General features: G+C 43.8%; 6 protein-coding genes across 19 annotated transcripts in view; 1 reads left to right on the top strand and 5 right to left on the bottom strand.

Annotated features, from left to right (window-relative positions):
- Nucleotides 1–7642, bottom strand: part of vwc2 (von Willebrand factor C domain containing 2) — a 13680-nt gene extending 6038 nt beyond the window's left edge. Inside the window, exons 1-3 of one of the 2 annotated variants that reach the window (XM_031578913.2) lie at nt 6669–7642; nt 4140–4883; nt 1776–1905 (exon numbers count right to left, since the gene is read on the bottom strand). In XM_031578913.2, the coding sequence (XP_031434773.1) occupies nt 1776–1905; nt 4140–4796 (787 nt within the window). In that variant the 5' untranslated portion in view covers nt 4797–4883; nt 6669–7642. The other variant, XM_012838472.3, reaches the window with a different exon arrangement.
- A 1062-nt stretch (nt 7643–8704) lies between these two features.
- On the bottom strand, nt 8705–18901 carry zgc:110045 (uncharacterized protein LOC664755 homolog). 9 transcript variants are annotated; one of them, XM_031578903.2, is made up of 15 exons: nt 18656–18901; nt 17583–18051; nt 16665–16804; nt 15901–15924; nt 15752–15784; nt 15460–15576; nt 14989–15120; nt 14186–14314; nt 13780–13869; nt 12931–12966; nt 12647–12688; nt 12046–12121; nt 11159–11211; nt 10880–11049; nt 9916–10312 (listed from the first exon to the last, which is right to left on the bottom strand). In XM_031578903.2, the coding sequence occupies exons 3-15, from the start codon at nt 16746–16748 to the stop codon at nt 9940–9942; spliced, it is 1359 nt and encodes a 452-aa protein (XP_031434763.1). In that variant the 5' UTR covers nt 16749–16804; nt 17583–18051; nt 18656–18901; the 3' UTR covers nt 9916–9939. The 9 variants fall into 9 exon arrangements, with proteins under 9 accessions (XP_031434766.1, XP_031434763.1, XP_031434761.1 ...); XM_031578901.2 differs by having other exon boundaries at nt 17583–17625; XM_031578902.2 differs by having other exon boundaries at nt 16665–16797; nt 18656–18900.
- A 916-nt stretch (nt 18902–19817) lies between these two features.
- On the top strand, nt 19818–26895 carry mocos (molybdenum cofactor sulfurase). Of its 2 annotated transcripts, none has more exons than XM_042709551.1 (15): nt 19818–20591; nt 21089–21178; nt 21433–21499; nt 21901–22548; nt 22779–22855; nt 23180–23379; nt 23852–23968; nt 24083–24487; nt 24771–24933; nt 25177–25264; nt 25371–25495; nt 25700–25796; nt 25918–26059; nt 26168–26272; nt 26656–26895. In XM_042709551.1, exons 1-15 carry the CDS (start codon nt 20480–20482, stop codon nt 26767–26769), a joined length of 2550 nt encoding a protein of 849 aa, XP_042565485.1. In that variant the 5' UTR covers nt 19818–20479; the 3' UTR covers nt 26770–26895. The 2 variants fall into 2 exon arrangements, with proteins under 2 accessions (XP_042565485.1, XP_012694347.1); XM_012838893.3 differs by having other exon boundaries at nt 20239–20591; nt 25697–25796.
- A 1688-nt stretch (nt 26896–28583) lies between these two features.
- On the bottom strand, nt 28584–45267 carry LOC105909630 (mucosal pentraxin-like). 4 transcript variants are annotated; one of them, XM_042709556.1, is made up of 4 exons: nt 45194–45267; nt 45021–45092; nt 44763–44865; nt 28584–29232 (listed from the first exon to the last, which is right to left on the bottom strand). In XM_042709556.1, the coding sequence occupies exons 2-4, from the start codon at nt 45076–45078 to the stop codon at nt 28707–28709; spliced, it is 687 nt and encodes a 228-aa protein (XP_042565490.1). In that variant the 5' UTR covers nt 45079–45092; nt 45194–45267; the 3' UTR covers nt 28584–28706. The 4 variants fall into 4 exon arrangements, with proteins under 4 accessions (XP_042565490.1, XP_031434777.1, XP_012693732.1 ...); XM_031578917.1 differs by lacking the exons at nt 44763–44865; nt 45021–45092; nt 45194–45267 and adding exons at nt 29506–29608; nt 29765–29836; nt 29925–29992 and having other exon boundaries at nt 28585–29232; XM_012838371.3 differs by lacking the exon at nt 28584–29232 and adding an exon at nt 43848–44485.
- Nucleotides 45268–48252: 2985 nt separating this feature from the next.
- On the bottom strand, nt 48253–49694 carry LOC105909641 (mucosal pentraxin-like). Its single transcript, XM_031579347.2, is given in 5 exon segments — nt 48253–48760; nt 48762–48776; nt 49085–49187; nt 49346–49417; nt 49641–49694. Coding segments are annotated over 4 exon segments (684 nt in total). The 5' UTR covers nt 49404–49417; nt 49641–49694.
- Nucleotides 49695–57212: 7518 nt separating this feature from the next.
- Nucleotides 57213–58390, bottom strand: LOC116223271 (mucosal pentraxin-like). Its single transcript, XM_031579346.2, has 3 exons — nt 58319–58390; nt 58058–58160; nt 57213–57758 (listed from the first exon to the last, which is right to left on the bottom strand). The coding sequence occupies exons 1-3, from the start codon at nt 58374–58376 to the stop codon at nt 57233–57235; spliced, it is 687 nt and encodes a 228-aa protein (XP_031435206.1). The 5' UTR covers nt 58377–58390; the 3' UTR covers nt 57213–57232.
- Between the last annotated feature and the right edge of the window lie 12208 nt (nt 58391–70598).

Here is a 70598-nt window from a genome sequence, read left to right as displayed (position 1 = left end):
CCAGCATGTAGTAAAGCATGTACGTAAAAGTGCTTACCAGAATGCCGGGGCCGAAAAAACCGCCGCGCAGCTCTCAGGGAAAACTAAAAAAGAAAATTACGGAGGCTTCGGCTCCAAATTACAGTGCGGAAAAACAACTGTGAGGGAAAAAGGGGTCGCTTCTTGGAACTGGTGCATCTGATTCATTTCAGGCCTCAGAAATGGAACAGTCACACATAGAGAAGAGGCCACCTGGTGGGCGCAGAGCCCTGATTTCCCTGGTGCTCAGCTGTGTGCTACAAACTAGTCAAACTATGCTATGGAGATGTGGCTGAGGGAGCACGTCCTGAACGCCTCCAATCCATCTTAAAACCATAAATCCATCCTGCATGGCTGACCTCGTACTTCTGTTGCTGAATATTCTGAAACTGTGCTCCACTGACTCACAAAATCGCGCTGACTTATCTCATGGACTAAAAAAAAGAAAGAAAGAAAGAAAGAAAAAGAGTATGTATCCCTGGGTGATTTTTAGCAAGGTGCTAGGTAAAGTATTTTATTAATTCTATCTTCCATAGTGGCTGTGGTCATTTTGTTTGTTTGTCAATAGTGAGGGGGCACAGTCTAAACTGCCTCAGCTGAGATAGATGTCCCCAGTCAACATCTCTTTTCGCTGAAGGAGGCAACGTCGCTGGCAGTGCCAAGTTGCATTAGAGTCATGCTAAGCAAACAAGGGGCCACAATGTAGGACGTGCTGTCGGAAGTCATTGGAGAGAGCTCCAGATAATCAAGCCTGATCCAGAGAATTCCTCCTAAGACAGCAGAATGTGTTCCAATGCAAGAGCCCTCACACACTCACCCAAGATCCTCCGGTCCACACAACACGCCGAAGGCACATGGCACACACACGGCACACACACGGCACACACGGCACACACACGGCACACACAGCACACACACGGCACACACACGACACACACACGACACACACACGGCACACAACTGGAGTGCTCACACGTGCCTTTGTTTTTTCCCAACACCAAGCAGTACATCAGAAAGTAAAATAAAGATTTCATACTTTCATCTTTGTATTTTTCAAAGGCTGCGGTGTGATTAAGAATCATTTTTGTGATTTAGAATCCAGGGTGTTGAGAGAAACCTCTTTCTCTCTTTCTGCTTGTCACCACCGAGAATTGAAGAGAGAAACGTTCTAATTGCTAACACTGTTTCTTGAAAGAAAGCATGTGCAAGACAGAAGCACATTATTGGCTTAATGGCTTAGACATAAACTCTAAACTTCTGAACAATAGACCCTCCTACATTCATAATGGGAACAGGAGGAGGGGAAATTACATTATCATGGTGCCAAGCTACAGTATTCCCAAGCTCTCAAGCGTGAGGTCTCAACATCTGAACAATGGTCATAAAACACATCCAATAACTTAGACTCCTATTAAAGAAGACTAGGACAGACCATTCAATCACACATCTTTCAGAGAAAGGCTCTCCCGTGGAGGCTACTGCAATGTCAGCCCTTTCCCCGGACTGCAACAGGAACTCTGCAAGGTGCTTATGTTTCACCTGACTGGTTGTTTGTGTGCAGGGAACAGCGGACCTTATTCTAAAGTGAGAGTGAGACAGAGAGAGAGAGCGAGAGAGAGAGAGAGAGAGAGAGATAGAGTGAGAGAGTGAGTGAGTGAGTGAGAGTGAGAGAGTGAGAGAGAGAGAGACAGAGAGAGAGACAGACAGAGAGAGAGACAGAGAGAGAGAGTGAGAGAGAGAGGGGGGACATTCCTCACCTCTCTTGCAGACGGGGCAGCACTGCTCCGGCTCATACTCAGGGTCCACACAGTCTGTCTGGGGACAGGCGGCTACAGAGCACAGCACCTCACCACTGGGCTCACAGCGACACTTCTCACAGGGGGACACCTGGACACACACACACACACACACACACACACACACAACACACACACACACACACACACACACACACACACACAGGCACCCGAAGACATGGAAATAATTGCCACACAGACAGACACACACACAGGCACATGTACTGAAACACATGGACTTGCATGATTGCACATGGGCACACACACACACATAGGTGAACACTCACACGAAATCATAGACCATAGACGCAAACACACATACCACAGAACCATAGAGGGATTCACACAACCCATCAGTAAACAAAAACCCACCGATGAGCAGATGAACTCACAGACAGGCACACAGACAGGCAAACATGAACACAATCCCAAGTAAACACGGGGAAGAGAACATGTACAGCCTGTCTATAAGCTGCAATAAAATAATTGCTCACGCATTTTTGCCCTGCTGTCTGCAAGAAGACAATTGGGATGTTATGATACAGTGTCAGAGGAACAGAAGGTCCTGTTGACATAATGACATAATTGGCTAAATAGGGGTTTCAGATTCAGAGGGCATTTCAGGAGTAATTTTAAGGTTCAGTGCATCAGTAAATGAAAGGGACTATGTGTAAGAGACTTTGTTCAGCTTCTGCTGTTGTAAAGAATCTGCTTTCTCTCTCTCTCTCTAATATTTCTCTCTCTCTCTCTCATAATTCTCTCTCACTCTTTGTCGTTCTCTTTCTCTCTCTGCCTCTCCTCTCTAGCATGCAGGACCAATGCATTCATGTGGCAGAGTGCCGCGACTTAACGCCCCAAAAAGCATACTGTACCGCACATAAGGTTACGCTCACTGCCTTGTTTGTAGTCTCCAGGCGAGAAGGCATGCAGCTCACGAGCCATTTCCACTGAAGGAAATCGGGCTTTCTGCACAACAGCCACACACAGTTCCCTTTGCCTCCCTTGAGAGCTGAGCAGTCATCGAGAAGGCAGGCGAAAAACGTCATCCGATGTTTTACAGCCATAAAACCCAAATCCTATCCATAATGACTGCTGAGGAACCTTGTATTGTACTATTGCTCGACAACAGGTTTGGGCATTCGCAGAAAAAGCCTGCTCATAAATATATGATTGTGAGGCTCTGCATGGTGTAAATTTTCACTTTAATTAATCATGTCTTTCCCTACAGTTCTCCCCTAAGAGGCAAGCTCCAAGGATCAGAACAGATATTATGCAAAAGTTACCTCATTTTGCTGAGGCTTTAACTGTTTAAAGATTATATTATGCATGTGCAATCGGTCCAGTTAGGAAGCAGTACCACGGAGCCTCTGGTCTTCACCAGTCTTCTGGAACCAACTAATGCTGACTGCTGCAGTAATACATGTGCTTGCAGGCAACAGAGCTCATGTGTAATGGAATAACAATGCATTGAACAATAAAATTAAGGTAAAATGTAATTGCTTAAATAAACAAACAAGGAAGGGCAAAAACAACAACAACAACAATAACGACAACAACAACAACAAAAATCCACAGATCCCAAAAGATAGCATTTCGGAGTGAGACGCGTGGTTTTGAAAGCATAATCGGCACACTTGTTGGGTCTTGACAAGTAAAAGACTGCTGGTAATCAATAAACCACTGCCCGGAATAAATATTCTTGGTCTTTTCAGATAATTGGTATTGCTTTACTTGTACGCACTGATCCCTGGGAGATCATTTGTAAATTGGTGGATTCTCCAAACAACCGTAACAAAGAGTCAAAATGGGAAGCTCAGTGGAATCCTTGAAGTGTATTTAGACATGAATAGATCAAATAATACCAGTTCTTGCCTGCAAGCCTAGATAAATGCCACATCAAACCGAAGAAAGTGAAAGCCTAACATAAAATATTCATATCCTATTTTCAATATAGACCTAATTCCCATTTGAGGGGTAATGATTGAAACACTGAAACATACTATTATTAGAGGCACGATGGAAAAAGGGCTCAAAATCTCTGAGCTCATTTTCGGCCCAACACAATCAATACTGAATCAAGGTATGTATGGCCTGGATATTAAAGCATTTCTACTAGACAGAACTCTCCACTGAACCAAAAAATTCCATCTGAGCTGAGAGATGAGCTCAGACAGGTGAGGTGTCAGGGAATGATATCCTCACCTCCAGTGACTCGCTGCAAATCAGCCTGGCCTTTATCACATTAAAAAATGAATTCATGCAGCGATTGGGGCAGTGATTAATTGAAGTCTAGAAGAAGCTAATGTGGGTAAAGACTTATCTAACCTTGAACTCTTCCAGTGATGAGTACATTTTCCCCCGGAATTCACAGTAGTTCTTCTTCTCTTTGCACTGTGGGCAGCACTGACTGGTGTCCACGCGCAGGCAGCGGGGATGGAGTTTAGGGCACTCAGGCTTGGCACACATGGGCCCCTCGTCCGTACAGACGCACGGGCAAGTGGAGGGGCCAGGGGCGAACGTGTCCCCGATGGCGAACACGAAGCCCGTCTCGTCCATGCAGCCCTTGCCCCGATAGTCTGGGAAGGCGTACTCATCGATGGGGTCCATGGAGACGTCGTTGGGCTCGCTGGTGGGGCCGTCGTCGGTCTGCTTCAGGGAGTCGCGCTCTCCCCAAGGCTGCTCCTGGCTGCCGCTCTGAGGCTTAGGCCCGCGTCTCTGCGGGCTCCAGCTGGGCCTGGCCCTCCCGCCGGCGGTCTTGTTGGAGCCCCGGCTGGCCTCCAGCCCACCCGTGTGGCTGATCTCCTCCAGCCTCTGCTGGGCACTGGGGCTCAGGGCACCCTCCTTGGCCTGGGTTAGCGCACGCTCCAGGCGCTCACGCTCTCCACCCTCGTGCAGGGGCACCACTGGGTTACCGTGGGTGCCCGTCTTCAGCAACCATGTAACCAGGACCAGTCCCATCACCATGGCAACGGAGCACAGCATCTCTCCTACCCTCCCGACCACCTGTGAGGTGGGCTGAAACCTCACGTCACATAACACGCGTCACATCCGAGGTACAGCCCAGTCCATCTGAAAAACAGGACAAAGGCAATCAAGCAGACCTGATAAAAGCCTCAAGAGCTGGGGAGAGTGCTGAGGAGAATCAGGCCACCACCAGGGACCACACATTCAAAATATGTTTGGTATGACAAGGGGTTGAACTTGAAAAACAAAAACAATGCTTTTCATTTCCCCTGCTCCAACCGATGCTTTGCGAATGAATTTGGTTGAAAAGAATTGATTGTTTTTTTTTCCAGGTGGTTGCGTAAGGATGTTTCAGCTTCAAGAAGCACAACAAGGGAACATATTTTTGCCTTGCTGTCTCTCTCCATCTGGGGACAGACAGGTTTCACAAGTTTTAAAGGTGTAAGAAGGTGCAATCACAAGTCTTGGAGAGCCGGAGCCACACCAATCTCCAACCAACACCTCCATACATCAATTTCCAATGGAGTGATGGGCATGAAAGTAGATTGCTTCACAGATTCAAGGACTTGAACCATCTGTTCCTCAGCGACCCCTCTCACTAAATCTATCCCTCACATCCCCCTCCTCTCAGGTGGTCTTTGAGGGCCAAATCAATTCATTCAATCAAATCGGCTGAACAGAGTTGCAAGACGGTTAATCAGGAGATGGAGCCAAGCCTTTTCAAATAGAGATGGAAAGGGAGAATAAATAACATGAGGCTTAAGCAATTCCTGAATATTTAAAGGCATTGTAATTACATAAATATATCTTTTACAGTAGGTATTATATCAGCTGAAATGTTGGATCTTGAGGTGGCTTGTGACTTTCATTCAGCTGCTATCACTGAGGTAGCCTTTTTCGATGATCATGCACACTGGCCTCAATGGTGTCTGATATAGCTGAATCAGATCCAACCTGATCCCAGCTTGGCACGCTGTGTGGCGCAACTGCATTTTCTATTGTACAGAGCAGTTCTTGGCGGGTAACTGTTGCTTCTCGAATCAAAGGTGTTAAATAGGCTGCGCAAAACAATCATAAAACGCAACAACCATGATTAAGATGAGAACTGCACCTGAAAATATTATGTCAACAATGGAAGCTAAAGTAGTTATAAAGGCGCCCTAATAGGTGATTGGCTACTTTTTTTCTGCATAGCAATGTAGATCTAATTAGCAAAAGCGTCGCTATGACAAACGTCTGAAGTGGATACATTTGTTATGCTCGGTCTCCAGGATATATTTTCAAGTAAAGCAACTGATTATGCCAGGGCATACATTTCAGATGGTATAATTATGATTTCCCCAATCCCAAAGATGTGCCTTGCTGCATATCTTACAGGAATCGCTCTGATAGCAGATGTGTAAAGTGGGCGTGAGGGCGAACAGTCGGCAGATATGAGTACAGAATTTGTTTACCGCTTTGGCTTCATATAAAGCTTGCTAGATGTAACGACATCGGAGTTTGAAATGCTATTTCTTTACCCATTATTTATTTTTCTAAATTAATAATTGTTATTGTTATAGATGTTGTTGCATGCACAACTTTAAGAAAAGCCATGAAATGCTGCAGGAAGTTGTCTTTCAATCGATAAAACTAATCGTGCGTTATTGAACCTTACCGGTGAGCTTGCTTTTGTGTCCAAATAGTCCTCGGTGCAGTTCGCCAAATGCTGGCAGGTGATGAGAAAAGTCGATATGGTCTGTTAAGCCCCTGGAATTAGTAGTTAGACAACTGCGCTACAAAAATAATTTTGCTGAAAAGAATTGAGTTTATAGTTTGGCTCATTTTTCGCGCCCCCTTTGCTGATAAATCCGAAGGGTTCACTAGCGCCTATAACACCCGTGCTGATACCTTTGATGCCGGCGACAGAACACCGTTGTCAGAAGCCAGTAACGGCGAGGAGTGGCTGGTCGCACTCCCTTTCCTGGAGTGTTCACTTTGGTTATGGTGGCACGAAAACATCAGCCTTACGTCACATTGTAGTTTCATGTGACTAAAACGATATTGATTTCGGCCACAAGGTGGCACTTTTAAACACTTGGTGTTCTGAAGAAACTTTGTAATCAGCCTTTTCATTTCACAACTCAAGCATTGGCAAATTATTTTACTTCTGTGCTTATTTGGCATTAAGCATTACACAACATGCTCTATCCATCAGTATCACTCAGTCATATAATTGGTTTACCCTTCCCTTATTCTCCACTTTATGTTGTAAATAAAATTGTGATATGCCTCTGTTTAAAATGTATATGTTACAGTCAGTGAATTGATTTTCTGAGTGGGCTACCACAAACATTAGTAAATGTCTAGCCAACCAAAGAGCAAAAAAGTCAATGTGTGTGTGTATGGCTATGCGTGCGCGCACACACTCACAAAGCAAAGAGCGCATAGCCTGGGGCGAGGTGATTACATGCTTTATTTCCAGTGCCCAGCTGCATTAATACAATTGATTATTCAAAACTGGTTGCAGCCATTTCCATCATCTCTCTTTGATGGGGTGAGAGGAGAAATCATTAATTCAACATTAACAAAAAAGAAAAGTCACGGGGACGATGGCAATGTTACAGCACCAATGAGACCACAATATTCCCTCCAGTGTCTGTGATGTGGCTCCCCCCTCCTGTTTTTAACACCGCTACGCCTATTAATTGTTGATTAATCCCAACTATATTCTGGCTGTGCACTGGGCAAACAGAGCTAATCTCTAGTAGCAATGTACCCACAGTAGGTCCAGGGTCATGTTCTTGTTGTTTATGATTGTGCGCTTGCTAAGATGCGTACAAATGCATAATGCACGGATACACATTCTCTGCGTTTTGAGCCAAGCTGGACGTGGGGCAGAGCTTTGGGGAGACGGCTATGCTAATGGATTTTCCTGGAAGCATGCTCCGGTGAACATCTAGATAAAACTGTTCATGCAGCACCTGTCGGGGGGACATTTTGGAGAGGAAGGTGAAGGAAAGTTCATTGCCGTTTCCAGAGGATTTCGGAAGGGGCCTAGCAGCCCTGCATCACCTGTGTCTGTAAATAGTTGCTGGGGTCGAGGAACAGATAAATGTTTTAGAGGCAATTCCATGACCTGTACTAGGAAACGCATTCTGAGGACACTCGGCATGGGTGTGCACTGTGAGGAAATGTTCTCCAATCCAAAGTTGTGCAAAGTCTTCCAATCAAAGTTAAGACATTATTATTATTATAATTAAGTTGATATCAACAGGTGGATCATAATAGAAAAGAATACCTTATCAATTTTCAGTTCTTTTATTTCAGAGCTCTGTGTTTAAAATGCAGATTTCATGAAGGTGAGTGCATAGTAATGTTGTAATCTTATAATCACATAATCTTCAGTTACCCAGTGGTTGCAAGGATCTGTCATGTCAAAGATCTATGGATTACTTTTGTTTCATTGATTTGGATCACTTTATAAAGACATCAAGACATAAAGACATATCATTATAGATATATCATCTAAGACCATACTTTGAACCACAGTATCCCTTATGCACTGGAATTAAGAAGGTGACAGGCAGTCAATCCAAGCGTAATGGAATCATCATCCACTCCCTCCCCAGCACACACTAGTCAAGAAATAAGACCATAGTTCCTAGATAATAGTGCCTGCTTTGCCTAAAATAACCCAGACTTTTGCACCTGATGAATTATTCATCAGGAATGCAGCAATGCAGAAGTGCATGTGCACCCTCAGCACAAATCCTATTGAGACAAATACCTAGTACCCCCCCCCCCTCCCGACACACACACACACACACACACACACACACACACACACACACACACACACACACAAACACTCTTAAATAACATCAGTTAGCACAGCTCCAGACCAAGTAGAACACTCAGATGTTATGAACTAATACACTGCTGACCATCACTATTAGTTAAAGATCTGATACCTCTGCCCCAAACAAGATGACAAGACTGTTTTTTTTGTTCTCATAAAAAGCTGCCACAGTTTAATTCAGTAACCTGTGTCCAATACTATAACAACAAGCAAAAGCACACTGATACAGTACAATATAAACATGACAATATTAACAAGAATGGCTTGAAATCAAATTTAATAAAACCAAGCCTGCCTCCATGTTGTACCTTCTACGGATCACAAACACTGAGTAGTGAAGAAAAAAAAAAAAAAAACAGGACATTTAACAGAAGTCTTTTTTTTTCCTTTTCTTTTTTTTTTCTCTCAAATCAGTTCAGGAATGCACATGTTTGTTTGCTAGACATTCGTGAGAAGTCTCAAAGTCCATAAGAATCCCAATTGGCTGTGGGCTAATCCAGTCAGGAGATTAATGTGTAATTGTGTGTGCTGTGCTACTAAAGCACACCCAGGCCCGCTACCACAGAGGACAGCCTACGGGGAGAGGAGGAGATCAGAGAGGGACAGAAGAGCAGAATGCTGTTCAATCCAGATGGTCTGCTGAAGTGGACCATGAATGACCATGAGCAGAACATCACAGCGCCAGAGGTCAGAGGTCTGAGTTTCAGTAGTTTGAGACACTTTTTTTCGGATGACGACATACTCCCATATATACACTCACACCGATTCCACACACACACACACACACACACACACACACACACACACACACACACACACACACACACACACACACACTAACCATGTAACTCAATTACAAAAAACACATTGCCATGACATGCATATTAAATGTGCCTGAAAATTAGAGCAACTGATATTAGAAACTGGCAGCGATCCTGCTGCTGACACACTGTCATACTGAAAATATTAAAGATTTGGAACATTCAAGGTAACAGAGCTCAGGTGCATGCAAACACACACACACACACACACCAGCATGCACACTTCCATACATACACACTTGTGTGCACTGGAACACAGTGTAGTAGAACAACATATTGAGACCCGACACTTTAAAATATGACACAAGGAGAGCGCGGAGGATGACTAAAAAAACATGCTGTTCCCCTGATTCATCTTCATCCTCTCTCATTGCATTATACTGCATAGATGGTGAGAACTTCAAGTTAGGATTGGTGCAGAATCAACCACAGTACCACAGGGAGCTAGCAACTGAGGATGTGTGTGATTTTTTTAATTCATTATTTATTTTTTTGCTTATTAATAGGGTGCAAACTTCTGTCGGTCAGATTTTTTGAGGCCGGCGGTGGGGATCTTTGCGGCGTAAGGGGAGAGGCCTGGAGGCAGGCCAGAGGAGGCTGCGGCGTGCATGGCCAGCAGGGGCATGGATTTCATGCCAAGCAGGCTGGAGACAGGGACGGCGTAGTGGCCACTGGGGATGGTGGAGAGGGTGGAGGGGGAGTGCACGTTAAGGGCAGCGTGGGAAGCCGCCCCGGCTGAGGCAGCCAGGACAGCCATGGTGGTGGGGGTGGACATGGGGGAGACGGACTGGGAGAAGCCCATGTTCAGGTCAACGGGAGTGGAGGTGGTGGAGGAGGAAGCGGCCTGGATGCTGAGTTTAGCCATCTCTAAGCTGCAAACAGACACAGATGGGGAGGGGGGGGGGGGGGGCAGGAGAGAGGGAGGGAGGGGTAGGGAGAGGGGACAAGGGAGAGAAGAGGAGGGTTAACGGAACAGGTTATGGAGAAAGAGAAGAGCAATTCCAAAGGGAGACAGGAGGAAACAGAGGGAACACATTGGGATAAAGGGGTGAGAGAAATGAAAAAAGAAGAATCAACACGGGAATGTTATGTGTTACAAGGAGAACTCATAAAAAAGGGTTTCACATGCCATGATGAGTATTAATGCGCTGAGGAGCACAGAAATGGGGGAGAATCTTTGCCTGAGCAGACCTCTAGTCTACATCTACGATGCAGGACCCAGGGTCTCGCCCCAAAATCATTTACACAAAACGCCATTACAGTTACCAGTCTTATGTGGACTAACCAAGGCCCTAATGGATTGCAATCAGTATGGGTCTAACAATCAGTTTTCAGCCACCTTCCACAAACTGCTTGCTCTAAGTAGCTGAAGCAAGTCTTGCATAGCACGACTGTCTTCACCACTCTACATGCCCATCTACTCTGGGAGAGGCCCCTACCTGGCGTTGATGAGGTACTGTGCCACACTGATGTTGGCGGGCGAGCCCGTGATGGTGACATGGCGCACGGCTGAGCCATCTGTGGCCCCCGCGATCTTGATCTGAGCGCCCGACATCTGGCGAATTTCGTTGATTTTGCTTCCTTGCCTGCCGATTATGCAGCCAATGAACTGACAGAAAAGACGACGAAGAGCAGAGAACACTTGTCATGGAGCGGCTGCCAAAGGCATGAAACATCATTGATGAGGACAACATGAACATATGCAGATAGTAGCTTACATCATTTGGAATGGTCAGCTCATGAGAACTCGTATGCATTTGTGCTTCCAGACCTATGTGAGGAGAGATAGGCAAACAGCAATACATGGCAGAGCACATGGTCACTAGACACATCAGAATCATGAATGGGATTCTTACTTGATAATACCTGTAACTACATGTAGTGGATGTAACACATGTAAACACATATCTGTATGCTAACTGAAGCACAGTGTGTTTGAGTTACATTGTGCCTCACTGGCGCTGACATAGGTCACATACAGCAGAGGTTACACAGAATTACAGGTTCCCTTTTTACATATTATATTTTTAAATAATATTTAATATTTAAATATTAAACTATTTCCAAAAAAAAAAAAATCAGGACATTTTGCATTTCTGTGAGAGGTAGAGGATATGGGGAGGGATAAGTTAGGGTTGCTGTGGAGGACATGACATAAAAAGGAAGTTTAAAAACAGTTTTTTTTCATGCTGATGCCTTTGTTGCCTGCTGTGCTTAATTCTTGAATATGTTAATATAGGACATGCATAGTAATGACTAAGTGGTCAAATGGTTGCAGTAATGTTTTCTCTTTAGACTTATTTTATTAATAATGCAACAGAATATGGTTTTCACTATGAAATGCAAATATCAACCACTCCAAATATCAACTCAATGGACCGTATGAATTCTGTGTCTATGATGTTGTATCATTTTTGACAATCCTGATTGCCATTCTACATGCTGTTTTCTGGCTAAACAAGTTGCTCTGGAGTACACTGGAGTTCAAACTAAGTTATTGATTTGTCTGATGTGGAAAGACAGAGTGAAGACAGGGAGACAGAGGAGACAGAGGGAGAGACAGAGAAGGAGATATGGACTTCCCCAGGGAGCTTTGGGTACGTACCAGGGAAGGTAGGGTTGTGCTGCCCAAGGGAGGTAAGGGGAATATGCTGCATAGCCAACTGGTGAAGCTTGGTCAACTGCAGGGGCAGGAAGGGATGTTAGAAACTAACCAATCAAACTGAATTATCCCAGTGGACACTGAAAGCTACAGAACAGAATCTTTTAGGTTGTACAGTGTTAGTCCCATTTCTGCCTCCTCCTCCTCCCCAACAGAGTCTCTCATAGAAACAGTATCCACACCTGATTCTGTTAGAACAAGGAAGGGCTCTAGAATGAAACTGGAGAGTGAAGAGGGTGGGTGTTAGTACAGTGTGTTGAGGGCTGGGACGTTATGGTGTTAGTTTCGGGGGGCATGTTTGACTGAAGGGAGATCTTCTCTTGGCCAGATCTGGCTGAACAGAAGAAGCTATAGAGTTACATGTGGTCAGTAAGGTCAAGGCTGGGGGGCATTGGCAGTAGCATTGTGGGTGATAATCCATGCAAGGATGCCATGGGGAAGTGGTGGTAGTGGTGGTGGCTGTTTGGGAGAGGAATTGGCTGGGGCTTGGGGTTGGTGACACTTTGGAGTGGGATGTGAAAGAGCACATGAGGACTGCACTCACATCTTGGTGTGGAATGGCATACTGCCCTGGCATTGCGAAGGCCTGTGGAGAAACAAAAAGAAATCATATAACTGGAATCCATTTAATTATCGGTGACTAGAATGTTGGGACGCAGAAAGCTTAACGTCTCCAGATGTAAGACACAGACGTAAAAATGACCATAAGGTGGGTTGTACTGACCACTTTGAACATTACCACCAGGTGTCACTCACAACAAAGGCGCTATTCACCAATCCTTACATATGCCTAGAGAGGGCCTTAAATCCTTCGACAGTTATACTTACTTGGTGTATGGCAGTATACGGAGATAAATCATTTACCTGTGATAAATGATACACAGGTAGATGATTACACATCCCCATTAAGTCAAAGACAAAAACACTAGGAGCCCTTTTCCTACCTACTCCCCCTCTGTACAACATTAACCTCTGAGTCCCAGCAGTTAGTCTAAAGGTTAGAATGGCCTTCTCTTCCCCAGAAAGTACACAAAAAAAGTCCCTTGGACATAAACATGGACGTGAGTTATGCTCCTAACAGAGAAATAGCTTTATTATGTCATGGCAAAGAAGAGAGGTTGCATAAGCTTCCATTTGCCTTGTTCTGCCGGGACAAAGAGAACTCTAATAAGCTGTACTCCACATCTATGCTTCATCAGACCACTAACCTTTCGAAAACCAAACCAGATATATATCATTCCTATCATAGGAAAACAAAAAAACAAATATTCCTGGATTTAATTAGCCTATTTGACATGGATTTTTCCAAAACTTGGCTCAACAATTTGTCTACCGAGTTCATACATGCCAGTGAAAATACCACAACCAAACTGACCTCATGACTAACATGATCACAGGACAACACTGACTAATGAAAACTGGCGGCCCTAAGACTGATGGTTTGAGGATGACCTGATCAATCCAAATCTCTAATCCTAACTACCTTATCCTAAACTTAAATCTAATCCTATTTGCAGAAGAGGAGAGGAGAGAATCATCTGTTTTGTGGACCAAAATGTCTATTGAAATAAAATGGGACCTGATCTACTAGTTTAAAAAACATCATTAAAATGAGGTGCACAATGCTAAATAAATATTGAAATACTGTATATCTGAATAAAGTATGAGGATACTCACGGCAGATGGATGTTGCTGTTGCATCACAGAGTGAGCCCCTGCAGGGGATGGCTTGGGACGGTATGGAATCGTTGCTCCTTTGGGTGGGGACTGGACAACAACAAGAACCACGGCAACAACAAACATAAACAATTCATGCATTCCCTCAGGCAGATATTTTGAATGAACTGCACACATATTCATTAACTAGCAGTCCCAGTGGAGCTTATCCTCCACCCTGTGCTAGGCCCTGGGTGATGCTAACCTGTGCTCTTATTGGGCTATTCAGCCGTTCCACTCTATTCAGTGTGCAGAATGGCTAATGCAGGCCTGTCTGTGCCATTTATCCTCTATAGACACATCAAAGGCAGCCAAAAGCCCCAAAGTGTGTTGGATTTTCATTTGAGAAGTGCAAGGCCTCCCTTACCTCCAGCATGACAGTGCAGATGTGTCTCACACACTGAGTGATGGCATGGGGAGTCCCAGACACGGTCACCGCCCTCTCCGTGGAGTCTGGCAACAAGTCACCGGCCACCTGGACCTGGGCACCAGTGGTCTGCAAAACAAACACAGACAGGAACGTGAAACCAGGACTCAGAGGAGCCACTTGAGGCCCACTGTCGAGTGATCCTAGCCACCGCTCAGAATTTTTATATAGCACTATCTATTTATAGCCCACAAACAATGCCCATATGGCGGGCCTTCCACAACTGTTCATTTAAGCATGCTGTGGCTTTAAACCACAATAAGACATGCAACTATTCAGGACATTCTACTTGGCAGTTCATACCGTGGTCCATTCAGCTATTTATATATTCATCTATTTCTGCCCTCCTGGGTCACAGTGTCCTAGGCAGGCATTTCAGTCTGGCATTAAGTCAACTATTTCGCTCATATCCTGAAATAAATAGGACCAATTTTAACCAAACAAAAAATCAAGTGGCTGAAAGGTCTTTACATTGGTCTTCACTGCACACAAGTACAATGATATTAAGTCAGTCAAAGTGGGGTGTCTGTATCCAGTTCTACCCACTAAACATCCATTAAGACTGTGAACAGATTATTTATTAGGAATAGCCCAGCTCAAGGACAAGGCAGTCCTTAAATAGGAGAACAAGTGGCCTAGGGTGTTTTTATCCTCTGCGGGACAGCAGAGTAAAAAAAAAAGCGATCTATTTTGGCTTCAATTAATGAATCAATGTAAAACAAACTGATCCATACTGTGCTTACCTCTCTGATCTCTTTAATCTTGGAGCCCCCTTTGCCAATGAGCGATCCACACTGGCTGGCTGGGAAGACCAGGCGCAGCGTCACTGGGGGTTTGCTAGTCACTGTGCTGTTTATCATGCAGGCGTTTATGTCCTAAAATAACAGTAATGAGACAATGAAACATGAGCGTGCCAAAAACACTCCCCAGAACAAGTGGGGAGCTCGTCTCATCTGAACCACTTAGTTCAAAGAAGTATATACTAAATATTACTAATATACCTGGACATTAGCCATTTAGTTCAAAGAAGTATATACTAAATATTACTAATATACCTGGACAAGGAGAGAACGTAAATACTAAATATTACTAATATACCTGGACTAGGAGAAGAAGTATATACTAAATATTACTAATATACCTGGACATTATGTTAATGATATGCTGCGAAAGGGTGAAAAGAGTATAAAGAGATGATAAAGAATATGACCTACCTCCTCAAACTTCTCTGCGATCATGGCGAAAGCTTTGAAGATGACCTCCGAAGCTCCAGTGATGGTGACAATCCTCTCAGGGCTGGAGCCGTCAGATATATTAATCCGAGCTCCACTCTGGCAACACAGGAACACATTTATACAACTGTGGAGCATTCACAGACACCCAGCCTAATTGCTGAGGCTCTACCTTTCTTCTTTATTATTTCATGAGCTTAGCCTAAAGCTATCGCACCTACAAAGACCTTCCTTTTTCTGTTACAACACATAACTAAAAGAATTTCAAATGTACCTCTTCTCTCATCTTTTTCACTGTTTCTCCTTTCTGAAATAGTAAACATGGAGAAAATAATGTGAGATGCAAGAGTCCAAAAAAGTGAAGCTACTTAAAAATGTGTGAATAAAACGAAATGACTGGGTAAAACAGGGTCTTGTGCATACCTTTCCAATGATGCTACCAACCTCCTGAAAATGAAGAGAAGAGAATGGTGAATATTTAAAGCGCACAAAACTTAGACTCTAGATCTTGTGATGAGACCTCTGGCCCACTCTTACATTCGTTTATTTTCTCTAAAAGGTTGGAACTACTCTCAGAACAGTGGGTCTCCAAGGCACATAGCAGGCTTCCCTCCATCGTGATTTATGTTAATATTTTAAGGATGATTAAATGAAATGAATTCAGCTCCAGTGACACATAACCAACATCCTTAAGAGCTGCTAATAGGGTGCCGTGATCACACTGAGGAGAGGTGTCTCACAAGCTGGACCTCTCTGAATATGAACTAGTCCTGTAAATGACAGACAGTGTCACAAGCCTAAGACTAACAATGACCACCACACACTTGTTCTACTGGTATGTGGTATGCTGCATGGTATGTAAGCTGATAGCGTTGCACCACTTTAACAATATACCCGGCACTATGCAGGTCAAAAGCTGATATCTTGTAAACGTGGCAGAGCGGGCTCCATTAGCACTTGATACCGTTGATCCAGATGGCAAGTCATGGCATGAATTTGACGTGTCATAACAGGTCTGAATCGAAGTCATCATGATCAGAAAGGACTGTTCTATGACTCATTTCACATGGTCGTCACAGCTCTTTGCCTTTGGTGGGCACTCGTCGCCTCAAAGAGGAACCAGAGCCGCTCCACTTATGATCTTGGGATGGAGTTTAAGAGATTGAAAGCAAGTTTTGGGCTCTCACCTTCCCGTGCATCAGCAGACGGATCGTTAGGGTCACGTTAAGCCCCCCATCCAAGGCTCCACCCTCAGGATCGTTAATATTCATGTTTAGCGATAGCAAAGGAGCTCCTCTCACAGCCTCACAAAGATACACACTACTCACTCACATACACAAACATAACGCACACACACACACACAGACGGAGAGACAGACAAAGAGAGGGAGAGAGAGAGAGAGAGAGAGAAGAATAAAATACATGTAGCAACAACTCAGAAACATAGCATCATTCACAAACACAAAGCCGGTACATTGTTACCACATCATTCTGTCTCACGTGATGTCATTTTCTAAGCCTGTCTAACACAGAGGGGAAGAATAATCCACATACATGCAGTTGCCATCAAGTTGCTGGTCATGATACTGACTTCTTGGTTGAAAAAGGGAGTGAGCAAGGGTCTGCCCCTGATTCAATCCACAAATGAGATCCTTCCATTGGTTCCAGATAAATAGAACTAGTGTGACAACATGTGCTTACACATGACACAAAGGGGGCTGTTTGTCTCCTGCTGGGCCTTGGGATCAAGTGATGCCAGTGTGACCATATCTAATAAGATGCTGCTAATATGGCACCAAAAGAGCACAATGTCGCACTGTTCTTGTTTCACAAGCGTTCTCTTTGCTGTCTGCACTGGTGATAATTCACATGTCTGAACTGCACCAACGCTAAGCCGAAGTTGAACACTAAAGTGTGCTGTGTCTGTGTTCTGTAGGCACCATGGGTAGCCTACTGTTGTGGGTGAAAATGTGCATTCATTGATTTTTTTGTTAACCTTTTTAAACCATTTTTGACAACCATGTGCTCATTTTAAAACATTTCTCTAAAAAAAAAACAGAAAGCATTTTCTATCCTTTGATTTTACGTTGCTCATATCTACTCACATAGATCACAAGATGTGCTGTGTGCTCTATCTCCATGGCATATCTAGAATGAAAAGATTCATCTCCATTATAATCCATACTCAGCATATGATGAATTAAAAATGTCAAAAAGATATACCAGAAAGCCTACAACAGGCTAAAGGCTTATAGCCAGAGAAGAGCACTAACATAATCCCTTAGTAATACATCATACCTACATTTCCTTGCATTGCTACCCTAAATGTATACCAAATGCATTAATTATTGGTCAAGATAAATACAAGCCAGGCCTATTAGGAGGAAGCTGTGTCATTGTGTGGCCCTCACCCCCCTGTGTAGTTCGATCAGGTAAATGCATCCAACCCGACGCAACCCGAGGGCCTAATCCTATAGGCCAGGATTTGTTTGGCTAATGCTAAAACCCTTTTGACCCACTTCTGTCTCCTCCAGCATGTCAGCACCCACTCGCCACTTTGAATACACAGCACCCCTATAATATAACACTAATTAATACAGATAGAATGCTGATAACAAAATACAAATATATATTTTTTTCCTTTTCATCTTTGCATATTTGCCTCAGGATTAAAACAGTGATAGACATGTAACAAGGTATAAAATCGTTCAAAGGAATCAGCGAAATTCCAAAGACCGCACAAATCCTAAATCCATGACTTGAAGCTATTCTCGTTCTGCCTTGTTTCTTTACTGAAAGCCGAGTTGTTGAGCACTAACTATGATTTCTACATAAAATAAAATGACCGCTAATATGAAACCAAAAAAATGACACTTCACAAGTGTCTTTGTTTATAAAACATCATGTGTCATACCCCATTCCAACACACATGGCAAAGATCAGATACAGTAGTGACTCAAGTCATGCTTTAACAATACAGTAACAGATAGCACACCTTTCCTTGCCTTCTATTTATAGACATATGAATGATATCTGCCTTTATAAGCATTTTTGTCAGGCCAAGAACTCTCTAGCATAATACAGTGTGGGCCGAAAGCCTCATTAAGGCTGTTGGAGGCCTGTAAAGTATATCTGTCAAAAGGATTTAGTTTATCAGGGAGAGTTCAGCGTAACTGACCTGCTGGGCCGTTTCAGAAGACTTCGGTAGGTTGCTTTTTCCCTCTTGTCCTTCTCCAGAGAGAGAGTATGTCCAGTGTCTGTCTGAGAGCTCCAGAGAGAGAGAGAGAGAAAGAGAAAGAGAGAGAGAGAGAGAGAGAGAGAGAGGAGTTGTCCCCCCCCCCCTTTTGTTGTCAGTTGTATTCAGAGAATGGACAGATGGCCTAATGCCCGCAGTCGTGCTAGAGGGAGACTGGCTTTGCTGTTTTTTTCATCCCCTGGCTTAGCCTCTGATAAGCCCTGCACTAGGGGAAGTGAACTTACAGTCCTTCGTTGTGTTTAACACTTACAGTTGACTCCACTGTACAGAAAGTTGGCTAGCTTCTGTCTTAGGTCTTGGAGCATGGAGACAGGGTCTCAAACTGGGCAAAGTCTGTGACACATTTAGTCACAATTTGTGTAATTTACTGTAATCATCTGACTTACACATGGAGGATTGCCATGGAGAGGTGTTTACCTGTAACACTCCAGCTATTCAAATTGTGTTTGGTGGCATAATATAAGACGTGTGTTGTTCAAATCATCAACGCCTTTTCATTGACTGATATGAAAAACTGGAGTGAAATGTAATTCCACAAAAGTTCCATAGCTTCTGAATCTTGGTCGTGAAGATGAAGAGACACAACATTTCTGTGGACAGCTTCCCCCTCCCCCATGCCGACCAAAAGCCCCTCCTAATGAGGCCACAGCCCTGCGAATACAATGTGGTCCTTTTTAACAGAGCAAGATGTATTCAGCGCAGCAGTGGAATTATGAACTAAATGAGTCAGTCAGGCAGAAGTGGCATATTTAATTACTGCCTGCTGCTTGCGATGGGAACACACAAAGGGCTCTCTGGACCTCATATCACTAAATCCCAACCATGAGTGCCTGGTCATCTCTATGAAACCATGTGTTTCATATGTGTGTGTTGGTGTGTGAGTCTGTATCTGAGTGTTTGCGTGGGCACTTAACAGCAAAGTATCTGGGACACAAATTTAGTAGCTTCTTTTCTCTGCTCTCTGTTCTGTAGAGGAACTATAGCTTTTACCACAGCAGAGACGTGCTTCACTGCCCAGCTTCAATAATATAACAAGCGTCTTGCGGGATTAAGTACAAAACCTTGTTAGTGCATTGTTGATTTTTTTTTATCGCAGGCCTATATACATCCCATTGCTTTTCCCACCAGATGACAGACGTTTCAAGCCAAAGAAGGCATAGCACAAATTTTATATTTTTTTCTTTATACTTTTTGGAAATGTGTTTGTTGCAGTCTAAATGGAACCCTCTGTTGACATTACCGTGAGTTGTGACCCATCATCAGCCGGGTCAATCTTTGGCCATCTGCTAAACCAGTAGTAAAGATCTGCCAATATACTTCCGTTTAAAGTTGAATGAAGTTGACGGGTTGGCTATTAGGAGTACAATAAAAACAACCACTGACTGCCTGCACATATTTATTCCCAAAACAACTAAATATTCACTCACACTGCGTGTCCACCACAAAAGATATACCTTTTGTAATATCGAATCTAGCTGAGTGCATAAAACGATAACTTTACTTATTGGGCAAACATTGCGACATATTTAGCGATAACACTGTTTACGAGTAGGATCTAACGCGAGTCACATAGTAACTGTGCAGATTGATTTTAAACACATTTTTGTCATGGGTCTCAGCACTGTCACGTCTTTGTGTCACGGACTTTGGACTTTCTAACTTTGTGACTAGGCTACACACGTGACAGTAGTAAGGCTAAAGTTATATGAAGGCCAATGTAATCACTCTTAAAGATTTGGAAGTAGTATGGAGCTTCAGGACATTTTCACATTTCAGAGTTTCCACGAAATTTGGGGTCCCTATGGATATGGATATGACCTGCCAGAGATGATTGAAAAGGAGTTCGGCAGAATGAAAGGTCCGTGGTTGATCATTAGTTTTACTGCATGAGTTGTACTCCAATCATATTGTCAAAACTCAAAAATAAGTGGATAATCTCATCTAGCGATTTTAATACCTGACTTTTTCAGGATTGTTCTCCTTGTTCTGACCCATTTTTTACATTGACAATTTGTGCGTTGAAACAACAATGAAAATGTCTTCTCACGCACTGTGGATCCAAAAACTTCAGTAAACTTAAATTCTGTTATGACGTGCAGCTTTCATTCGCTCAGTTGCACCCCTTGGAGCCATGTGTGGGCGCCCTCTTTTGTCTTTTAATTACATTACAATAAAGAAGATTTGTCACTGATGCGGAATATTTAGGGAAGCACTGCCACTTCAGATATTCAATAAATAGCCTGCCTTCTTACGGTATTTGATATAAGTTATGGTTTTGTCGTGCCGGGACTACATGTATTCAACATGACACATAGTGTCAGCTGAGTTTAGTTCTATGCCATTTCTCTCAAACAGGTATCACTTACCTCGATCATGGTGGAACAACGCTTTTCCCTGAATCACAGATAAAAGCCTTCTACCAAGATCTTACCAGAAATATCTATGGTAAATAGGTTATCCTTATAAACTAATAACTCGCCTGTAAGAACTGAATTAATAATTTAATAATTATTTAAAAATATCAACCACAGTGTGCTTCTGTGATATGTATCTCCCTACATAGTTTTTTTGTTTGGTGTTGTATAATTATTGATGTTGCAATATTAACTGTATAATTTCAAGATTCGTTGTTTCTGAAAATTGATCTACAACTTCATGAACTGTAGAAACACATGCGGCGGCTTATTGTTCTATTTTAGGCAATCCCCATAGCCACAATCTGAGCAGTCGACTGACACATGATACTGTGGAACATGTCAGATACAGGTAAAAGGCTTCACTAATCCCCTGCCCCAGCCTGCCTTCTCTAAAGTAAATCAGAGCACAATCAAAGAGGAACTAATTCAATTTCCATCCCATTTGTCATACTCTATTTTCATACATTTGAAAAACAGCCATCTGCACAGTCTGAAACATTTAGGATCCTTTCTTTGTTTGTTGTAGTTGTGTCCTAATGTACTGAACGCATGCATTTTCATTGGTCTGCTGAAAAGCACACAACAGGAATTATACAATAATTAAGACAATGCTGATAGCAAATCCTTGTAAATAAGCCCCTTGCTGTGTCTAAAGGTGTTGTTTATTCAGCTTGCAGGATACTGGAGCACTTTAACACTAGTCCGGAGAAGCACACAGTCATCTTCACTTGTTGTTCATTCTGTCTGCAGGGTACTGGAGCACTTTAACACTAGTCCGGAGGAGCACACCGTCATCTTCACCTCCGGCTGCACTGCAGCACTCAAGCTAGTGGCTGAAAGCTTTCCCTGGAGCTCCGCCTGCACTGGAGAGCCAGGGAGTCACTTCTGCTACTTGACCGACAACCACACTTCAGTGGTGGGCATCCGAGGGGTGAGCGGCCAGCTTGGCGTGACCTCCCTTCCCGTCTCGCCCCACGAGGTGGAGGCCCGAGCCAGACACTCGCCACGGGCAACGAGTGCAATTGACTCCCAGACCGCCCACCTCTTCTGTTACCCGGCCCAGAGCAACTTCTCAGGCAGAAAGTACCCTCTGAGCTATGCGAGGGGCATCCAGACAGGGCGCCTTTACCCAGCGTGCGAGAGGCCAGGTCGATGGCTGGTCCTCCTGGACGCCGCCGCCCTGGTGGGCAGCTCAGGCCTGGATCTGCAGGAAAACACTGCCGATTTTATCCCCATCTCCTTTTACAAGATGTTCGGCTTCCCCACAGGATTAGGCGCGCTGCTGGTGCGGAACGAGGCAGCGGCGATCTTGCGGAAGGGCTACTTCGGTGGGGGCACAGCAGCAGCTTACCTTGCCGGAGAGGATTATTTTGTGCCCAAGTCAAGTGTGTCCAGCAGGTATAGGCCAAACAGCTGTCTAATTAAAATGTTCTTCCGCCTTCTTCGCACTCAGTTGGCACTTTAAGATTCTTCCCACACAGTCAGTGCTGAAAATATCCAACTCATTTTGATGTCATCTCTGTTTGTTGTATCTCTCATATGTTCCGTATGTGTAGGTGACCTTAATGATGCCTGATGCAAATGTCATACTTTTTTTTTTTGCTGAAGTGCTGTGTCATGATTATTAGGTTTGAAGATGGCACCATCTCTTTTCTGGATGTCATTTCTGTCCATCATGGGTTTGAGGCTCTTCAGAGGCTAACAGGTATCAAATAGACTAAACCGATCTCTCCCAGAACCCTCTGTGCAAGGGCTTACTTTTACCTCTTCACACCACACCAAATGCTATTAATATTCCCCCCATTATTTGATGAGTAATGCGGCGCTCTGCCACCTGTGGAGGTGGTAGTGAATGTGTCATAACAGCACACGCTCTCCTCCAGCCTAGCTCATTAAAAACATTGGAGCTTCTAAAAGCCTTGGAGTGCTGTGTGATAATGCAAGTGTGAGTTCAGCGTGTGTGTGTGTGTGCGCTTGTGCTGTCAGATTGCGAGCTTCCCTGGGAATGACAGCTTTATTTGGTCTGCAGGAGGTATGGTCAGGATCCAGCAGCATACATTCGGTCTGGCGCGCTACAGCTACGTAATGCTCTCCAGCCTGCTGCATAGCAACGGACAGCCGGTGGCCCACGTGTACTGTGACAATGAGTTCCAGGACCCGTCTTCACAGGGAGCCGTCCTAAACTTCAACGTGCTGGATGGCCACGGCGGAGTGGTGGGCTACTCCCAGGTGGGCTCTCTACAGCATGATATCAGAGAGATTGCACGAGGGTCTTTAAAGCAATATTCTGTAGGTTTATTACCCTTTTAAGGGTATGGTCTTTGTAGGCAACTTTTTTTTTGTAATATCTTCAGATTCATTTTGATTGTATATAGTCGTGTGAAGGGAGAGATACACATACATGTTAAATCCCTCTAGCCACCCAGAAGATTCACTGTGTAGCTTTTTATTGGCTCCAGGTTGGAAATCCTGTGAAAATGGAAGAGCAGCCTTTACAGCACATTGTTGCCATGGTTATCGCCAAAATAGATAGTTAACAAGCTAGCTGGTGTTGGCGAAATAGGTCTGTTAGCTGTAAACAAGTTAGCTGGCTAGTTTTAGACACAAACTCCATAATGCCTCATTAACAATCAGCAGAGCAAATCCCCCTGAAACCCAGAGCTGTTGTCATGATGGAGCTGTCTTTCTTTTCTGTGCCTAGGTGGACAAATTGGCCAGTCTCTTTAATATTCACATACGCACTGGCTGTTTCTGTAACACAGGGGCCTGTCAGGTCTTTCTGGGCATCAGTAATCAGGAGGTGAAGGATAACTTGGAGGTATGTCAGTGTGAAAGTTTGCTGTCATTTGCACTGTTCAAGGTTAGCAATAATGATGAGATTGGCTCAAGAAATGACACCACTTTTTTATGTATTTCTTTTGAATGTGCCAAGGCTGGCCACGTCTGTGGAGACAGTATTGACCTTGTGGACGGCCGACCGACTGGATCAGTGCGTGTCTCATTTGGATACATGTCCACATTTGAAGACTGCCAGAAATTCCTGAGTTTCATAGTGAACTGCTTTACAGATAAGCCATTCAGAATGGACGAGGAAAGGCTGGCTCGGCTAAAATTAGCCGTCCCTTTTGTGGACTCTGTAGGGCACTTCAGTCCCTCAGCGTCTAATGGACAGCTTGAGCACAAGACAGACCACAGGGACACGGCTCCCTCTTTAATCTCAAGCACAAATGGAAGAGAGATTAGGATCCACACACCCAAGAGACCGGAAGAGAGAAATAACACCCAGATATTGACCAATATATTTATCTACCCCATCAAGTCCTGCGCAGCATTTGAGGTATACTGTTTTGTGCCACCCATGTTAAATTGCAGTTTTTAAAATGTCTTGTTTCACTTGAACAATGTGTAATGGAATACAGTTTGGATAGAAATTGTGTGCTCCCAATTCGGTTGTTTATTTATTATCTTGCTTATTGTAGTTTTGATAATCAGACACTAGGCCTACTTTTCTTGTGTTATGCCATGCAATGCCACGTAAACAAAATGCGATACAGGGGATAAGACATGAATACAGAAGAGGTCTGACTTGTCCGTGGTGTTGCTGTTGTTGTGGAGTCTAGGTGAGGGAGTGGAGCGTGGGGCCTCTGGGGCTGCTCCATGACCGGACGTGGATGGTGGTGAACGAGAACGGCGTGTGCCTGAGCCAGAAGAGGGAGCCCACGCTGGGTCAGGTCCAGCCACGCATCTCTCTGGCCTCTAATGCACTTCACATCACAGCCCCAGGTGCAGCATCAAGCCCCACACTGTGTGATCTGGGAGGAGTGAAATAGCCATTCATTTTCACTGTTGAGGCACAATACAAGTCAATTCTATCTTAATAGATTTGTTTAGGCACTTTGAGCTGCATTGTGTTTGCATGAAGGTGCTTTACAAATAAAGTTTATTATTATTATTATTATTATTATCATTAATAATAAAAGATTTGTTTACACAGTCGCTGTAAATGAGATGAAATTTCTCTCATAGGGATGAACGTCATCACTGTCCCACTTGGGGACTTGAAGGAGCAGAACCTTAGTCAGAGGACGTGTCAGAGTAAAGTGTGTGGTGACCGGTATGATGACTCAACATGCATTCATGTTTCGTTTTTTCTCAGTGAGACTGAATCAGTTTGTACAGTAAAAGGCAAACCTGGCAGACTTTTCACACTTCCTTTCCAGGGTGCAGACAGTAGATTGTGGAGATGAAGTTGCATCCTGGTTCTCCGAGTTCCTTGGAAAGCCTTGTCGTCTGATGAAGCAAAAGCCTGACTTTATCCGCAATATGAAAAAGGCTCCAGAAAACGGTAGATGTATTTCACTTTTTCTTTAGCATTATCAGACACTTGTATTGAGAGAGTTTGGCCTTAGTTGAAACTAGATATACAGTATGTTACATTTGGAAAATAATCTCAGGATCCTCTCATCATATGATAATTAGGTACAATGACCTATTTCCATCCTCCTCTAGTAGTGTGGTACAGTGACTCATGCCCATTCTCCTGTAGCAGGGGACGGTCCTACTGCGGTCTCCCTGGTGAATGAGGCCCAGTACCTGCTCATCAGCAGAGCCAGTGTGGAAATGCTGCAGGAGCGAATCAGCGGCAGGTAGTAGTTATTCCAACGTGTCATTCATGCACACACACACAATTGTGCATGTGGAGCATTATGATTCCAAGTGATTATCTCTGTCTCGCCCCCTGGTTGTTGGTCAATCATCGGTGAACAGACTGGATGATCCCAGCATCCCCCAGGCAATCAGCATGCAGCAGCTCATTGCCCGATTCCGTGCCAATTTGGTTGTGACGGGAACCAATCCGTTGGAGGAGGACGACTGGTCCGGTTTAACGATTGGAAACACTGGATTTCGGGTAAACATGTTTAACTCTAAATCACAACCTACTTCTGTTGGTGCTGCAGGAAGTGACATAATATGAAGAAAGTGTGTTTCCTTACTCTAACGAGAGGCGTTCTCCTAGGTGGCAGGCAGATGTGGTCGGTGCCAGATGATTGGCATCGATCAGGAATCGGGCGCCAGAACCCAGGAACCTCTTAAGTCCCTCTCCGACTGTCGCCAAGGGAAGGTAGGTGCACTGACGTGTTAAGTCAGTAATGGCGTGTCAAATATTTACTTTATTTCTAAATTTCAGCTGTAACAGATTGTTTTTTCACCCCTTAGAGCTAACACTACTGCGAGTTCCACTACTCATCTGAGTGTCTGTTTCTTCCATTTGCCTTGATATGTTTTGTTCCATTATCCCTTCAGTTTGAGGGAAATTGATGTAATAACAATATCTTTATGGAATGCTTTTCTAGTCCTATTGCCTGAAAGCAACATGCCTTGAGAACTAATGGCTCAATTACCTGTAGACATAACAAATATTACACTCTGTTTAGCACTGTTTTCAGCACAGCAGAGTTTTCTTTGGGCCCATATTAATATTCTTACTGATACATTTGTTCCCAGGTCACCTTTGGTATTTATTTACTCCAGCAGCCAATGGCAAACTCCAGTGCAATCACCACACTCTCAGTTGGATCCCCTATAGCTCCAGAGCTATCCAAATCAGATGACTATTGACACACTGTTTTATTTCCATATTTTAATAGATACAAAACATTTTTTTTTTTAACTTTTAAATCAAATCTTGTATGTACCTGTATGTGTATGATTGTATTTTATGTGAGAATAATAACTTAAATTCTGCTTTGCTTGTGTATCTGAATTTATTGGTCATATACTGCTGAAAACCCCTGACTGAAGTTAGACACTGTATGAGATATTAGATAACCATTACTGAAGTCCATAGCTGAACTTTTACATGTCTTTCTGTCCACGTGCTCTTTGAGCTTGAGTCTGAAGGATTGTGTATAAGTGTATATGTATACTGTAAATGCAGGGTTTATGATGGGGTTATGAGGAAGCTGAGACATCTGTACTTAAAGACATATAGGATCCATAGGTGAGACATCTGTACTTAAAGACATATAGGATCCATAGGTGAGACATCTGTACTTAAAGACATATAGGATCCATAGGTGAGACATCTGTACTTAAAGACATATAGGATCCATAGGTGAGACATCTGTACTTAAAGACATATAGGATCCATAGGTGAGACATCTTTACTTAAAGACATATAGGATCCATAGGTGATACATCTTTACTTAAAGACATATAGGATCCATGGGTGAAATTCTGGCTTTTAAGCCTAGGGTGTCACAAGACCGATCATAGTCCCTTGATAGATCGCACAAGGTATCCTGATTTTGGCTGTCATTTGTCATAGACACTGATCAACGAACTTGTGTGGAGAAATTGCTATTGGTTTATTATCAAGCCAGACCTGGTGCAATGTCTTAGGCCAAGGCCCAACTCATGCTGTTTAATCTCTTAACATGGCATGATCTCTGGTCACGTCTCTACCATGGAAAGATCATCTCTCTGTGTGTGAGAGCACTGAAAGATCATTTCTGTGTGTGAGAGTACTGAAAGATCATCTCTGTGTGTGAGAGTACTGAAAGATCATCTCTGTGTGTGAGAGTACATATTTGAAAGGAATATTTGTTTATTGTCAGGTTTCACTGAAATCACTGAAGCATATGATGGCAACAGCTGTAAAATATTGGCAACTGCTGTAAAATGATAGCAACTGCTGTAAAATGCACAGCAAAACTGCAGTGGTCTGTACATTCCTGAACTTCTCATCTTTTTTTAGAAAATGTTTCAAAAATGTCAAACTGAGGATGAAGATCAGCTGAAGTCAGTCAGTCAGCTTATTTCCTCAAACCTTATGTCCTTTCTCATCCATGTTTATTTCGGCTTCAAAACATTTGTGTTGAATAGAAAGTTTACTAAGATCCCATAACTAACACTGGATTACTTAGAGCACTGATAAAATTACTCTTCCAATCTAGCAAAATAGAGCACTCTATTTTTCCAATATGTGTTATGTTTAAGCAAATGCTGCCCTCTGGTGGATGTTTAATAATCTAGCAGTAGTTATGCAGTTCATATTTGGCAAGCTATGGCCTCTGATAGAGCAAGCAATGGGACCTTACTGGAGTGAAAGTAAAGTTGTTCATGCACATGCCTGAACAAAGTCCCACATGTGAAGGTCACTCATCAGACCTACAAAAGACTGACTGGCTCCAGAATTGGTATTGTTTGAATGTAGTAAGCACATTTTCGTCAAATGCTAGCTTTCACCCCGTTTCACCTCGGTTTCAATTCTGTGTTAAGAAACGGTGATCTTGGCGAGTGAGTGGTGTTTTCATCCAGCGCTTCCTCAGTAGTATGCTCCACCTGTAACCCTTGGATTACAGTTCAACTCATAAGTGGTCATTGAACTGTACTGCCTATGCACACAGCAGAACTAGAGCATTTCACATAGGACAAGGGGAAGACAGTTGACATACAAAGTGCTCTGACATTTTTTATTCATAAGACATTACAGAACCATGAAAATTGACTTTTCACTTTTGTATTGTTATGCTGATTTTTGTATGTGCATCAAATCACTGACTAGGAAGACAGCGACTTATCTGATCGTCCTCAACTACAACATCCCCAGTGATGGTAAAATCAAGCGCCCTCCAGTTGATGACATCTCCAGGGGTGAAATTCAGGTCGCTAGCAAACCGTTGGAGCTCACAAGCAGACAGGGCATAGTCCCACATATGGACATCAGTGATCATCCCTACGAATGACTGTCCAGCATCAAACCCTCCACCCACAGAGTCTTGCTCTTGTCCCAGTACTATGTTTGGGGCTCCATCCAGATTACCTTTGAATCCAACGCCGCTGGTACTTGGATTCCCATTGATCCAGACCTGAGCCAATCCGGAGTTGGAATCCCAGGTGCTGCAGCTCGAGTACCAGGTGTTTGGCTCATCTGGTAGGCCTCTAAAACTAGAGACTTTGCCACGTGTGTGCACATCGAAGCGACCTTTGTTTGCTGTTTTGAAGATCAGGAAGTCATTAGCACTGCTACGGGATGCCATCGAAAAGAGAGCGTAGTTTCGAGTAAGGTCGGTAAGGTACCTAAAAAGAAAACAAAAAGCATGCTGTTGATCATGTAAGTATTTTGTAGTGTACTGTTGGATACATGCTAATATGAGTGGAAGCTAAGATAGACAATATAGGTTCTATGGTATGGAGCCTGAAATATAGAGAAAAGATGCTTGCAAGTGTCCATAAAGGAACATCAAGGGGAAAAGTAATAATAATAATAATAATTAAAAGAAAAAAAATTCTCAGCCATGTCATGTTCTACAACTAGACAAAAGCCAACCATGCATATAGACCAACACCAACCTGAGGCAGACAGTCACGGATTTGAAGTTTACTCGTGATGGTAGGAGTCTGACATGAGCAGTATTGGACTCCACTGGAAAGGTGAACATTTTCCCCGATAGATCTGTTCAGATAACAGGGATTAGGAAATAGTGATCTGATCAGGTGTTTGTTATGGTGATGTATTGTGGGGATTATATTAAGGTCTATGTTAAGTCATATTATTAATATAGTTTAATATGTGGTTATACAAGAACTTAAATTAATTTATTTTCCTTACCTTGAGGAACAGCACAACAGGCTGCGCATAAGATGCTTATGATGAAAAGCTTCTGCATATTTCAAAAGAGAACTGAAGAGGAATGATATATTTAGCCAACTTTTCATTGAGACACACTTTTTTAAATGTATGTAAACAGGTCAAATACAGTAATTCTTACTCAGTTGGTACTTCTAAATTCTGCCTCTTAACTAATCTTGAAATAAATGTCTTTAAAATCCCAGACGTTACTCTCCCTCTCGCTCACCATGGTGGATCTTTTGTAGTCCCTGTGACTAAGCCTGATGCCCAACAGGTGGAGCAGTTGATGGGCTTCAGGTGGAGGCTGTTCTCCGAACCCCGCCCCTGGGCCATGCGGCATAGTTTATGTTTTGGTCCTGGATGGGCGGGTGCTGTCCAGCCCTTTGGTGCTGATGCTGTCCTTGCCCGCCGGGATAAGCTGAAGGTGATGGGGGTGTGGCTAAATGCTAAATAAGGAAATACTCATTCTGAAGAAGGTTGCTACCTTAGTGTTCTCTAAAATCATTACAAACTGTATACCAATATAAACAAACAGACCAGTTAGAAAGTATTTACATGTGGATAGTGTCTTGAAGTATATAATGAATACTAAACATGTTTTTTCAATGTAATGTATTTATTAAAAATTTCTAAATATTTGAAATGAAGAACTTTAAGAATGCTGTTATTAACTGTGTCAGATAGGCAACTATCAGATAGGCCACTATCAGATAGGCCTGTAGAATCTCCATCGATATCATCCTTCTAACGGTGAATCCAGTCTGTATCAAGGCTTTCATTTTTTAGTTCACAATTCTATGCACTTAATATATAGTTGCTACCACATACTCCCATTACTACCAAACGTTTTACCATTTAGATTCATTTTTACAGACCCATTTTATTAAGACTTATTAAAGAGATTCATCATTCAAACCTCATCTGTTCATATATGGTTTAAAAAAATACTCATGTAGCCTTCTGTGATCACACACATTGTTTTTTTACAAGAGGTTATTGTATTTCCTCTTCTCTCTTAAATTAAATCACAGTGATTCAACAAAATCCACTACAAGTTACATTGAAGTAGAAAAATTCAATTGGAACACTGTATGATTATTATCTTCCAAATAAAGTTTTTTGAATTTGTATTAGAGATCCTCTACAGATTATAGCTCATTAACAATACACCCTCCATCCACTGGGGGTCACTTGCCTGCCTCTTAGATCCCTTTGGAGCCGCCAATAGAGCAAGCAAGTTGACAAGCTGACAATTGTTATTGGTCTTGTTGGCAGGTTTGTATGTACAACCCCAAAACAGAAAAAGTTGAGACGGTATGGAAAATGCAAATAATAAAATAAAGCAGTGATTTATACATTTACCTTGACCTTGTATTTCATTGCAAACAGTATGAGCAGAATATATTTCATGTTTTGTCTGGTCAACTTCCTTTTATTTGTAAATATACATAGCATTCCTGCCATTCAGGCCTGCAACACATTCCAAAAAAAGTTGGGACGGGGGCAATTTATGGGTCGTAATGAGATAAAATAAATAAATAATGATGTTATTTGAACTAATGATGTCAGCAGGTCATTGTAATCATGATTTGGTACAAAAGCAGTATCCAGGAAAGGCCTAGTCATTTAGGAGCACAGATGGGCCGAGGATCGCCAGTTTGCCAACAAATGCGTGAGCAAATAATTGAAATGTTTAAAAACAATGTTTCTCAAAGAAAGATAGGAAGGGATTTGGATATTTTACCCTCCACGGTGCATAACATAATTAAAAGATTCAAAGAATCTGGAGGAATTTCAGTGCGTCAAGGGCAAGGGCAAGGGCGCAAGCCTTAGCTGAATAACCGTGATCTCCGATCCCTCCGACAGCACTGCATCAAGAACCGCCATTCATCATCTATGTGATATAACCACATAGGCTCAGAATTACTTTGGCAAACCTTTGTCAACCACTACAATACGTAGTTACATCCTGTGGAACGGTGAATTTCCCTTTCCACCGTGAACAGTAACATGATGGACTAATTAACTCATGTTGCCCAGCAAAAGCGGGAGAAAGAGACGGTACTCTCATTGACCCGCAGGAGCGGGAGAGAGAGAGAGACATTGCACGCACGCACGCACGCACACACACACACACACACACACACACACACACACACGCACAGACACTTAAAGGAATCATGGTGATATTGGTGACATTATTTGAGATAGTTGCGGCCTAAAATTCTTGATTTCGAGGGAGCTTTTCCAAACAGTTCAGATGAAAGTTGCTGTGTTTTTAGGTGTTTGTTGCAAAGTTTCCTCTTTGTAATCATAATTGAGTTATTTGTTGAAAAATAACTGATTAATAAACAAACATTCATTCATCAAGAACAAAAATAAATAACCTTGCCAATATGCTAAACAAAAGATTACCAGGACTACAAAACTTATCCACAACACAGTGCACCTGTTGGCATTACAGAAGGACCATCAGTAAGACAATAACATTTTATGAATGTCTCAGCCTTCACATATGAGGGGAAAAAAAACAGCCTGTGTCACTGTGATCTGTCTCGTCATCTGACGTCCTGCCTGCGTTTCTGCCGTTCTCATTCTATGCGTATCAATCTGTTTTGCTATCCTTGTTTATTTATTTTATCCGTAAAGTTGTTGATGTTGTTCAATTTCATTAAAAAAATGTAGTCATCCAATTTCAAGTCATCCATTCTTCAACACTCGCTGCTACCTTATCTTCAAACAGAAAGTAACGTTAAATCTCCATGGCAACAGCTCTCAAGGGTTTGGATAATAATCGGATTTATTGCTTCCTTCATTATTCACAGCTAAATAACATAAGGCTTTTTATTTTGTTTAATACACGAAAAAGCTATATCTGTTCTATAAGAAAGGTAACCTTAAATGACTTCCGTTGTGATCTGGCGATTTATAAAAAAAAAATAAAAAAAACCTTTTAATTTAATTTTTTTTTTTTTTTTAAATGACACGATCTACCACCATAAGCTTTGCGATCGACTGGTCGATCGCGATCGACGCATTGGGCACCCCTGGTCTAGATGGATAACTTGGCATATACGTGAAATGCAGCACCTTCCTTCCATTGCAAAAGATGACCTTCTTTCAGGAAGTCATGTGTGCCGCCATTCAGATGGTGCACCTGCAGTGAGTGCAGATATGTTTGGGGAGCAGACATGCATCAGGCAAGGGAAGGGAGCAGGGGGCATGAAGGGTATTTCAACCAACCCTGAACAGGTTGCAGTTTGGATCCAATCATTTGGCATATGTTCACATCTTTCTCAGTCATTGGATGACATGTACAGTGATAAAGTAGCATCAGAGAAGACTGTCCAACAGACACAAAGAGGAGGGTGAAGCACAACGGGAGTTGGATGCTGAGGACCGCTCTAAAATTGTGAGGATGCTGTGGGAAAACACAAATCCACTCATGACAGAGAGCACTTTACTCTACCACATCATAAATGGACAGGTGGCTGATGAAAAGGTGAATGTGCAGGATGCGCTGAAGATTGGCCAGGCTATGTGTAAAAAGTTTTCTTCATCACTTTCGGAGGCATTTAATGCACCCATCTCTCACAAGGTAGTGACTATGAAGTTCCAGAAAATGGGAATGAAGGTCAGTGGGAAGGTTGTTTGTGACCTTGAGTCATTATTTGCTCGATTGTTGGTGGTGGGAGGCCAGAGAAAAGTGGAGCTCTCTTCTCTCTTCAAATATGAGCTTAGCCCAGTCCCCTTGTCAATCATTGATGACAATGGATGCCTCCGAAAGGGCAATATGTCAGTGCTTGTCCAGCAGCTTGGAATTCCAGTTTGCAATCCCCAGCCACCAGATGTTGTCATTGTGGATGCATCTCAGCTCATTTATCACGTGGTTTGGCCATCGTCTGGGACAGTGGCAGATCTTGCAGCCAGCATGGGACATCGGCTTAGTTGTTACAACACCCAAACATTTGTCATCTTTGACAAAATAATTCGCAGGTGTCTGCCAAGGACCATGAGAGACAAAGAAGAGCAGGGGAGAGCTCCACAGAGTACAAGCTTTCATTGATTACACCTCTACCTAGTCGAACACAACAAGCAAAGGCTGAGCGAACTCCTGTGTACTTTCAATGTAGGAAGTAAGATCGTGATGGTCAGTAAAGCTGACAGCATTGACACTCATGATGGGGCTGATATATCAGTTATATCTTACATGTTAGATGTTGTCAGACATGAGGCTTCAACTGTTCACATTCTTAGTGATGACACAGATGTCTTTGTGCTTATGGTTTATTGGTGTTGGAAGGCTGGTATCACAACTAACCTACAGATGGAAAAATGGAATGGCACTGTTCTCAGCATAAATGCAACTGCAAAGAACCTGGGTGACCATTGTTGTTCTATTCTGGCCATGCATGCTCTTGCAGGATTTGATACCACCTCATATCATGTTGGGAAGGGGAATGTATCTGCACTCAAGGCCATGAGAGTTGTATCTGGCAAGCTTCTTCACTGTTTTGGAGAGGCAGAAGCCACAGATTTACAGATCACCAAAGCAACAAGGACTTTCTATCTGGCTCTGTACAATCAGAGGAACTCTGTGACCTTGGATGCAGCTCGGTATGACATTTACCGAAAGCGCAAAAGGTCCCCAGCACTGAAAACACTACCTCCTACAGAGCGTAATATGCACCTTCATGGAAGACGTGCCCACCTACAGGTGCTCTTATGGAAAGCAGCAGACCAGGCTGATCCACTGGCTTTGGATATCTGGGAACTGATTATGCCCACCCAGGATTCAAGTCCAGTTGCTCCTCCGGCTTTGTTAGATGTCGTCAGCTGTGGTTGCAGAGCCGGGTTGAAACCTTGCACATCAGCAAAGTGTAGCTGTGCAGCTGCAGGTCTGGCCTGTACCAGTTATTGTTCCTGCAAAGGCAATGATGGGATATGCTGCAACATACTCACTCAACAGCAAGAACACAAAGAGAGTGATGAAGGATCTGGAGAAGATGATGACAGAACAAACAAGGATAGTGAAGATGAGGAGGCTGCCTTTTGTTGATTAATTGTAAGGCATAGCCGTTTGCCTGAAGGTGGTAGCCAGTGTGTGCTTTTTGTGGTGCAGAGGTGAGGCCCTCTTGGTTTGTCTTGCGTTTGGCGAGCTGACCTGGGTTGCCCAGACTCAGTTTTAACTTTTGCGTCTGGCGGTGTTTTAACTGGGTCCTCGTTGGATCTTGCGACTTGCGGACCAACCTGGGCAGCTTTTCTGCCTTTCGGGCATGACCCTAGCGACTTGCGGGGCCTGTCTTGTATGGCATGTACTGTATATAGTGTATATTTGTACATAGTTCGTTGATCGCACATGGGGGACATTCAACAGAGTTACGTTACATACCGGTTCGTCATGTGGTTGGTGGTTACGATGCACATCGGTGCCCAGCAGCTTTTGATGTAGTTTAACCATGTTTAGTGGGTGTGCCAGAGGTGATACCCAACAACCATCAAAGTGTTTACATTGTGACTGTGGTGACATCTGTTCACCCTAGCCACCTCACAAGCAGACCGGCCTTCTCAGCTTCACCGCTCACATGAGGCAACAGGGTGTTTAACCCCAAGGAGTTTATTGCAATCGCAATGCTTTTTCCTCCAGAAATGCAAATTTGAATCAGGAGTCAAGTATTAGGAGGGGATTCAGCTTCACTACACCCTGAAAAAAATGCTTTAACATTCACAAGAGCACTCATGATTCTGAAATCTAAGATTATTGTGTTTACCATGAAAATAACCTTAGATTTCGTCCAAAATTAAAAACAAATGTGTCTAAATGTATAAAAATGTGTTATTCAATTACCATTTTAAAGTATGAAAGTGCCAGAAATGAATTCAGCATCCTCTAAAACCTCTAAAAAGACTCCAATATTGTAGGAATTGACCATACAGTGCAAAATATGTGGTAAAACTGGACATTTAAGCTAATAATGCTAATTTGGCTAATTATGCAAATTGCTCAACATATGCAAATTAGCATCCGGCAGTTTCTGTATACTGGGGACCCATACTTCACATTTCTGCAAAAAAAACTTTGGTGTACTCAACATTTCCGGGTTCACCTAGTTGGCTACTAGACTACAATGGCATACCGACGGCTAGCCAGAGATGACCTGGAGGAGGTTGAGCAGCCGGAGGAAAACCAGACGGAGACTGGTGCCAGAGCCGAGATGGCTGGGGGACTTACAGAGGGGTCAGACCTAGCTGGATTGCGGCAGCTACTGGAGCAAACCCTGAAGAATCAGGAGAAGGACTCGTTCAAACAGGAGCAGCGCTGGAGGAGTGTCCAGCTCCAGTTAAATCAGTTCCGGGAGGACTTTGAGGAAGGGAAGAGGAGCGAACAGTGATCACCACCGGTGAGCCCGCCTTCTTCTCCACCGAGGCCTCAGCATGCAGACCCCATCCAGCCAGCAGCAGCAGCAGCAGCAGCACCAGCGGCAGCAGAACCAGCAGCAGCAGCAGCAGCAGCAGCAGCCCCAGCAGCAGCAGCAGCAGCCACACCGATGGCCTGGACTAAAAGAGCCATTCCCAGGCTAGAAGCGGGGGACAATATAGAGCAATATCTGACCACTTTTGAACGGCTAGGGACGGCCTATCGCTGGCCCAGGGAAGACTGGGCAGTGTTTCTGGTGCCATACCTGACGGGGAAAGCCTGCAGTGCCTATGTGGCGATGGACATCAATCATGCCATGGAGTACGACAGGGTGGAAGAGGCCATCCTGTTGAAGTATGAAATCAATGAGGAGGTGTATTGGAGGAGGTTCCGGGAACCTGACGTCAGGCCCGGAGAAACCCCACGAGAGCTGTACACCCGCCTCAAGGATGTATTTCAGAAGTGGATTAGACCGGCGGGGAAGTCGGTTGAAGACATCTCGGAGGTACTGATCATGGAGCAGTTTTTCCGAACACTGACACCAGACATCAGGGTCTGGGTGAAGGAGCACCAGCCCCAGACGGGGAAGAGAGCGGCAGAGCTGGTGGAGAACTTTGTCTCAGCCCGACAAGGTCACCAGAACTTTCGCCTGCAGCCAAGCCCCAGACCAGTAGCCAGAGGTAGGTCTGAGTGGTTTAGTCAGAGAGATGGCCCAAGGACCAGAGAGCAGACTAGAATGCCTGCTAGGGGGTCTTTTACCCCAGCGAGGCCCAAAACGGCTGCGTATGAAAGGGCAGAGGGCCCGATAGTGTGTTACTCTTGTGGAAAGGAGGGACACATAAGTCCAGAGTGCCCAGCTATGAGGCCAAATAAAGCTAGCCATAGTTGCATCCCAAGGCCAGAGAGGGAGGCTAGTGACCTTATGGGGAGGCTACAGACTACCCCGGCCATAGTCAATGGGAAGGCTGTCATGGCCTTACTGGATACAGGGAGCACCCAGACCCTAGTGCAGCCTAACCTAGTGGAGAAAAGTGACTTTGTGCTGGACGGGAAGCTGAGAGTAGCATGCGTCAATGGTGATGAGCATGAGTATCTACTTGGAAGTAGGGGGTCAGACTTTCTAGATGACTGTGGGGGTGGTAGAGAGACTGAGCCATCCTGTGGTGATAGGGCAGGATATCTTAGTTCTGCCTGAGTTGTTAAAGACTAGCAGCCCAGTTAATATGGTTATGACCAGATCCAAGGGAAAAGTGCAGCCCCAAGAGCCTGAAAAGACTGTCGAGCCAGCAACGGCGAGTACTCTGCCTGAGTGGCCATTTGCAGAGATTGAGGTCACACCTCCTAGCAAGGTCAGGGTCATGAAGACTCATAGGCAGAAGAGGCAGGATAGGCTCGTAGGCACTGTAGAGAGAGCAGTGGAACTATCGTTCACTCAACCAGAGGGGGACTGGGAACCATTGCCTTCAGACGTGAAGCAGCAACAGAGAGATGACCCTACCTTGCAGAAGGCCTATGACAGGGTCACACATGTAGATGGTGTCGCCACAGGAGTGCCACCTACATTGGCTGGAGAAGGATATCTGCTAAAAGAGGGATTACTGTACCATCAACCAGATGATGGCAGAGCAGAGCAGCTGGTGGTGCCTACCCAGCTCAGAGAAAAGGTGTTGGCCATGGGGCATAAGATCCCGTGGGCAGGTCACTTGAGCCACACCAAGAGCTTTGAGCGGATTACGTCCAGGTTTTATTGGCCAGGACTGTACAATGAGGTGAAGGACTACTGTAAAGCGTGCCCTGACTGTCAGATGACCAGCAGCAGGAAGCCGAGCAGTTATCCTCTGCAGCCGTTACCCGTAATCGAGGTGCCATTTACCCGCATAGCGATGGATATTGTGGGACCTCTAGAAAGAACCCAAGGAGGGTACAAGTACATTTTAGTCATCTGTGACTATGCCACCCGCTACCCTGAGGCGTTTCCCCTGCGTAGGGTGACTGCCCGCCCCATTGCACAGGCCCTGTTGCAACTATTTTCTAGGGTAGGCATCCCAAAGGAGATTATAACAGACCAGGGCACAGCCTTTCTATCCAAAACGCTCAAGCAGGTATATAGCCTGCTGGGGGTCAAGGGCATCAGAACCACACCGTACCACCCTCAGACAGACGGTCTGGTGCAACGGTATAACCAGACTCTAAAGGGCATGCTCAGGAAGTTTGTGGCAGCCAATGGAAAGGACTGGGACCGCTGGCTGCCCTACTTGCTGTTTGCCTATCGGGAGGTGCCACAAGCCTCCACAGGATTCTCACCCTTCGAGCTGCTTTTTGTCAGACACGTGAGAGGGCCTTTGGATGTGCTTCAGGAGGCCTGGGGAGGGCCTAAAACACAAGAAGCCCATAGCATCCTGGCCATGTCCTCAAAATGAGGGAGAAGATGGAGGCCATGACGGAGTTGGTGAGCGCAAACATGGAGCAGGCCCAAACCAGGACTGCAGCTCAGGGTGCAGGCTGTGGTGGAAGAGGAGGACAACAGCTCAGAACAGTTCTTCCCCACCAGTCAGCAGCCATCTACAATGGATATGTCCCATCTGACTCCCCAACAGCAGAGGGAGCTAGAAGGGATTATTCCACCTGGCCTGTTTCAGGAGAGGCCAGGCTACACTACGCTGGTGGAACACTCGATTCCACTCAAGGACACTACACCCGTGCGCCAGAGGATGTATCGGATTCCAGAGCGTCTTCTGCCACTACTCAAGGCAGAGGTGGAGGAGATGCTGGAGTTGGGCGTCATTGAGAGGTCCACAAGTGAGTGGAGCAATCCGGTGGTGCTAGTACCAAAAAAGGATGGCACTATGCGGTTTTGTATTGACTTTCGGCGCGTAAATGCGCAGTCTCAGTTTGACGCTTACCCCATGCCCCGGCTTGAGGATTTAATTGAGCGCCTGGGGAAAGCGTCCTATATCACAACACTGGATTTATGTAAGGGCTACTGGCAAGTGCCTCTGGTCAAGGCAGCCAAGCCCTACACGGCATTCCGGACCCCACAGGGGCTATTCCATTTCTTGGTGATGCCCTTTGGCCTCCAGGGGGCGCCTGCCACTTTCCAGAGACTCATGGACAGAGTCTTGGCTGGCACAGACTCCTTTGCTGCAGCCTACCTAGACGACATTGTGGTGTACAGCACCACTTGGGAGGAGCATCTCCGTCATCTAGGTGAGGTTCTGCAGCGGATTAAGCGTGCCGGTTTGATTGTCCACCCACGGAAATGTGCACTTGCCCAGGAGGAGGTGAGATACCTGGGACATGTTCTGGGCCGAGGAGTGATCCGGCCACAGAAGGACAAGATCCAGGCGGTGCAGGCCTGTCCACGGCCCCGGACAAAGAAGGAAGTCCGGTCCTTCCTTGGGTTGGTGGGCTGGTACCGCCGGTTTGTGCCGGACTTTTCTACTCGAGCGGCACCAATGACAGACCTCACGAGAAACACTGGATCCCCCCAGATCCAATGGAGAGAGGACCAGGAGAGGGTGTTTCTGGATTTGAAAGAGGCGCTCTGTACGGACCCTGTGCTCCAGAGTCCAAACTTTGAAGAGCCCTCTACGGTGCAGACCGATGCATCAGGGGTCGGCCTTGGGGCAGTGCTACTCCAAGGAGAGGGGGAGGACCAGAAACCGGTGGCTTATATAAGCCGCAAGCTTTTCCCTCGGGAGACCAGGTACGCAGCTGTTGAGCTGGAGTGTCTGGCAGTCAAGTGGACACTTGACAGTTTGAAATATTATTTAATAGGGAGAGATTTCACACTGGAGACAGACCACCGTGCCTTGCAGTGGCTGGGGCGCATGAAAGACTCCAATGCGTTCAAATCCGAACTCGCGAGGAATGCGAGGATTACACGTTGGTTTTTGGCACTGCAGCCATACCGCTTCACAGTGCGGTACAGGGCTGGTAAGCAGAACATTGTGGCCGACTTTTTGTCCCGCCACCCTTGTGGCGAGACTCCAGAAGGGGAGGGAAATGTGGAAAGGTGAATTTCCCTTTCCACCGTGAACAGTAACATGGACTAATTAACTCACGTTGCCCAGCGGTAAGAGACGGTACTCTCATTGACCCGCAGGAGCGGGAGAGAGAGAGACATTGCACGCACATACAAAAAAGCGGGAGAAAGAGACGGTACTCTCATTGACCCGCGGGAGAGAGAGAGACATTGCACGCACATACACACACACACACACACACACGCATAGCCATGTCTGTCGCTAGCTACCCATATCATGCAGCTGTGTGCATGATGGGCTGTGAGAGTTTGGGGCGAGTTCGGATTTGAACGCCATTGTTTGTTTGCAATGCCATTGCTTGTTTGCAACGCGCTATAACCGCAATATGAACTGAAAGCATAATTCACCATTGTCACTGTTCACCTGTTTATTATCATTACATCCATTATCATGTCATATCACCTTTACTCTCTGTTTCAGCACACAACCCCGGTTAATACATCCAGACCGACATACTCACAATCACTCCCGTACTGCGGCTTGTTTGCAGAAGCGCGCCTCGCTAAGGAGTGGTATTTCTCCACGTCCCACAGGGGAGGGAGATGGTAATTGCCATGAGGGGTGTTTGATGGGGGACGGCCCAGTGTTCCGAAAGCCCGATATTCCGAAATCTAAATATTCCGAAAAATAGTCCTCCTGCCGAAATTTAGAAATATTTTAAGTGGCACAAAACACACAGAGCATTTAGTTTGCGCAGCGGAGCGGAGACGCTCACCGGGCTATCACGCATATAACTTTTCCTAGGCAATATTTGTTAACTTAGCCTACTCTCGTTTTGAATATGGGGTACCACTCATGCGAAGGAAATCACCGGCAGATTGTCACAGGACATTACGCAGATCTTGTCAAGCACTGACAAAGCATGCATGCGTTGGCAATCATAAAAGTATTTTTGTATCATCGCGATGCAAATGCCATGTGTGTATAATAACATTCTGAATTAAAGTTCATGCTTGTGAAATAAATGCATTTATATGTTTATGATTGTGTGATTAATTGGGATGGAATTCGTCCATTGTGGTTGACTTTAATCAGTAACTTGCGTGTGATTTCATCCTGAACCTCCAAAAAACTTTCCCTATCGTAAAATGGCAACCTGATGCGACTTTGACCACGCCCCTTTTGCTTAAACAAAAGGCACGTCTTCCCAGATGTGACCCTCTCTCTCTGCCGGCGCTCACCTGGCAAGGACCTCTTCACCTCTCTCCCTCCGGGCATCGTCCGCGAGGAGCAAGCCTCTTTGACCTTCTCTCACCTCAGGCATCGCCTGCACACGGTGAAGAGCAACTCTCTTTGTTCTCTCGCAACAAAGAGAACTCACTTTTGTCTTACGGCCGACACACGCCTAAGATCTCTCAGTCAACTGACTGCTAAGTGAGACGAAGTAAGTTTAGCGAAAGCAGCTAACAATAGACCTGCTAGCTAAATTGCAGAGGAAAGCAGCTAACAATAGACCTGCTAGCTAACTCTACACAACGGGAACAGAAGGCAGACTGCAACGTTCTGAGCGATCAAATCCTCCGACCTAAACTGCAGGGAAACAGACATCACAGCAAGGACAACTTTCTCCATTTACGGACGGCATCATCTCTTCTCTGCCTCATCCACGTCGGACCAGCACAACACTTTTCCCAAAGGACTGGTAACTCTGACATTAACTGGGCATTTAACTAGCCTAGCTATTCACAACCTGGCTAAGCATAAGACTGTTTACATGCCATTGTTCATGTGTTTCATATGTTTTGTTTACTGAACGTAACTGTTTATATATTTTCATTGTTAGTTGGTACTTGGCTTCGCCACACCATCTGGGTTATCGTTAGGATTGCTTCTCAGACACATCGGGTCTTGCATGCATCACTAACCATTTCCCTCTTCTAACATGGCATCTAAATCGCACACGATTACATATACATTGGCCTTCACATAGCCACACACGCGAAGAGAATACTCGAACTTCGCGCTGCATATAGGCTCGTCCTTGTTCACATCACATGTATGTTCGCGTACGTGCACACACATGCACGCGGAACTACGGTGATCAAACAAAGGAACACACACACATTCTTTCTGGCGCGCTCCTAACAGCGCAACCCCGAGCTCACAAGCTCACACACACATACACATATTCCTTAAATTCATTGGTTAGTTACATTTAGCTAGATTACATATTGTGTGTTATTTTCTTATCATTGTGTAAATAAATACTTTGATTATATACGCTGGTTTATTTAATGTTGCACAAGAATGGACGTTGCCAACCTCTTCTATTCAGAATTCTAATGACCTTCAACCATACTATTAGTAAGGTAACTTTGGTTGTAGTTATTAATTTAATTATTAATCAGAGTTCCAAATTGATAGTATAATATATTTTATGAGACTGATATATTTAACGAGACTGATTTGTGGATTATCATTTTTGACCACGTGGAGGACACTACACTTTGTGTGGCGCCCCCTAGGTGTTCAACTTAATTGATCTGCCTTTGTGTTGAATGGTTGATGCCTGTCCAATCGGGTGAGATTACCAACATATTGTTGCTGTTGCAAGGACAGCACCAGTGTGTCTTGGTGGCCCTCGCAAAGACGGTATCACAATTTACACACAATTGCACCCACCTTCACCCGGCTCCTGCTCACAGGGTAAGTTACCTACATAGTCTGGTACTCCCATGTGAGGCTGGTACCAATTTCACCTACAATGGTATGGGGTTGTGTCAGTGCCCTGGGCAAAGGTAACTTACACTTCTTTGATGGCACCATTAATGCCGAAAAGTACATAGAGATTTTGGAGCAACATATGCTGCCTTCAAGGCGATATGCTTTCCAGGGAGGCCCATGCATATTTCAACAAGACAATGCAAAACCACATTTTGCACACATTTCTAAGGCATGGCTGAGGAAGAAGGGTGTATGGGTGCTGGACTGGCCTGCCTGCAGTCCTGACTTGTCCCCAATAGAGAATGTGTGGAGCATTTTGAAACGCAAAATGTGACAACGATGCACACCTTAAGACTTGTTTGCAGGAAGAATGGGACAAAGTTACACCTGAAACGCTTCTTCACTTGGTGTCTTCAGTCCCTAAACGTCTTTTAAATGTTGTGAAAAGGAATGGCAATGTTACAAAGTGATGAAGGCTTTACTGTCTGAACTTTTTGTTAACTATGTTGCAAGAATAGAAATGGAATTGTGTTTATTTAAAAAAATTTAAAAAAATTCATGAGGTAGAACATCAAATAATGTGCTGTTTTATGTACAAATATAATACAGGTCAAAGAGAATTTACAAATCAATGTTTTCAGTTTTAATTTTAACTCCAACTTTTTCTGATTTGGGGTTGTAGTAAGCACATTTGTCAAATGGCTACCCTTCACCCCATTTCACGTTTTGTTTCAGTTCTGCGTTAAGAAACGCTGATCTTGGCGAGTGTGAGTGGTGTTTTCATCCAGCTCTTCCTCAGTAGTATGCTCCACCTGTAACCCTTGGATTACAGTTAAACTCTTAAGTGGTCATTGAACTGTACTGCCTATGCACACAGCAGAACTAAAGCATGTCATGTAGGACAGGGCAAAGAAAGTTGACATACAAAGTGCTCTGATATTTTTTATTCATAAAACATTACAGAACCATGAAAATTGACCAGGTGCTTAATGATACCATATCTATTTTTACTTTGTATAGTTATGCTGATTTTTGTATGTGCATCAAATCGGACTACGAAAACAGCCATTGGTTTGATCGTCCTCAACTACAACATTCCCAGTGATGGTAAAATCAAGCGCCCTCCAGTTGATGACATCTCCAGGGGTAAAATTCAGGTCGCTAGCAAACTGTTGGATCTCACAAGCAGACAGGACATAGTCCCACATATGGACATCAGTGATCATCCCTACGAATGACTGTCTAGCATCAAACCCTCCACCCACAGAGTCTTGCTCTTGTCCCAGAACTGTGCTTCGGGCTCCATCAAGATTGCCTTTGAATCCAACCTTCCTGGTGCTTGGATTCCCATTGATCCAGACCTGAGCCAATCCGGAGTTGGAATCCCAGGTGCTGCAGCTCGAGTACCAGGTGTTTGGCTCATCTGGTAGGCCCTGAAAATGTGAGGCTTTGCCACGTGTGTACACATCGAAACTGCCTTTATTTGCTGTTTTGAAGATCAGGAAGTCATTAGCACTGCTACGGGATGCCATCGAAAAGAGAGCGTAGTTTCGAGTAAGTTTGGTAAGGTACCTACAAAGAAAACAAAAAGCATGCTGTTGATCATCATGTAAGTATTTTGTAGTGTACTGTTGGATACATGCTATAATGAGTGGAAGCTAAGATAGACAATATAGGTTCTATGGTATGGAGCCTGAAATAAAGAGAAAAGATGCTTGCAAGTGTCGATAAAAGGAACATCAAGGGGAAAAGTGATAATAATAGTTAAATAAAATCAATTCTCAGCCATTACATGTCATGTTCTACAACTAAAGACAAAAGCCAACCATGCATATAGACCAACACCAACCTGAGGCAGACTGTTACGGATTTGAAGTTTACTCGTGATGGTAGGAGTGTGACATGAGCAGTATTGGACTCCACTGGAAAGGTGAACATTTTCCCCGATAGATCTGTTCAGATAACAGGGATTAGGGAATAGTGATCTGATCAGGTGTTTGTTATGGTGATGTATTGTGGGGATTATATTAAGGTCTATGTTAAGTCATATTATTAATATAGTTTAATGGTGGTTATACAAGAACTTAAAATAATTTATTTTCCTTACCTTGAGGAACAGCACAACAGGCTGCGCATAAGATGCTTATGATGAAAAGCTTCTGCATCTTTCAAAAGAGAACTGAAAAGAAATGATATATTTAGCCAACATTTCATTAAGACACACTTGGAGCAAAGACTTTTTTAAATGTATGTAAACAGGTAAAATACAGTAATTCTTACTCAGTTGGTGCTTCTTAACTAATCTTGAAATAAATGTCTTTAAAATCCCAGACGTTACTCTCCCTCGCGCTCACTATGGTGGCTCTTTTGTAGTCCCTGTGACTAAGCCTGATGCCCAACAGGTGGAGCAGTTGATGGGCTTCAGGTGGAGGCTGTTCTCCGAACCCCGCCCCTGGGCCATGCGGCATAGTTTATGTTTTGGTCCTGGATGGGTGGGTGCTGTCCAGCCCTTTGGTGCTGATGCTGTCCTCGCCCGCCGGGATAAGCTGAAGGTGATGGGGGTGTGGCTAAATGCTAAATAAGGAAATACTCATTCTGAAGAGGGTTGCTACCTTACTGTTCTCTGAAATCATTACAAAATGTATCTATACCAATACAAACAACCAGACCAGTTAGAAAGTATTAACATGTGGATAGTGTCTTGAAGTATATAATGAACACTAAACATGAATACTAAACATGAATTCTAAACATGTATTTATAAAAATATAAAAAATATTTGAAATCAAGATCTTTTGAGAATGCTATTATTAACTGTCAGAGAGGCAACTTTTAGATAGGCCTGTAGAATCCGGTCTGTATCAAGGCTTTCAGTTTTCAGTGCACAATTCCATGGGTTTAATATATAGTTGCTACCACATAATACCATTACTACCAAACTTTTCCCCCTTTAGATTCATTTTTACAAACCTTTTTATTTTGACTTAATATTTAAAGAGATACATCATTCAGTGCCCATTTGTGCATATATGGTTTTAAAACATATACATGTAGCCTTCTGTGATCACACACATTGTCTTTTTTACAAGAGGTTAATGTATTTCCTCTTCTCTCTTAAATGAAATCACAGTGATTCTACAGAATCCACTACAAGTTACATTGAAGCTGAAAAATTCAATTGGGACACTATATAGCATTATAATCTTCCCCTATAAAGTCTTTTGAATTTGTATTAAAGATCCACTGCAGATTATAGCTCATTAACAATACAAACTCCAACCACTGGGTGTCACTAGCCTGCCTGTTAGATCCCTTTGGAGCCGGCATTAGACCAGGGCCCTGTTCGTCGTAAGGGCTGAAGCTAAGTTAATCAATTGTCCTTTTAGCCCGTTAACATTAGTGAGCTGATTGAGAACAGCAAATATTGGTTCGTCAACGGCTCGTCCGGTTAATTTCAATCAGGCTAAACTTATCAGGGCAATTGCGCGTGCATGTCCTACTTCAAAAGGCAGGAAAGGTGGATCACCAAAACAATGATTTTCTAACGGTATAATGGTTCTAAACTCAAAGAAAAGGGCTCTTTTTTTCTCCGCTGGCGAGCAGGAGATGAACATGAACGCTTATGAAGAATACAAGACCATAATCATGGCAAAATTCAACACCGCCACCGCTGTGAGAGCAAGACAAGAGGCAGAGTGTTGGGATGTTTATAGGATTATATCTATGTATGAAAATCTGATCGCAAGTGTGGACTGGTACAGAGGATACCACTATCGGTTAGTAAATGCAAGGTTGCTAGTTTGATTCCCCTCACCTACCTCAGTGTAGTTTTACATTTCCTTGTAAGTCGCTTTGAATAAAAGCGTCTGTTAAATGACTAAATGTAAATGTATTAATAACAAATGCAATAAATTGAAGCAGTGAAAATAAATTGTGTGTATTTCTCTCTATTCTTATCATGAGTCCACCTTAATCATTTTCTACAATAATGATATGCTATGGTGTACTAATAACACTGTCATATAATTATGAGTGCCTAGTTCTCCGCATCGCCGACACTACAAAAATGTACCACTCGCAAAAAAGCGCAAGACAGTCAACGTTCGACTGTGGTGTTTGCAATAAACGACTCGAGAAGGTCTTGTAAATAAATTATTCCTTGTCGGCTGAATCGGTAGCGCTCATACAAGAACTCATCATGATGGAATAATGGATCTTGGCGATCGCAAATAACTCTCTCCCTACGCTAATCTAACTATCTAATCTCAGTCCTTGGTCAATGGGATCCCTCCTTTTTCCGGGGGTGTGTCAAGCTTATCCAGCTACACTTAAGTTAGCCTGCGCTGGAGCAGGTTAGTGCTAATTGATATGTTACTATGGTGATTTATCGAAAGTTGCTTCCACGAACCAAAAAGAAGGGCGTTTTTGATCTTAGCCTGAAAATTAGCTCGCTAAACCGCTTAGCGAGCTACGACGAATACCCCCCTGTTAAAGACCTGCCGGGAGCGTGCCTATGTTCCCACAGCCCTATGTTCCCACAGCCCAATGTTCACACAGCCTTATGTTCCCACAGCCCTATGTTCCCACATTTCTAAGACCTTTTTCAAAATAAGGTCTTATGTTCCCACAGCTCTGTGTTCCCACATTTCTAATATTCATTACAAAATTAGGCCCTATGTTCCTACAGTTCCCACATTTCTACCCCTGCCTGGTAGTTAAGGGTTCACCATTCCGTAGCTGGCGATTTGAAGGAGCTAGCTAGCTTCTAAACTCTAACCCTAACCTTAACCCTAACCATAACCCTAACCCTAGAACATAGGGCTGTGGGAACATCGGGACAAATTTTTCAAAATAAATCTGGGAACATAGGTCTGTGGGAACATAGGGCTGACCCCGACCTGCCAAGCAAGTTGACAAGCTGACAATTGTTATTGTTTTTGTATGCAGGTTTGCTTTTAGTAAGGAGATTTTTGTCAAACGCTATCTTTCACTTCATCTGGAATCTGTATGTTTCAATTCTGCGTTAAGAAACGATGATCTTGGCGAGTGAGAGTGGTGTTTTCATCCAGCTCTTCCTCAGTAGTATGCTCCACCTGTAACCCTGTGATTACAGTTCAACTCTTAAGTTGTCATCGAACTGTACTGCCTATGCACACAGCAGAACTAAAGCATGTCATGTAGGACAAGGGGAAGAAAGTTGACATCCACAAAGTGTTCAGATTTGTTTTATTGCTAGAACATTCCAGAACCATGAAAATTGACCAGGTGATCAATGATAGCATATCTATTTTTTTATTTGTATAGTTATGCTAATTTTTTTTATGTGCATCAAGTCATCATCACTGACTATGAAAACAGCCATTTGTCTGATTGTCCTCAACTACAACATCCCCAGTGATGGTAAACTCAAGCGCCCTCCAGTTGATGACATCTCCAGGGGTGAAATGCAGGTCGCTAGCAAACCGCTGGAGCTCACAAGCAGACAGGGGATAGTCCCACATATGGACATCAGTGATCATCCCTATGAATGACTGTCCAGCATTAAACCCTCCACCCACAGAGTCTTGCTCTTGTCCCAGTACTATGTTTGGGGCTCCATCCAGATTACCTTTGAATCCAACCTTCCTGGTGCTTGGATTCCCATTGATCCAGACCTGAGCCAATCCTGAGTTGGAATCCCAGGTGCTGCAGCTCGAGTACCAGGTGTTTGGCTCATCTGGTAGGCCCTGAAAAGGAGAGATTTTGCCACGTGTGTACACATTGAAACAGCCTTTGTTTGCTGTTTTGTAGATCAGGAAGTCATTGTCACTGCTACGGGATGCCATCGAAAAGAGAGCGTAGGTTCGTAAGGTCGGTAAGGTACCTACAAAGAACACAACAAAAGCATGCTGTTGATCATCATGTAAGTATTTTGTAGTGTACTGTTGGATACATGCTAATATGAGGGGAAGACAATATAGGTTCTATGGTATGGAGCCTGAAATAAAGAGAAAAGAAGATTGCTTGCAAGTACCTGCAAGTGTCCATCGTTGTTCATAAAGGAACATATCAAGGGGACAAGTAATAATAATAATTCAATAAATAAAAAGAATAAAACCAACTCTCAGCCATCACATGTCATGTTCCACAACTACAGACAAAAGCCAACCATGCATATAGACCAACACCAACCTGAGGCAGACTGTTACGGATTTAAAGTTTACTCGTGATGGTAGGAGTCTGACATGAGCAGTATTGTACTCCACTGGAAAGGTGAACATTTTCCCCGATAGATCTGTTCAGATAACAGTGATTAGGAAATAGTAATCTGATCAGGTGTTTATTATAGTGATGTATTCTGAGGAATATTTTAAGGTATGTGTTAGGCTTGATATAATTAATGTAGTTTAACATTTGGTTATTCAAGAACTTAAATTAATTTATTTTCCTTACCTTGAGGAACAGCACAACAGGCTGTGAATAAGATGCTTACGATGAAAAGCGTCTGCATCTTTCAAAAGAGAACTGAAGAGAAATTATATATTTAGCCAACCTTTCCTTCAAACACACTTAGAGCAAAGATGTGTAAAATGTATGTAGACAGGTAAAATACAGTAATTCTTACTCGGTTAGTACTTTTAAATTCTACCTCTTAACTAATCTTCCTCTTAACTAACTATATTTTTTTAAATGACATACTTCTTCACCTATTGTGTTTGCAGATATTGAGGCAGGCTTTCATACATACCCTTTCTATGACCTTGTTAAGACTGGTTGACACTGTTACTTCTCTTTGGCTTCTACTGAACTCCAGGACAGGCTCCGTCTTATAAACCTAGTCCTCAAGGGGAGTGGGTAGAGGACAGGTCTGTGCGGTTTCCATAAGATCAATGATTTATGAATATTGATGTCTGATTGACCCTTAAGTGTCTGTCTGTTCTATTTTTGCCCCTTTTATCTTAGCAGTCTGATGCAACGACTGATTTTATTTCTGAAAATGTCCACATAGCGTTGACAACATAAGCTACAATTTGATATCATTGGTTAAGACGTTTATGGCGCAGCACGCCGTCACTTATATACAGCTGAATAAACTGGTAAAATGGATTTTTTATCGGTTCTAGTCATGATTTATCTAGGCACTAGCCTGGTGCTTTGCAAACTGACTTGTGGGGGTTGTTGTAGATATATGAAGTTATGACATTAAGTTACAAAACACCTAAATCTTGTAATATTATACTTATTATTTACATAAAAGATACTTTCTTCATGATAATAAGTCAGTTTAGGCTTCTCTCGTGGATTAAACCCGAGTCGCTGGTTCCGCTAACCAGCGCTTTAGCCAAATGTGCTAGTGAGGACCCAATAGCAGGATGTTGTTCACAATGGTTTCTTTATTAGCTCCAACAAGGATATTTCCATACAGTGGTAATCCAAAAACACAGAAGATACAAATCCAGGGCAAAAGGCCATAAACTAAAGAAGCTACTAAAAGTGTAGCTATCAAAGGAACTACGCCCTAGCAGCGAGAGACGATGCTTGAAAGCAACGCGACACAAAAGCGACTTGAGAGCCACAGGAGATATTCACCTCAAAGTCGAGCTAGACATAGCAAGAAACACTAACTACCTGACAAAGGGCAGGGAAACTAGCCAGGTATTTATCTCCTGGCTAATTGTGACAGGTGGCAATCGCACAATGCGAAACAGGTGAGGGCACATAATGGGACACAGGTGAGGGCACACAATGGGTTACAGGTGAGTAAACACAAATCACAACAACTGCACATGTGTGCGAAAACAAGTCTGTTCTTTTGTCCTCGCTAGCCAGACTCGTGGCAGTCAGAAGTAAGTTGTATCTGTTGAATATCTGTTGAACTGTCTAGCCTGAAATGATCTAAAATCTATATTTATTTATGTCATGTGAACTACTTTTTATGTTATTTGTTTAATCTGTCATTAAATTAAATATATGTAATTTCATTATATACAGTTAAATGTATTCTTATTTAAATGTATTCTTAGTTAGATGTATTCTTAATTGAAATATATTCTTTTAAAACATTGTCTGTCTTCATTAACAGTTTTTTTCAGTTTTACTTTTATGTTTTGGTGAGAAAGAGAATGTATTTAGATAGGAATTCTAAACATTCTAAAATCACCTTTCCTGTATTTCTCTTTACACTGAACAGTTAGGGATATTCCAATCAGGAGTATTTCATACACTCTAAAGTCTACATGTTTCTGTATATTGTACAGAAATATGCTGAAAATATTAGGATATACATTTGGAGAGAATTTTCAAAGACTGTTCATTACATGTGTAGATATGTACTTTAACACAGGAGACTAATGGGACGACCCATACTCATTATCTATTGTCCTTTGTCATTGCATTGCTTGTTTATGTGAGGCCTATGCACAAGCACACACACATTTGAGCATTAAGGCACCCAGGGTTACACCTGCTGCATCATTGCAAGCAGACCTGAAGGCAAATATGAACATGGCAAGTAGCAATAACAATAAATTATATATCCATAAATAACAAAGATGCATTTGGTTTTATGTCCAAATTGCCTCTGGAAATCATGCTGATGATTCCAGCCATATGAATGTAGCACGTGTAGCAAGGAGGAACTTACAGTGAAGGAAATGTTTTCTACCTGAATCTAATCTTGAACATAATTACATTTATGGTTAGTGTACTTGACCCACAATATGTTTACTGTTAATGCGATCAATCAATAATCCCTGGTAGGAAAGTTTCCACTGTTTGTGTATGGTGTGCAAGGGGGTCAGGTGAGAGGGGGAGGAACGTCTCTGAAGTCTCTGTGTTCTCTCTTTCTTCTGAGATCATGGGAGTATTGAAAATTAACTCTTTCATCAGACATTTTAGGGTAATAGGATGACAAATTGATTTGTCATTTATTAAAGAATCATAGCTTCAGTAAAGTAAACAGGATAATCTCAGATGTTAACACTTATCATGTGTCATATCTGTTGGTACACATGGAATTCCTTCATTGAGTGATTTTAATCAGGAATTTACATGTGGCTAAACCTACATAAACAGTCAGCCTCTCCTCTAACCAGTCGTTGTAACTGTAGCCTGATGTCACCTGAATTATGCCCACGGTCAGTGGACAAAGACAACAAGTCTCCCCCGGCACTGACGGGAATACATCTCCTCTTCTCTCCCACACTATGGAGAGAGTAGACTGTTTTCTCTGCCTGCTCAGAAGAGACGCAACGAACTTTGTCTTACAGCAAAGACTGCCTAAAAGGCAGCGAACACATCAAAGGGCTGAAACACACCAAACGCGTTTCTAACGTATACGCTTCAAAATCGCCTTGGCAAAGTGCGGCCGGCTGTTTTGCCCGGCGCCTATGAAGCTGAGCTGCGTGCGCAACCTGCCTGGGCCGAGTGTGACATTGGTGAGCGGTGCGCCCTCCGCGCCTTGTGTGAAAAGTTGAGAATATTTCAACTAAGGGCTGAAACACACCAAACGCGTTTCTAAAAACGTGACGCTAGCAAAACCATTGTTTTCTATTGTATGGCGCGCCTTTCTTGTGCGCCTTAAATCCGCCGCGCATCGCGTCTTTCTATCGTTTTTTAGGTGCGCCTCAAAGTTGAAATATTCTCAACTTTTCAGCGCAAGGCGTGGAGGCGCACCGCTCATCAATGTCACACTCGGCCCAGGCAGGTTGCGCACGCAGCTCCGCTTCATAGGCGCAGGGCAAAACAGCCTGGTGCGCCTGCTGCTGTTTTGCCCGCCGCACTTTGCCAAGATGTTTTTGAAGCGTCTGCGTCTTTAGAAACGCGTTTGGTGTGTTTCAGCCCTAAAAAATGCTATAAAGACGCTACGCGCGGCGGATAAAAGGCGCACACGAAAGGCGCGCCGTACCATAGGAAACAATGGTTTTGCTACTGTCACGTTTTTAGAAATGCGTTTGGTGTGTTTCAGCCTAAACGCGTTTCAAAAAACGTTACGCTACACAGCTCCGCTTCATAGGCGCCAGGCAAAACAGCCTGGTGCGCCTGCGGCTGTTGCCCGGTGCGCTTTGCCAAGGCCTTTTTAAAGCGTTTACGTGTTTAGAAACGCGTCTGGTGTGTTCGTACCCTAAGATTTCTCGGTAGCAAGGACTGCACCGCTAACCGAGAATAAGAGAGTTTAGCGCGAGTAGCTACAACAAAAAGGCTGCTAGTTAACTCTACGACGGGAGCAAGCAAAACAAGTAATCGTGAAGACGACCCGCAAACTCTACAAGCTGAACAAAAGGAGCGAGTGGTTCCTCATATCTACACTGCATGCAGCAACGATGACATCAGAGCTACAACCTCCTTCATCCACGGACACTCTTCTGTTTGCCTCATCAACATCGTATCCGCTAGTGCAACCCTTTACCCCGAGGACTGATAACTTCGATAACTGGGTATTTACAACTACCCTAGCATACTCACTACCTGGCTAATCATAAGACCTTTTACCTTTGCCATTGTACTTGCATTAATTAGTTGTGTTCACTGAACGTCATCTTTTCATGATTATTAGGCAGTTGGCTTCGCCACACCAACAAGTCTCTGTTCTCTCTTTCTTCTGAGATCATAGGAGTATTGAAAATGAACTCTTTCATCAGACATTTTAGGGTAATAGGATTGAAAAATTGGTTTGTCATTTATTAAAGAATCATAGCTTCAGTAAAGTAAATAGGATAATCTCAGATCTTAACATTTCTCATCGATCATATCTGTAATGTACTTTTCTAGATGATGATCATGAGAAGTGAGGTTGAATCGGAGCTTCAGCCATTAGAACACAAAGACAAGGGAATATTGTGTTCTGTTCTGGTGAAACCTGTTTGTTTACATGGCAGTCCAAAGGTCAACCATCTGTAACCTGTATAATCTGCAAAGCAGGAATTTTTTGACTGCACCGACTGGAGTGTTTTTGAAGCTGCAACTCTCAACCTGGACAAACTGACTGAGGAGGTCAGTGAAAGAGTATGCTGTTCTCGCGGCTTAGCAAAATAATCTGTTTATTACAAAAAAGGTTTAACCTCGGAATTTCTAACGCAGTCAGAAAACTTTTTGTGGTTATCTTCCGCAGTCCTTTGCCACCGTATCCTTTCGCCGCTGTCCTCTGAATGGTAACATAATTATTTGGCTCTTATAGGCATACAGAATTAACATAGTAAACAAATGGCATAAAAGATTACCCTTAGGTGTTCGTCTGGGCAAGATTCTTTTGGCAGATCTTTGGTAGGATGGGTGTTTAAGTGTGTGTGGGGTGAGGGGGTGGGGGTGGTGGCTAAATGCTAAATAAGGAAATACTCATTCTGAAGAGGGTTGCTACCTTACTGCTCTCTGAGATCATTACAAACTGTATCTATACCAATATGAACAACCAGACCAGTGAGAAAGTATTTACATGTGGATAGTGTCTTGAAGTATTTAATGAATACTAAACATGAATACTAAACATATATTCTATATCTGATATATCTGATATTCAGGCCTATCTGATAGTTGCCTCTCTGACACACAGTTAATAACAGCATTCCTAAAAGTTCTGTTATTAACTGTGTGTCAGAGAGGCAACTATCAGATAGGCCTGTAGAATCTCCATTGATTTCATCCTTCTAGGAGCTTCTGGAAGCTCCCAGCCCTGCAGGACACCTACCACACACGATGCCTCAGGAAAGCTGGCAGGATCCTAAAGGACTGCTACCACCCAGCTTTCAGACTTTTTACCCCGCTGCCCTCTGGAAGGCGGTACCGTAGCATCCGGTCTCGCACACGCAGACTGGAGAACAGCTTTTACCCCAGGGCCATCAGGCTGCTAAATGGACATTGATACTACACCGCCACTTTTGCACTCGTCACTTACATGCACTGTCACTGTCACTTTCATATTACTGTTTGCACTACACTTACATATACTGTCACTTCCAACCTACTGCTTGCACTAGCAGTAATACCTTATCAGGAAAATTGCACTACCTGTAACTCCCTCACTGGGTTGTATGTAGGTTAGTATAGGTCAATAGGGTAGCATAGTTTATTACATGTGTATTATATGTTATATGTATATATGTTAGTATTATATGTATAGGCTGCTATATGTATATTTAGTATTATATGTATAGGTTGTTATATGTTTAGTACACCGTATTGTATATTTATCTTGTATATTTAGTAAGGTTATTTATATGTTTATTATGTGTAAATTATGTTCATAGTACTTGTGCAGAGTGTACGTCATGGTTATGTTATGTATATTATGTGTTGTTATGTTATGGTAGGTTTGGGCGGCGTCTTGTCGCAAGAATTTCAGTGCCCAGTCTGACCTTGTGTCTTTTTGTGCATCTGACAAATAAAAGACTTGTAACTTGTAACTTGTAACTTCTAACGGTGAATCCAGTCTGTATCAAGGCTTTCAGTTTTCAGTGCACAATTCTATGGGTTTAATATATAGTTGCTACCAAATACCATTACTACCAAACGTTTTCCCCTTTAGATTCATTTTTACAGACCTTTTTTTATTTAGACTTAGAGATACATCATCCAACCTTCATTTGTTCATATATGGTTTTAAAACATGAACATGTAGAAAGCACATGTGGCCTTCTGTGATCACACCAAAACATTTTTACAAGAACTTATTGTATTTCCTACTCTGTTAAATGAAGCAGTGATTCTACAGAATCCCCTGCAAGTTACATTGAAGCAGAAGAATTAAATTGGGACACTATATAGAGTTATTATCTTCCAAAGAGTTTTTTTTTATTTTGATTAGCTATTTACTGAAGCTTATAGCTCATTAACAATACACACTCCATCCACTGGGTGTCACTAGTCTGCCTCTTATAGCCCTTTGGAGCCAGCAATAGACCTGTTAAAGACCTGCCAAGCAAGTTGACAATTGTTATTGGTCTTATTTGTCAAACGCTATCTTTCACCCGGTCTGGAGTCTTTGTTTCAATTCTGTGTTAAGAAATGATGATCTTGGCGAGTGGGTGGTGTCTTCATCCAGCTCTTGCTCAGTAGTATCCTCCACCTGTAACCCTGTGATTACAGTTCAACTCAAGCATTTCATGTAGGACAAGGGGAAGAAAGTTGACAGTGCTCAGATTTGTTTTATTCATAAAACATTACAGAACCATGAAAATTGACCAGGTATGATACCATATCCATTTTTACTTTGTATAGTTATGCTGATTGTTGTATGTGCATCAAATCATTGACTACGAATACTAAACATGTTTTTTCAATGTAATGTGTTTATAAAAATATTTGAAATTTAGATCTTTTGAGAATGCTCTCTGTGTCAGAGAGGCAACTATCAGATAGGCCTGTAGAATCTCCATTGATATCATCCTTCTAACGGTGAATCCAGTCTGTATCAAGACTTTCAGTTTTCAGTGAACAATTCTATGGGTTTAATGTATAGTTGCTACCACATTATACCATTACTACCAAACGTTCCCCCCTTTAGATTCATTTTTACAGACCTTTTTATTTAGACTTATTAATTAAAGAGATATATCATTCCACCCTCATCTGTTCATATATGGTTTTAAAACCTACACATGTAGCCTTCTGTGATCACACTAATTTTCTTTTACAAGAGGTTATTGTATTTCCTCCCCTTTCTTTCAAAGAAATCACATTGATTCTACAGAATCCACTACAAGTTACATTGAAGCTGAAAAATTCAATTGGAACACTATATAGCATTATATGATTATTATCTTCCTTTATAAAGTCTTTTGAATTTGTATTAGAGATCCTCTATAATCCTACAGATTATAGCTCATTAACTATACACACTCCATCCACTGGGTGTCACTAGCCTGCCTCTTAGATCCCTTTGGAGCTGGCAATAGACCTGTTAAAGACCTGTAAAGCAAGTTGACAAGCTGACAATTGTTATTGGTATTATTGGTGTGTTTGCATTTAGTCAGCAGATTTTTGTCAAACGCTATCTTTCACTTCGTCTGGAGTCTTTTTGTTTCAATTCTGTTAAGAAACGATGATCTTGGCGAGTGAGAGTGGTGTTTTCATCCAGCTCTTCCTCAGTAGTATGCTCCACCTGTAACCCTGTGATTACAGTTCAACTCTTAAGTTGTCATCGAACTGTACTGCCTATGCACACAGCAGAACTAAAGCATGTCATGTAGGACAAGGGGAAGAAAGTTGACATCCACAAAGTGCTCAGATTTGTTTTATTGCTAGAACATTCCAGAACCATGAAAATTGACCAGGTGATTAATGATAGCATATCTATTTTTTATTTGTATAGTTATGCTAAATTTTAGTATGTGCATCAAGTCATCATCACTGACTATGAAAACAGCCATTTGTCTGATTGTCCTCAACTACAACATCCCCAGTGATGGTAAACTCAAGCGCCCTCCAGTTGATGACATCTCCAGGGGTGAAATTCAGGTCGCTAGTGAACCGCTGGAGCTCACAAGCAGACAGGGCATAGTCCCACATATGGACATCAGTGATCATCCCTACGAATGACTGTCCAGCATCAAACCCTCCACCCACAGAGTCTTGGTCTTGTCCCAGTACTATGCTTGGGGCTCCATCCAGATTACCTTTGAATCCAACCTTCCTGGTGCTTGGATTCCCATTGATCCAGACCTGAGCCAATCCGGAGTTGGAATCCCAGGTACTGCAGCTCGAGTACCAGGTGTTTGGCTCATCTGGTAGGCCCCTAAAACCAGAGGTTTGGCCACGTGTGAGAACTTGGAAATGGCCTTTGTTTGCTGTTTTGAAGATCAGGAAGTCATTGTCACTGCCACTGGATGCCATCGAAAAGAGAGCGTAGTTTCGAGTAAGGTCGGTAAGGTACCTAAAAAGAAAACAAAAAGCATGCTGTTGATCATCATGTAAGTATTTTGTAGTGTACTGTTGGATACATGCTAATATGAGGGGAAGACAATATAGGTTCTATGGTATGGAGCCTGAAATAAAGAGAAAAGATTGCTTGCAAGTACATGCAAGTGTCCATAGTTGTTCATAAAGGAACATATCAAGGGGACAAGTAATAATAATAATAATTAAATAAATAAAAAGAATAAAACCAATTCTCAGCCATTACATGTCATGTTCCACAACTAAAGCCAACCAAGCATATAGACCAACACCAACCTGAGGCAGACTGTTACGGAGGTGAAGTTTACTCGTGATGGTAGGAGTGTGACATGAGCAGTATTGGACTCCACTGGAAAGGTGAACATTTTCCCTGATAGATCTGTTCAGAAAACAGTGATTGGGAAATAGTGATCTGATATGGTGTTTGTTAAAGTGATGTATTCTGAGGAATATTTTAAGGTATATGTTAGGCTTGATATAATTAATGTAGTTTAACATTTGGTTATACAAGAACTTTAATTTATTTATTTTCCTTACCTTGAGGAACAGCACAACAGGCTGTAAATAAGATGCTTACGATGAAAAGAGTCTGCATCTTTCAAAAGAGAACTGAAGAGAAATTATATATTTAGCCAACATTTCCTTAAAACACTTTTTTCTAAATTCTACCTCTTAACTAATCTTCTAACTACATATTTTTAAATTACATATTTCTTAACCTGTTGTGCTTGCAGATATCGAGGCAGGCTTTCATACTTACATTTTCTATGACCTTATTAAGACTGGTTGACACTGTTACTTCTCTTTGGCTTCTACTGAACTCCAGGACAGGCTCCGTCTTATAAACCTAGTCCTCGAGGGGAGTGGTTAGCAGACAGGTCTGTGCGGTTTCCCTCAGAACAATGATTAGGAATATTGATGTGTGACGGATCCTTAAGTGTCGGTGTGTTCTATTTTCGCTCTTATATCTCAGCAGTCCAATGCAATGACGGATTTTATTTCTGAAAATGTCCACATAATGCTGACAACATAAGCTACTATTTGATATCATTGGTTAGGACGTTTATGACACAGCACGCATTACTTATATACAGCTGAATAAACTGGTAAAATGGATTTTAAATCGGTTCTAGTCATGATTTATCTTAATGTTGAGTCATAAAAATGATTTGACTATCATATCCTTTCTCATCAGTGCCAACACCTGACAAGTTAACATTTCTTGAATCCGGCAATATCTGTATTTGTATAGCCTGTAAGGTTTAGGCCTGACAGATTTCATTACTTTAAGTAGAAACTAAGTCGGAAAGACATCAAGGAAGAGTTCGAAAATCCTTGGGACTGATATTCCCCTGGACCCTTTTTTTTTACTGGAAAAAACACAAGAAGAATTGTTTACTAAGGACCAGTGCCATATGTTACATATTTAGTTGATGATTGCGAAAAAAAAAAAAGATCACTATTGACTGGATGAAGCCTACACCCCCTACAATAGCTCAGGGGATACAAAAAGTCAGACAGGTCAATACAATGGAAAGTATGACTGCTATCCTTCAGTTAAAAGTACCTATATTTGTATGAAGATGGACACCTGTCATTCTTTAGCTGAATTAAGAATATCAATCTGACTACCTTGTGATGTATCTCTGTAACATTACACTACCTGTATGTAGCCAACATATGTGGTGACTGAAGCCCAAGCTTAAGGTGACTGTTTTTGTTTTGTTTTGTGTGTGTTTTTATTGTATGTTTGATATTGTACCACACAAATTGCCTGCAATGTTCATCATGGGCAATAAAGTTAAAAAAAATCTGGATTATTTCATACACTCTACATGTTTCTCTATATTGTACAGAAATATTCTGAAAATATTTGGATATACATTTGGAGAGGATTTTCAAAGATTGTTCATTACATTTGTAGATATGTATTTTAACACAGGGGAGTAATGGGACGACCCATACCCATTATCTATTGCCTTTTGTCATTGCATTGTTTGCTTATGTGAGACCTATGCACAAGCACACACACATTTGAGCATTAAGGCCTCTGTCACCCAGGGTTACACCTGCTGACACTCATAATATGTCTGCATCATTGATTCATATACAAAAGAAGACCTGAAGGCAAAAATGAACATGGCCGTGTAAGTAGCAATAACAATACATTATATGATGAGGTTATATATCCACAAATAAACAAAGGTGCAGTTGGTTTCATGTCCAAATTGCCTCTGGAAATCAATATATTCCTGAGATGCCTATAATATATTTATGTTTCTAAAAATCAATGAAAATGTGTAGTGAATGTCCTTGATTCAGTAGGGGATTGCTGGTGGTTATAGCCCTTGTTGGTTGAGGGCTCGCCCCTTGCCTGACGACTAGTTTATACCTGCCATCGAGCATGACTGAAATCTCATAATGACATTGATAGAATGTAATGAGCACGCCAAACTTGAAGAACAGACCAGAAGACGTATTCAGGATTTCTGGAGTTTATTTCAGCATGGAGACACCCTCTAAGTTTGTTGCTCAGAGAATGGCCTACCTGACTGCAGGAATGTGTTGCTATTCATACCCTTTAGTCAGGTAGAATACAGGGGGCAGAGGACAAAGGGTGAAGGGGGGGGGGTTGTTGATAGCAAGAAGCAGGCTATCTGGAGGGGTCCGATGCTAATGGGTCAGGTTGCAGTGAGACAAAGACAGAGTACACATCCAGGGGTATAGGGTACAGAGTCAGATGATACAACATGATGTAGTTCATGTCTGTCACAACAGGAGAATAGCAATATTCAGTTCCATCAGTCCCCCATATGAGCATTTCTATGCTCACACAAGATTTACTATGTAAACAACCAATTAGAACAGGAAAACATCAACATACGATTCCATCAACATCATAAGTTCATGTGTTTACATTTACATTTACATTTAGTCATTTAGCAGACGCTTTTGTCCAAAGCGACGTACAAGGGAGAGAACAGTCAAGCTAAGAGCAATAAAGAACATGGTGTAACAATAAATACTGCTTTACATAAGAATTAGAAAACGACCTAGAAAGGAAAAAGAAGTGCAGAAATGTAACTGCTGAAGTGCAAGGTCAAGGTGCCAGTTAGGAAGGGAGGTGCGCTCTGAAGAGTTAGGTCTTCAAAAGCTTCTTTTCTGCTCTGGTAGTACTAGGCAGTTCGTTCCACCAACGTGGAACTACAAATGAGAATAGTCTGGATTGCCGTGCTTGCACAGACGGCAGTGCCAAACGACGCTCACTAGACGAGCGCAGCATCCTGCGTGTAACATTTGCCCTTACAAGAGCATTTAGGTAGGTGGGAGCAGAACCAGCAAGCACTCTGTAGGCAAGCATAAGTGACTTGAACTTAATGCGAGCAGCTACCGGCAGCCAGTGGAGCTCAATGAGTAGCGGGGTGACGTGTGCCCTTTTCGGTTGGTTGAACACCAGACGCGCTGGATCATCTGTAGTGGTTTCACCACGCAAGCCGGAAGGCCCGTTAGGAGGGCGTTGCAGTAGTCAAGGCGGGAACTCACCAAGGTTTGTACCAGCAGCTGGGTGGCATACTGGGTTAGGTACGGCCTGATTTTGCGGATGTTGTATAGCGCAAAGCGGCACGACCTGGAGACAGAGGCGATGTGGGCCGTGAAGGTCAGTTGGTCATCAATAATGACCCCGAGGTTTCTTGCTGTTTTGGATGGAACAAGAGATAAAGAGTCAATATCGATATTGATGTTGTGGTGGATGACCTGTTTGGCTGGGAAGACCATCAGTTCCGTTTTGGCCAGGTTCAGCTGAAGGTGGTGATTTTTCATCCATGTGGATATATCAGCAAGACAGTCCGAGATCCGCGCCGAGACCGTGGTGTCCTCAGGAGGGAAAGACAGAAACAGTTGAGTATCATCGGCAACGACTTTTGCAGTCAGCTATTGTGGCATGCAGTGAGCATGTTTTCTGCATGTGTGTGTGAGTGTTCCAGGTGGTGTGTGTGACGTAGTTGTGTGCCAGAATGCAATGTGAATGTAAAAGTGAATGATGGCGTCTATTTTCTGTTAGCGATCAAAGTCAGTGTGTTGATGATTTGTGCCCTAGTGTGGTTTTCCTAATGTGTTGGTGTCTTGTCTACCCTTGCCTACTGTTGTGTGCCTGAGTATAAATGCCCATGCCAGTCTGCCATTCTGTATCAGTGTTTTAATGCTTGGTAAAGAAGCCAAAGATGTGACTGACTCTGCATGACCGCTATATTGGTGTCAGTTAGTGGGATTCGGAGATGAGCTGGAGCTAGGGACACTGCCACAGGGTGCCACAGAATGCATTTATTCAGTATTTGAAATTATTGTCTCATGTCTATATAGAGGGTATGTGGCTTTAGTCGGGTTGAAAAATGCCCAGATGCGGTTTTACACGCCTGTTCACAGCCCTATGATTTGGCTCTAGAATGAAACAAACGGTTTTCCCTTTTTTGGTGGGCTCATTAATAATGATTGTTATGGCCCTGTCTGTTTTTTTTGTCTGTATTGGTCTGCCTTGCAGGGCTAAAGCTGTGAGAGTTGAACCAATGGAGCGTTTGGGGCATTCAACCGTGTCTGTTTGAGTCTTCAGTGGAGGAGGAAACAAATGTTGAGAAAGAGATTGGAAATGAACGCTTCTGAGTGGAAAGTTTTCTCATATACAGTACATATACATTAGCTATAATACTCACACTTTGGCCCAGCCACACCAACGACCAGTAGTATAGTCATAACTTTGTTTTCAGCATTGAAACAAGAACAATGTAACTGTGCAGCTTTGTCAACAATGAATTTACGATGCTAATTAGTATCGTGGATCATATCTGTAATGATAGTTTTTTAATGATGCTACTGCTGATGATTCCAGCCATCTGAATGTAGCACCTGTAGCAAGGAGGAACTTACAATGAAGGAAATGTTTTTTTACCTGAATCTAATCTTGAACATAATAAAATCAATGAATAATCCGTGGCAGGAAGGTGTGCACTGTTTGTGTATGGTGGGGCAGAGGAGGTCAGGTGAGAGGGTCAGGATGATTCAGCCATTAGAACACAAAGACAAGGGAATATTGTGTACTTTTCTGGTGAAACCTGTTTGTTCACATGGCAGTCTAAAGGTCAACCATCTGTAACCTGTAAAATCTGCAAAGCAGGAACTTTTTGACAGCACCGACTGGAGTGTTTTTGAAGCTGCAACTCTCAACCTGGACAAACTGACTGAGGCAGGCAAGAAACTCACCGACAAAGGAGGTCAGAGAGTGGCTAAAAGAAGCTACACTGAAAATCTGTCAACAACCATAAGGAAAAGCTGTACTCAAGTAAAAGTATTGTTACTTTATAATAATAATAACTCAAGTAGAAGTAAAAGTACCCAAAAAAATAATTACTTGAGTAAGAGTAAACATGTATGTCATAAAATTTACTTTTTTTATATATACCTATTAGGCATATGTATTCAAAACAGGTTTTCATTCAACGACTACAGGTGGGTAGAGTACGGAAAAGTTGTACGCCCAAAATATAAAAATGTTAAATGCCTGCGTAATAAATACAATGTAGCATAGCCTTCTGCACATTTAAATAAATCACATTCAGATGAAATGTGAGAACATAACCGATACATGCCCAACAGGTGGAGCAGTTGATGGGCTTCAGGTGGAGGCTGTTCTCCGAACCCCGCCTCGTGGCCATGCAGCATAGTTTATGTTTTGGTCCTGGATGGGCGGGTGCTGTCCAGCTCTTTGGTGCTAAATAAGCCTAAGGGGGTGTGGCTAAATAGAAAAATAAGGGGTGCTTCGGGTGTCATGGCGGAGTGAGGACGAGTCTTGGAAACTTTCCTCGTCTATTTCATAACTTATTTGTTAAAAACACGTCTTTATTTGAAACCTCTCTGAAGGAAGTGGATCAGAGAGTTACTGAGCTTGAAACTTCCCACACTGCACTGCAAGCTGAAAATTCCAAGCTATACATTAAATGCTAAATAAGGAAATACTCATTCTAAAGAGGGTTGCTACCTTACTGCTCTCTGAAATCATTACAAACTGTATCTATACCAATATAAACAACCAGACCAGTTAGAAAGTATTTGAATGTGGATAGTGTCTTGAAGTATATAATGAATACTAAACATGAATACTAAACATGTTTTTTTTTCAATGTAATGTATTTATTACAAATTTCAAAATATTTGAAAAGAAGAACTTTTAAGAATGCTGTTATTAACTGTCAGAGAGGCAACTATCAGATAGGCCTGTAGAATCTCCATTGATATCATCCTTCTAACGGTGAATCCAGTCTGTATCAAGGCTTTCAGTGCACAATTCCATGGGTTTAATATATAGTTGCTACCACATACTTCCATTACAACCAAACTTTCCCCCCTTTAGATTCATTTTTACAGACCTTATTATTTAAAGAGATATATCATTCAACCCTCATTTGTTCATATATGGTTTTAAAACATGCACATTTTGAAAGCACATTTAGCCTTCTGTGATCACACAAAAACATTTTTACAAGAGGTTATTGTATTTTCTCCTCTCTGTTAAGTCAAATCACAGTGATTCTACAGAATCCACTGCAAGTTAAAATTAAGTAGAAAAATTGAATTGGGACACTTTATAGCGTTATTATCTTCCAAATAAAGTTTTTCGAATTTGTATTAGAGATTTACTGCAGATTATAACTCATTAACAATACACACTCCATCCACTGGGGGTCACTAGCCTGCCTCTTAAAGCCCTTTGGAGCTGGGAAATAGACCTGTTAAAGACCTGCCAAGCAAGTTGACAAGCTGACAATTCTTATTTGTCTTGTTGGCAGGTTTGCATGTAGTAAGCAGATATTTGTCAAATGCTATCTTTCACCCCATTTCACTGTTGTTTTCATCCAGCTCTTCCTCAGTAGTATGCTCCACCTGTAGTCCTGCTATTACAGTTCTCTCCCTCTCTCCCATCTCCTCTCCTCTCCTCCTCCCCCCTCACCTCTCCATGGTCTCTTTGGCGGCCTTCACATTCATTTAATTTTCTATTTGTAAAATGAAAATAAACATGCCTGTGTCCAAAATTCTTTTTAACATGTGTTACGAGCAAAACGCTCATCTATTCAAGCTCTACAACTTTGAAAATTGTCTCAAAATCATAATTACAACAACATGAGAAAACCTATAAGACCATACTATTATTTTTCTTTCATTTTCAAAATGGTTAAGCTTTGAGAGAATATTATTATTTAACTTTATTACAGGCTCAAGGCCCACATGGAAGATGCACAATACATATAATCAATACATTACATATAAATACATAAGTACATACAATTATAAATACATATAAATATACAAGGAAAGAAGGGCTAAAAAAGGCACTCATGCCAGTGTTCCCAGATCTTAGATGTGTACTTGACAGAGCTGCGGCCAGGGTCTGTCATCAGATCAATTATAAAATGTGTAAGACAGTCCAGCCGACTCATACATTTAAAAGTAAGGTTCCTCAGCAAGGCCATGAAGGTGGTAAGACCCATATTACAGAACAGCTGACTGGCTCTAGTACTCCTGGGTTTCTTCAGGAGTATCCTAAGACAGTCATTATAGGCTACTTTCAATTTACGCAAGCTCTCCTTCTTGTAATTCACCCAGAGTGGAGCTGTATAGAGAGGGGTGCAGTAGGCTCTAAACAAATTAATTTTTACATCATATGTACAGTGGTGGAATTTTCTAACCAACATGTTAGCTTGGACATAGAGCAATCTCCTCTGTCTGAACATGTCGGCATCATCCTCCAACGTGTCTGTGATAATGTGCCCTAAGTATTTGGTACTATTGGACACCCCCAGAGCTTGTCCAGAAAGATGAAAGGCAGGGAACTTAATATCCATGTCCTCCTTAGTTCTACAGACCATTACCACGCTCTTCTTGGCATTATATTTAACATCAAAATCGACCCCATAATTAGTGCAGATGTTAAGCAGCTGTTGAAACCCACCTGTACTCGGGGATAGTAAAGCTAGGTCGTCTGCATACATAAAGTGGTTGACCAGGGAATCACCTATCATACAACCTGTACTGCATCCCCCCAGCTGCCTAGAAAGGTCGTCCATATAGATATTGAAAAGGGCTGGGGATAATATACCCCCCTGCCAGACCCCGTTCCCAACATTAAAAGGGGTAGATAAGATGTTCCCCCATCTTACTCTCATGCTCTGGTTCGCATACCAGTAAGCTAGGATGCATACTAAGCTACTGGGCACACCCCTAAGCTTGAGCTTATTAAACAGATTAAAGTGGTGGACGCGGTCAAATGCTTTGGATGCATCAATAAACCCTATAAGCATAGTAGAGCCCTGCCTTCTATGTGTCTATTGCTTCTTTCAGAGCATAAATACATAGGTCAGTACTATGCTTGGGCTTAAAGCCAAACTGATTGTCAGTGGTGGTTATGAATTCACTTATCCTGTCAAGGATTAATCTTTCTAGCACTTTGGAGAGAATGCTGGCAAGTGCTATAGGTCTATAGTTCCTTATCGCAGTTCACTGCGATATAACAGTATGGTACATGACGTCAGTCATGGGGTACAAATCGAAGCATTTATCTATTCACGCCTGAAAGGCCGCGAGATCTGTCAGCGCGCGCTCCTGGCCCCGCCTGCCAGGAGTACTATAATATCATTACGCGCCCTCAGATCTGCCTCTTTTGAAACTTCGCAAGACGGAGTGAACATCTCCGAGCATATCTCAAACGCTCTACCACAGTCAAAAGAGTTTTGTGTGCTTTCGCTCTCTACGGGTTGGTGAGTTATCTGGGTTCCTTAACCCTCACTAGCTCAGGGCGCTACGAAATTCATTGGCTTAATTTCATTTTGAAAGTAGTGGCTGCTATCCTGGCTGCCTGGCTGGCTAAGTCTCTGACTAGCCTGCTAGCTTGCTAACAACGTGTTCGTTGCAGATAGTGTGCTTGTGTTTTAACATTCTTCTCTACTTTCAGATTGATAAAAGATGGCCAGACACTACCCCGACTGCGGTCACGTCCGTCCCAAGGGCGACCGCCACCGTCGGTGCGTGACCTGCCTAGGCAGGGACCACGCGGAGGGCGCGCTTTCGGGCAAAGCCCCTGTCTGTTCCATCTGTGCTAGCCTCCCGCTAGCTAAGGCTACCAGGCGCCTTGCGTTCTGGAAGCGCAAGGACGCCAAGGAGACTGCACTAGTTCCATCTGGGGCTGACGCCCCCGTAGGAATGAGTGCGTCTTCAGCCTTGGACTTGGTGAGCGTGAGCAGTCGCCTTGCAGCGGCAGCTCCGCTCCCGGGTCCCTCCCCGTCTCCGCCGCCTGTCAGCCCTGGGGCTGCGGGCAGCGAGGCTGAGGAGCTTCAACCAAGCGGTGTCCAGCCTGAACTCGAGCTGGACATCAGCCTGGATGACGATAGTCTGCTAGACTTCTCCGATGAGCACAGCTCAATCGCTGAAGCAATGCAGACGAGCCATGACGTCAGGATGCGGGTGGAGACACCTGCTACCTCGTCTCGGCTCCTGGGCCAGCAACTCCACGAGGTTGCGCTGAGAGCAGCCAGCTGCCTCGGGCTCCCTCTCCCTCCCCCTCCCAGTGTGCGGTCCTCGCTGCTGGACGGGGAGTTCTATGCTGGCTCCGCCGCGTCAGTTCCCAGCTGCATCCCCTTTTTCGAGGAGGTGCACGAGGAACTGCAGGCGACATGGGCGATACCCTACTCGGGCCGAGCCCCGGTGCCGGGGTTCGCGCCCTACATGCAGCTCCACATGGCTAAGGAGAGGGGCTACCTCTCCTTTCCTCAGGTGGAGGATGCAGTAGCGGGCTACCTCTCGCCCGCATCCCCCACGATGCGTCTCGGCCAGAAGCCTCTCCTGCCCACGCGGGTGGGCAGACACCAGGCTCAGCTGGCAGAGAAGTCCTACTTGGCTGCAGGGCAGGCTGCCTGCACGACCAATACGGCTGCATTGCTACAGCGCTACCAGGCAAAGCTCCTGACTGAGCTTGCCTTGTCGCTGGGGAAAGATCACCCGTCTGTGGCAGAACTCCGTCGCGCGACGGATCTGTCGCTCAGACTAACTCGGTGCACGGCACAGGCACTGGGGAGGGTGATGGGTGCCGCGGTGGCTACCCAGAGGTCTCTGTGGCTATCACTGGCTAGGCTGTCAGACAGAGAAAAAGCACCACTCCTCGACGCCCCGGTCTCTGTCCAGGGCGCCTTCGGGGAAGCAGTGGTCACAATGGCTGCCAAGTTCGAAGTACAGCAGAAGAGCAGAAAGGTATTCCAGGCCTGGATGCCTCGCTCTAGTGGCACGGGTGAGACGTCCTCCTAAGGACACACCACACCCGCACCGGGCCAGAAGAGAAGCGGGTTCCGCTCGCCAGCGCCTCCAGCAAAGGTGTCCACCGGGCGAGGCTGGCAGAGACACCCCTTCCGCCCTCCAGCGCAGCCTGCAGCACAGCGACCAGCTGCGCGCCCTGCCCAGGACGCAGCCCAGGCTCCGCGGCAGCATTCCGCTCGCCGCGGGCGAGGCAGAGGGAGACCTCAGGCTTCCTGACCGTGACAGTCAGCCACTCGTCACGCAGGGGGGAGCGGTGGAGTCCACACCGCCTCCACAGAAATCAGCCCGTCGCTCACATGTGGAAATCATGTCCAGCACGGTAAGCAGGTTTTCACAAGCACCACAATCATATGTCCTAACTCCTGTCCCAGATGGCGTAGTGCCCAGGCATGCTTGTGTAACTCCCCCCGCGATGCACACAGTGCAATCGCACCCCCACATTTTTTTGAAAAACATGAGGGGGCAGCCCCAGATCTCGTCTCCCTCCCTAGGCGGAGTGGGTGTAGATCTAGGCTTAGACTCATTGACCATGAGCGGGTTAGTCCCCGACAAATTCAACTCAGAGCACAACCTCCCTGGTTGTGCGGAGAGTTGGCGCGCATGCGCAGTGTCACCATGGGTGCTAAAGACAATCGCAAAGGGTTACGTGCTGCAATTCGCCCGTTCCCCTCCGCCATTCAGCAGAGTAATACAGTCTGTGGTGCAGCGAGAACAGTCTCACTTCCTACGGGAAGAAATAATCTCCCTGCTCAGAAAGAAGGCTATAAGCAGAGTCCCTCCCAAGGAGAGAAATGCAGGCTTCTACAGCCGTTACTTCCTCGTACCCAAAAGAGACGGGAATTATCGGCCAATATTAGATCTACGTGTGTTAAAAAAGGCTGCAGCAGTGCAGGATGGCCATCGAGTGGTGGCGCACCTGTATCGACTGGGCTTTGTTATACACAGAGAAAAAAGCGTTCTCTGCCCCAGGCAAGTTACGCATTTTCTGGGTATGATCTTAGACTCCACCTCCATGGAGGTCAGGCTGTCTCAAGAACGGATAAATGCCATCAAAACATGCGTGTGCCAGTTCCGACGGGGACAGTCAGTCTCGTCGCTGCGCTGCCAACGCCTGTTAGGGATGATGGCGTCGGCCGCTATAGCGCTCCCGTTGGGGATGCTGCGTATGCGGCCATTCCAAATATGGTACCTGTCTATGAAGCTCAACGCAGTCACAGACAGGCATCGCAGAGTAGTGGTGTCCTCCAGATGCAGGAAAGCCCTGGCGATCTGGAGAACCCCCTGGTTTCTCGCCGCGTCGGGCACTATGGACATAGTGTCGCGTCGCGTGGTGGTGACCACAGACACTTCCACCAAAGGCGGGGGAGCTGTCTGCGAAGGGAGAGGCGTGAACGGTCTCTGGTCTGTGACAGAGGCCGCGTCTCACATAAATGTGTTAGAGCTGCGAACAGTAGTCCTAGCTCTACAACACTTTCTGCCCAGGCTGAGTGGTCAGCATGTACTGGTGAGGACGGACAACACTGCGACCTTGGCGTATATAAATCGCCAGGGCGGAGTGCGCTCCCCGTCATTACACCATTGGGCGACTCGCCTGCTCCTGTGGGCAGCGAGGCACGTCCTGTCCCTCAGGGCAGTCCATATACCAGGTCACCTCAACTACGGTGCGGACCTGTTATCGAGGGGCGATCCTCGAGCAGCAGACTGGTGCCTTCACCCACAAGTGATAGGTCAGATCTGGGTGCGTTTTTTCAAGGCGCAGGTGGACCTGTTCGCGAACAGGCAGAACACCTGCTGCCCGCTCTGGTTCTCGCTAGGGGGCGATGATCCCCCACTAGGCATAGACGCGCTGGGCCACCAGTGGCCAGCTCTACCCCTATATGCTTTTCCCCCGATCCCGCTCTTCCAGCAGGTGCTGTGCAGGATTGCGGACGAGGGCAGGGAATTGATATTGATAGCCCCCCACTGGCCCAATCAGCCGTGGGCGGCAGATCTGGTCAATATGTCAGTGCAGCAGCCTTGGGAGCTGCCTCTATGGAGAGACCTCCTAACGCAGGCGCACAGGACAGTGTGGTACCCCAATCCGGAGTGGTGGCGTCTCAGAGCCTGGCACCTGAAAGGTGCAGGCTCATAGCGTCAGGCTTGTCGGACGCGGTGGTGGCTACAATACAGAGTGCCCGAGCTGTATCAACACGGGCTCTGTATACGCTGAAGTGGCGCAGTTTTGAGCGGTGGTGTGCTGCGCGTCAGCGCGACCCCATTAACTGCGCGCTGGGCGTTATTCTAGAATTCCTACAGCAGCTGTTTGATGAGGGGAAGGCGGCTTCTACTCTCAAAGTGTACATGGCTGCCATTTCAGCCTGCCACGCAGGCATTAATGGCAGTTCTCCTGGCAGTCACCCGCTAGCGTCACGCTTTATGGCGGGGGTGAGACGGCTCAGGGTGCCAGAGAGACACCTCATACCCT

The sequence above is a fragment of the Clupea harengus genome, chromosome 13 (assembly GCF_900700415.2).
Source record: "Clupea harengus chromosome 13, Ch_v2.0.2, whole genome shotgun sequence".
NCBI lineage: Eukaryota > Metazoa > Chordata > Actinopteri > Clupeiformes > Clupeidae > Clupea > Clupea harengus.
This window is presented reverse-complemented; position numbering and strand designations above follow the sequence as displayed.

Bases quoted from the DNA above. Each gene is read 5' to 3' on its own strand.
- zgc:110045 (XM_031578903.2), bottom strand. From the start codon at position 16,748: ATGAATATTAACGATCCTGAGGGTGGAGCCTTGGATGGGGGGCTTAAC. The intron at 15,925-16,664 runs GTGAGAGCCCAA...CTTCATTTTCAG, and splicing joins GTCTGCTGATGCACGGGAAG to GAGGTTGGTAGCATCATTGG. The intron at 15,577-15,751 runs GTACATTTGAAA...CTGTGTTGCCAG, and splicing joins TGAAAAAGATGAGAGAAGAG to AGTGGAGCTCGGATTAATAT.
- mocos (XM_012838893.3), top strand. From the start codon at position 20,480: ATGGAGCTTCAGGACATTTTCACATTTCAGAGTTTCCACGAAATTTGG. The intron at 24,488-24,770 runs GTATACTGTTTT...TGTGGAGTCTAG, and splicing joins AGTCCTGCGCAGCATTTGAG to GTGAGGGAGTGGAGCGTGGG. The intron at 26,060-26,167 runs GTAAACATGTTT...GCGTTCTCCTAG, and splicing joins TTGGAAACACTGGATTTCGG to GTGGCAGGCAGATGTGGTCG.
- LOC105909630 (XM_012838371.3), bottom strand. From the start codon at position 45,078: ATGCAGAAGCTTTTCATCATAAGCATCTTATGCGCAGCCTGTTGTGCT. The intron at 44,866-45,020 runs GTAAGGAAAATA...TTATCTGAACAG, and splicing joins CTGTTGTGCTGTTCCTCAAG to ATCTATCGGGGAAAATGTTC. The intron at 44,486-44,762 runs GTTGGTGTTGGT...TTTTCTTTGTAG, and splicing joins TCCGTAACAGTCTGCCTCAG to GTACCTTACCAAACTTACTC.
- LOC116223271 (XM_031579346.2), bottom strand. From the start codon at position 58,376: ATGCAGACTCTTTTCATCGTAAGCATCTTATTTACAGCCTGTTGTGCT. The intron at 58,161-58,318 runs GTAAGGAAAATA...TTTTCTGAACAG, and splicing joins CTGTTGTGCTGTTCCTCAAG to ATCTATCAGGGAAAATGTTC. The intron at 57,759-58,057 runs GTTGGTGTTGGT...TTTTCTTTTTAG, and splicing joins TCCGTAACAGTCTGCCTCAG to GTACCTTACCGACCTTACTC.